General features: G+C 36.8%; 3 protein-coding genes across 3 annotated transcripts; all 3 read left to right on the plus strand.

The window, feature by feature from the left end:
• The first annotated feature begins 6536 nt into the window (after positions 1 to 6536).
• On the plus strand, positions 6537 to 11256 carry LOC121430293. The gene is made up of 5 exons (XM_041627571.1): positions 6537 to 6627; positions 7348 to 7408; positions 8296 to 8796; positions 9166 to 10558; positions 11239 to 11256. The coding sequence occupies exons 4-5, from the start codon at positions 9182 to 9184 to the stop codon at positions 11254 to 11256; spliced, it is 1395 nt and encodes a 464-aa protein (XP_041483505.1). The 5' UTR covers positions 6537 to 6627; positions 7348 to 7408; positions 8296 to 8796; positions 9166 to 9181.
• Positions 11257 to 12854: 1598 nt separating this feature from the next.
• Positions 12855 to 18403, plus strand: LOC121429412. Its single transcript, XM_041626392.1, has one exon. The coding sequence runs from the start codon at positions 12875 to 12877 to the stop codon at positions 18284 to 18286; it is 5412 nt and encodes a 1803-aa protein (XP_041482326.1). The 5' UTR covers positions 12855 to 12874; the 3' UTR covers positions 18287 to 18403.
• Positions 18404 to 41102: 22699 nt separating this feature from the next.
• LOC121429858 (thialysine N-epsilon-acetyltransferase-like) lies at positions 41103 to 52434 on the plus strand. The gene is made up of 5 exons (XM_041627107.1): positions 41103 to 41535; positions 45780 to 45918; positions 47927 to 48103; positions 49728 to 49768; positions 50850 to 52434. Exons 1-5 carry the CDS (start codon positions 41422 to 41424, stop codon positions 51063 to 51065), a joined length of 687 nt encoding a protein of 228 aa, XP_041483041.1. The 5' UTR covers positions 41103 to 41421; the 3' UTR covers positions 51066 to 52434.
• Positions 52435 to 72089: the final 19655 nt, after the last annotated feature.

A 72089-nucleotide genomic window follows, 5' to 3' on the forward strand; every position in this document is an offset into this window, starting at 1 on the left:
GATGGCTTTCACAGAAGGCAATAGAGCAGAGGAAGAAGAAGTATGGTTTTGAGAATCAAAAAGTTAATGTCATTCACAATGAAAAAAAATATCCGCTTTGCACAGACCCCATCATCCAGCCAACACCCCCAAGGACCTAGGTCAATGATAATGATTAATGATCAAATTTTCCACGCTTTGCGCTGTTGAATGTCTGTTAACACGTAGATGTGCAGCTGGGGTTATCACGGGTCATCATAAGATTTCAAGCAAGAAGCTCCTTGTTCCAAGCTAGAATGTGTTTCGAAAGAGAGGTCATTTTCGTTTTGGACATGGTTTACTAAGGACTATGGGTCCCGCTTTGGATTATGTTCGACACATAATATCTTCACTTTTTGGAAACCTTTGGAACTGGGAGTTGGTATGTTTGCTTTGATTGTGTTTTCTCTTTCATGTCATTGTAAATATATATGTGGATATGTGGGGATGTTTAAATACAAATTCAAAAATTTAAAAATGTGATCCTACTAAGGTCCACCATCTGTGATAGCTCTATGGTTTCACCATTTCACTATTATACATACTGTATACTGTGAAGACTTGATATTGTGCGACTAACACTACAGTTGGATACTATATTCTTCATTTGTTATTAAGTGCATTCTCAATATTGAATTATTGATAGATTTCTGTGATTTTAGAGTTTGGGTAAGTTTATCTTTTGTGAGCGTTATTGTGTACTGTATGCGCATGCATAAAGTCTTCTCCATCATCCATGTACGAGTTTATTGATGGTTCATGATACCGTAGATCTAAGATGTGACCATGATGACCCGTCAATTCAATAGGCTCCATAGAAACGCGTCATTTTTCCTCCTGTCTGTGCTTGAAGTAGCATATGATTGATGTAAAAAAGGTGATTTTGCCAAGAATCTAGAAGGTCTATACTGCAGCGAATGTCATTTAGAATCTATATTTAATCTAAATTGCATGCGTTTTCAGTGTCGGAGTTTTAGATCTACAAAATCAGAAGTTAGAACATAATCATTATGCTGGTCATTACGCCTAGTCAATAGATAGCCCACACAAAAATATGCTGAGAATTATGGAATTTGAGCGCTGCTAAATAGAAAAAGAAATTGTCTTTGAATTAATAATGAAAGACGAAATCATAACTGTATAGTGTATAGAACTCAACTGAGTATCCTTGGTTGTAAAAATAATATTTCAAAGAATTTGTAAAATGTATGTTGGATATGTTACATAGATTTTCATGATACTGCATCTTGTAGGGCCCAGTCTGCATTCACAAATGCTAACAATCAGACATGTGAAATATCAGTGCAATAATGTCATTGATATCAAATTGGTGTCCAAGTGCAAAGGAAAGAGAGTATGAAATGGCTCGTGTCAAATTTATTTGGAAATCACTTTCCTTACCAGATATTTCATAATGAGGTTTGGATACGATTCTGTTGCATGACAGAGGAATTTTATTATATTATGATGAGGATTTATTTTAACAAGTGGGCAACTGGGTAAGACAGAATATTGCTCACGCACTGTCTCTATTCCTCCTTTACAAATATGGTTTCAATTACAGAAGGCCATTTAAGCATTATTTTAAGGCAGCAATTTGATGAAATATTCATAAATTTGTATTTATATCCTTTTTGCAGGTTAATAGACTTTATATGCCATAACACACCAGGAGAGTACGTTTGAAGCCTGCCTTTTTCTTTTTATAAGGTACAAAAACAAGTGTCAATTGTATTCAAGGGGAATCCAACCCAAATTAAAAAAAAATGTTTTTAGAGGAAAGAGAAAAATCAGAAAAGTTGATTGGTGAAGGTTTGGAAAATATTGGAAAAACAATACAAAACTTATGAATTTTCAAAAGTTAATCACTCCATTAATGGAGATTTCAAATTGGCCATAAGCTGTAAGGCAAGGACTACTCTTCCATGTACTTTGATACATCAAATGGCTGTAAATGTTATTTTTAAAAAGGGTATTTTTATGCCCCCGCAGACGAAGTCCGGAAGGGGGCATCAAGCGTTGCCCCTGTCCGCCCTTCCGTCCCCCGACTTGGTTTGTTGAACCTTATCCCATCAACCTATTTCCCCACCTAAGTCCTTTCTCATCCTATTCTGACTCCCATTAACACATTGCTAAGATCTTTTTGAAAGGGTCAAAATGATGGACACAAAAATGTAATTCATGCTCACTCGTGCATTAAATTCAAATTTGATAATTCTTGAAATTATACTAAGAATCTAAATTAATAATGTTGATCATAATGGAGCGTTGTGGCCAAGTGGATTAGTCTTTGGACTTTGAAACAGAGGGACGTGGGTTCGAATCCCAGCCATGGCGTAATTTCCTTCAGCAAGAAATTTATCCCACTTTCATTTTCATTGTCCCGTGATAATTATTGAGCAAAGTATACATTGCAGTAATTTAATGGCAATTGGGAAATGATCAAACTTGTCACGCTTTGCACTGTTGAATGTCTGTTAACACGTCGTCGTAGGTGCAGCTCGGGTCACCGGGTCATCAAAATATTCCAGTGGAGGATGCGTTGAGAAAGCAAGTTAGAGAGGTCAGTATCGTTATGGACATGGTTTCTTTTTCTCTTGATTTCACAATACAGTAAAACCTGATACTTTGCAACCTGAATTCCGTCAGCGCTGGTGTCTTTTTCAATTCCAATTGACTTTGTACACAACGAGTTCACACACCGACACATACGAGAAGAGAAGTGACTAGTTTCATGATAAAGCCTTGTGGATATTGAATTATTGATAGATTTCTGTGATTTCAGAAGATTTGGTAAGTTTATTACTTGAAGCATTTTCTACATGTATTTTAGTCATGTAACTGATGATTGATAATCCTGTACCTCAGCAGCCTCAGGCGAGGCCGAGAGTTCGGATAGGGTCCACTGTAGGATTAATGATAATAAACAGGTTTGAAATAGAAGTGAATTTCGAATTGGTACCACACCATGCACACTGTGGCCTAGCAGGTAATGAGGAAACAGACTTTAATTTAGCCATTGCTTTTCATATATCAAAGTAGGAAAAAAAACTCTTGTTTTGGTCTCGCCTGCATTGCAGAGCCTGAGCGATATATGCAGTGGGTCTCAAAAAATTGTTCACTTTTGAAATGACTGCCAAACAAAAATATGTCACTTAGGGGAAAAATATCTCTCTCTATGTATATATATATGGAAAGCTAATAAAGTAAACTTTCAAATGACACCAAAAAGTTGGAAAACTATTCATGCTTGAGTGACCACTACTCAAATACATGAGTGAGTGTCAATAATTGTAATCTTTAGTTTTTTAACTTTTCATCATGTGGATCTCAGCAGTGTGTTCATTGAAGTAAGGAGAATAGGGGTGAGATAGGACTTAAATGGGTGAAGTAAGCTCATGGGAAAAGGCCAAAAGGATGTTCAGTTCAAGACTGAATGATATTACATGTACGCATAAAGTCCGAAGCAGACTGTCAATTTGATATATTTTTAGAATACTGTCATCAACGTTTGCCTATCGAACAGCAATTTGTTAGTTAATCAACTCAATCAATGCGATTAATTAAACATTCAGAAAGATGGGTGAAGGGGATGGAATTGGTAAGACAACAAAAAGAAGAAGAATGCCCTTCTAACTGTTTAACTCACTCTTACCCTATCTGACCCCCTCCCCCCTTGCATGCAACCGGTACCATCACGTTACTCTGACTTTAACAAGAACACTTGCTAAGATCCACATAATAAACTTAAAATGCCACACTAAATTAACAATTCCTGTTTACTGATGCGTTGTATTTCAATTTAGTAACTCGTGAAATTAGCCTAAGAAACCAAAACTGATCTCATCAATAATTTAGCATGACACCTTTAACTTTGCAAGTTCCACAGGACTCACCTCTAAACAAAACTGGAAGGCTAATTTCTGCTCACCCTAGCACAGGCTAGTCTCCAGGTTGAGAGAGAGAGAGAGAGAGAAGGGGGGGGGCTAGGTGTTCTGTTGAACTTTATCCCATCAACCTACTTCCTGACCTAAGTTCTTTCTCATCCCATTTTGACTCCCATTAACACTTTTGAAATGGCTGCCAAACAAGAAATATGTCACTTTGGGGAAAAGTATCTATATATTTAGAAAGTACACCTTCTAATGACACCAAAAAGTTTGAAAACTATTCATGCTTGAGTGAGCACTACTCACTTATAGGATATGAAAATTTGTGTGGGCAGGAATTAGTCTTCCATTTTCTTTCAGATTTTGTGAGGCAAGTCCCTTGGAACTTGCAAAGCTGAGGGTGTTGTGATAAATTTAATGATCAATTTAAATTGTTACAGCAAATTTCATGAATTACTACATTGAAGTTTCATGCATGAGTGAGTGTCATTAATTGTAATCTTTAGTGTAGCATTTTAACTTCTCATCATGTGGATCTCAGCAGTGTGTTCATTGAAGTAAGGAGAATAGGGGTGAGATAGGACTATAAGGTAAATGCTAGTTTTGGTAACGATATCAAAATGAGTTTGTACAAAATCCAATGAAATGACCACCAAAGTGTCTGTTTGTATAAATAAAACGCATGTGCCAAAGGATTCTCGAAGAAATTGTGTAATTGCTGAGAAATCAGCAAAAAAGCACATGATTCGAGTAGAGCCCGACGCTCTAAGCAATAATTATACATCGTCCCACATGCGCTTATCTGTGTTGGTTATCTTTAGTGTGAACATTTTTCAGCGTAGATTTCAAGATTTCACAAAGTTCAGTTAATGTAACTGTAGTTCAAGATCTAGATCCTCGATGATATACTGACAATTAAGCCTTGTTTTACAGACTTTCTCATGAAATCAGTGTTTAATGCAACTACTGGAATTTCTCTTTAAGTGGGTGAAGTATTAAAGCTCATGGGAAAAGGCCAAAAGGATGTTCAAGACTGAATGATATTACATGTACGCATAAAGTCCGAAGCAGACTGTCAATTTGATATATATTTAGAATTCTGTCATCAACGTTTGCCTATCAATCAACAATTTGTTAGTAAATCAACTCAATCAATGCGATCAATTAAACATTCAGCTTTTTCCATTAATTATCAATGAATTATTCTGCTTTTTCAATGAATTCATAAATCATCACAATTATTCAATTTTATAGAATCATTCAATAAAAAAAAGACCCATTCACCATCAGTGACTTGGCATCTAAGTTTTGAATACCATGGTCCAGGAGAAAGAAAGAAAGAAAGATAGGTGAAGGGGAGGGAATTAGTAGGACAACACAAAGAAGAAAAATGCCTTTTTAACTGTTTAACCCAGTCTTACCCTATCTGACCCCCCTTGCATGCAACCGGTACCATCACGTTACTCTGACTTTTACAAGAACACTTGCTGAGATCCACATAATAAACTTAAAATGCCACACTAAATTTACAATTCCTGTTTACTCATGCACTGTATTTCAATTTAGTAACTCATGAAATTGGTCTAAGAAACCAAAACTGATCTCATCAATAATTTAGCATGACACCTTTAACTTTGCAAGTTCCACAGGACTCACCTTTAAACAAAACTGGAAGGCTAATTTCTGCTCACCCTAGCACAGGCTAGTCTCTCAGGTTGGGAGGAAGGGATAGAGAAGATAGAGAGGAGAAGAGGGGGGGGGGAGGGCTAAGTGTTTTGTTGAACCTTATCCCATCAACCTATTTCCCCACCTAAGTCCTTTCTCATCCTATTCTGACTCCCATTAACACATTGCTAAGATCTTTTTGAAAGGGTCAAAATGATGGACACAAAAATGTAATTCATGCTCACTCATGCATTAAATTCAAATTTGATAATTCTTGAAATTATACTAAGAATCTAAATTAATAATGTTGATCATAATGGAGCGTTGTGGCCCAGTGGATTAGTCTTTGGACTTTGAAACAGAGGGACGTGGGTTCGATTCCCAGCCATGGCGTAATTTCCTTCAGCAAGAAATTTATCCACACTGTGCTGCACTCAACCCAAGTGAGATGAATGGGTACCCGGTAGGAAGAAATTCCTTGAATGCTTTGAGCGCCTAGGCAGCCCAGCTAAAGCCGGGGTAATAATAATAGCAGGACCCGCTGGGAGAACAGTTTTTGGAACTGAAGCGGCTTACCTGGGTAAATATACCTATATTATTATTATTATTATTATCATTAATTTATCACAACACCCTCAACTTTCATGACTTTGCAAGTTCCAGGAGACTCGCCTCTCAAAACTGAAAGAAATTGGAAGGCTAATTACTGCCCACCCTAATTTCCATGCCCTTTGTTTAAGTGGGGAGTGCTCACTCAATCATGAATAGTTTTCTAACTTTTTGGTGTCATTTGAAAGTTTACTTCATTAGCTTTCCATATATCGTCAGTATTGTTATGGACATGCTTTTGTTTTCTCTTGATTTCACAAAACAGTGAAAATTTGATACTTTGCGGCCTGAATTCTGTCAGCGCTGGTGACTTTTTTCAATTCCTATTGACTTTGTACACAACGGGGCACACACCAACACATACGAGAAGAGTGGTGACTAGTTTCATGATAAAGCCTTGTGGATATTGAATTATTGATAGATTTCTGTGATTTCAGAAGTTTTGGTAAGTTGAAATGGAAGAAAATAAATGTTTTATTTGAATTGAATTTAATATTTAATTTAAATTGAATGCATTTTCACTGTCAGATTTAGATCTAAAAAACAGTTAGAAGACAATCATAACAACTAATCAATAGAGGGCCCCACACAAAAATATGCTGAAAATTATAGATTTTGAGCGCTGCTAAATGAAAAAAAATCCCAGGTTAATAATGAAAGACGAATCAAAGCTGTATAGAACTGAGTATTTTGGGGTTGCAAAAGTAATATTTGAAAGAATTTGTAAAATGTATGTTGGGTGTTGCATAGATTTTCATGATACTGCATCTTGTAGGGCCTAGTCTACACTCACAAATGCATAATCTTCAGACATGTAAAATATCAGTGCAATAAATTAATATCAAAGTGGTGTCCAAGTACAAAGAAACGAGAAAAGGAGTAATAATATGAAATAGCTCATGTCAAATTAATTTCGTAAATCACTTTCCTTTAACACATATTTCATAATGAGATTGGATACGATTATGTTGCATGACAGAGGAGATTAATGAATTCTCGTTATTTTAACAAGTGGGCAACTGGGCAAGAAATAATAATGCTAATGCATTCTCTTTATTCCTCCTTTAAAGGTATGTTTTCAATTACAGCATGCCATGTAAGCATTATTTTTAAGGCAACAATTTGATGAAATATTCATAGATTTGTATTTATATCATTTTTGCAGATTAATATAGACACCAAGAGAGTAAGAGAACGTTGGAAGCCTGCCTTGTTGTTTTGATAAGGTACAAAAGCAAGTTTCATGTTCTATTAAATGGGAATCCAGCCCAAATAAAATCTTGTTTTTAGAAGAAAGAAAAAATCATACAAGTGGAAAGGTGAAACTTTGAAAGAATATTGGACAAACAATGCAAAAGTTGTATTGGTAATCACTATAGCCATGGAGACTTCAAATTGGCTGAATATTTGATGTCATTGTGGTGTAAGGCAAGGACTACACTTTCCCAAGTACTCCAATACATAAAATTGCTTAAATGTTATTTTTTCATAAGTTTTACTTCATTTTTTTTGTTCTTGAGGACATTAAAGATTATACTACCTACGTTATATTTAGATTATTGCCCACAAATCGTTGATAATTAAGTAAATGGCCATAAAAGAAAATTGTCCTTTGCCTTGTATCATATTTTACTTACGCAGTTGCCAATTTGATACCTACATAGTCTATGGTTTCTCAATTTTAAAGACGCCATAACTTTATTATTGTTTGTACAATTTCTTTCACACTTCTACCATTTTGTTTTATTTATTTGTCTACTTTCCAAGACAACAATTAATTGCCAAGGCTGGATTCCCTTTAAGGTCTGGTTAAGAGAAATGTGGGATCTCTACAGTGCATTTCTATTGATGATTTCAAATATTATGATTATTTTTTAATATAACAATAGCTAGCATTTGGAGAATTTATAGTTACAAAAACGTTATTATAGTAATTGGTTGAATTATTATGTTGTTCATTTATGTACATAGTATATTTATTGTTATTTGCGATACCTGCAATTTCGCAAAAAATCTATTATTTTAAAGTCTATGTTGTGGATAATTACTGAAACTGAATAGATCATGAAAGTATCATTGATATTGTGTTGTTTTTTGTTGGTCTAATCTACAGGTGCCCGTTACAAAAGCAAGCGTTGGCTCTACAAACCACGGAGGAACCTCGTGGTCATACTTTTTGACAACCACTGAGGAAACTCGTGGTCATACCACTTAACAACCTCTGACGAAGCTCGTGGTCATACCACTTAACAACTACTAACGAAGGTCGTGGTCATACCTTTGACAACCACTGAGGAAACTCGTGGTCATACCACTTAACCTCTGACGAAGCTCGTGGTCATACCACTTAACAACCACTGAGGAAACTCGTGGTCATACCACTTAACAACCACTGACGAAGCTCGTGGTAATACCTTCTGACAACCACTGAGGAAGCTCATGGTTGAAGCATCTCACAACTATTGAGGAATCTCATGCTAATACCATTTAAAAACCACTGACGAAACTCATGTTAATACCATTTATCAATCACTGAGCAAACTTATGAGAAAGAAAAAGCTACATGTGACAACAACTGAGGAAGCTTGTACTATCATACCACAACCACAATATTGTAAGTTATTTCAAAGTTAATCGAAAGAAACTTCATCTAATTTTTTTCTAGTGGGATAAAGAAAGAAATCACAATGGATACCATTGAATTTATGGAAGTAGTTGATGAAATTATGGACTTACTGTCAAATATGTTAATGAACAATTCAGAACTAAATGAATGCTGTGTGTGTAGTAATGAGATTGAAGAACATGAAAGTAATGTAACTTGTGAAATTTGTAGGAACCATTTTCATGTAACATGTATGGGATCTTTTTGTGAGAACAAACTGAATGATATTAGATTGATATGGATTTGTTCGTTATGTGGAAATAACAACATTGCGCATCGCATCTTTGACAAAGTGTGTATTCCGTATCATTACAACAGATATGAGCCTCTCAGGATGTTTGAGGATGATGATAATCTACAGTATGTGGAACCAATTACAAAGAGATCAGAGAAAGTTTGGAGACCAAAGAAGAGGTATGTTAATACTAGAAAAAAGAGCACTGCGTTTGCAGATGAAGAAAGAAAATATGACACACGAATTACTGAATGTCTAGCAGATAAACTATTTCATATCAAAGATCCAAAGCTGCCCACTGTACATGATAATAACTGGGTCAAGGTGAAAAGCAAAAGAAAGAAATTGACTAAAAAGAAAAAAGAAGATTTTGAACCATACATGAAGCACAGAAGATCAATCAATGGTGTATTTTTGGAACCAGGTGTTACGTATATTGGCAAAGCAGTCAAGACATTCTATAGAAGCCATGATAAGAATAAACAAAACGACACAAAAGAGTATAAAGTGTGCCAGAACCAAGAAAACAAAGAAAAAGACATCAGTGTGCAAACATATGCAGAAACTCTACTGTGTATTTATTCTTCTAGTGTGAAGTCTCCACATTCCATGAACATGTTCAATGAAGCTAGTAAGCAAATTGAGAGAAAGCAAAATCAATCTTACGCTGATGTAACTAGTAGAGTATGTCCGTTGTCAAAACCGCATTTTGATGTTGAAGTTAACGTAGAAGGTTGTAATGTTTTTAAGAAGATGGAATACTTACGTCAATACAGAGTACATGCAGGTGGTAAAAAAAGAAAAGGTCAAGGAAGGAATAGCAAAGGTTGGTTCACAAAGAGAAATCACAATTTAAATGATAATTGCTCTGTTTCTCAATTGAATAAGAAAGGAGATATTAGAATAGGCAAAGATGAGAGAAATGTAAATGTACACTCAAACGAGACTGACTTTGTAAACTCCAGTGCTTGTCAAAAGAATGAATTATCAAAAGAACATATTTGCAATATGGAAACTGGGAGTATGATAGACCAAGTTGAATTACACATTGACTTTGAAGAAAAATGTAGTAGTGACATGGATACATCTATAATGCACACTGATAGTAACACAGGTCTTGGAAATAGTGAAATTGAGCCCAGCACTTTGGAAGAAATTAACACGACATGTGAACATGTCATGACTGTGAAAGATATAGATGACAATGCATGTGAAACTCACATTTTTCCAGATGTCATGTTAAAAGACAGCAGCAACAATGCAACTCTGATTGAGAAAAATAAGCAAACTGATCAGTTTAATTGTACAAATACCTTGGAAACAGTCTCAGAAGCAAATGTCATCAATGCCATTGTTACAGGAAAAAAAGATAGTTTGTATACTAATTGCAAAGAATCTGAAGAAGAAGTGCAGTTCATATCAAATCTTGGAATGCATGATAGACCAGACAAATTTTTGAAATTTGTGCCACTTGAAGTAAATGACAAACAGGGCATTTGTAAAAGATTGGATATTACTTACACAAATACAACCTGTGATTCAATATCAAATGAAGATGGGCTTATTGGAGATCCTTCAAGAGTTAAGATAATAAAAAGGGATGGCAACTGTTTCTTTCGTGCAATTTCATATGCAATATCTGGAACTGAATGTTATCATGCAATTCTAAGGAATGCTACTGTGAACCATTTACTGAATACCAATGATATGTTTAAAAAGACATTGAGAAGTGAGTTCACATCCGTCAAACAATATGTCCTGCAAGAAAATATAATGGAAAATGGAACATGGGCTACAGACACTGAAATGAGTGCACTAGCTAATTTAATTGATATTGATATTTATTCTTACAATGATCAAGTACCATGTTGGCAGATGTATTCAGCAAAAAAACCAGGAAGAATCAACGTGAAAACATCTAATAGAGGTATTTACATACTCTACACAAACAATGAACATTTTAATGTGGTTGAAAATGTCAATGCTGGTAATGATAATTCTTTAGAAGCCAATGACAACACAAATGATATAAGTGCAATTGTTTCAACACAAATAAAACAGATAGTGCAAGGAACATTCAATCAAGGTCATTGGAGATTTAGTCATTCAGCTGGAAAGCAATGTGTTGCTAATTCATTATCCGCTTTGTTGTACAGCAAGATAAAGAAAGCTGATGATTGGAACAAAAGTGATCTCGACACGATTCTTATAAATGGTGATGAATTATATCGTAATATTAGGCAGTTTATTTCACGTCAAGAAGAATATCTGTTAATATCCGACTTGCCCACACACTTAGATGCATACAATGAATTGTTTGAAATAGAGTGTCACGAATCAATTGCTGGGTTGTTGCAAGATGATGAATTAACATTTTCAAATTGTGTTTCAATGCCATTGAAGCTTGCACTGGAACAAAAACTTAGTAGTGATATTGATGCATGTTTTGTGACATTTGCAGGTAGTACTTTCATCGTTCTTTCTGGTTTTGATGGTTTTTTCATATGTGATTCACATTCAAGGAATATGTTTGGCTTGGTCATTGATAATGGTTTTAGTATTTTACTAAAAACTCGAAGTTGGCAAGGTGTATACAAACATTGTATGAGATTAGCGAGAACAATGGGATGTTCAGAAAACACCGAATACGAAGTAACTGGTATTTGTGTGAAAACATATTCAGGCAAGAATGAAACATTGAACAACCGTGTTCAAATACCTTATACTTCCGATCATCATAATTTGTCATCAAGTAGCCGTGAGACATCAATTGAACATGAAAGTATGAAGGAAACCTTAGATGAATGTAATGTTTCTAAACAATGTTTGAAATCGTTTTCTGATCTTGAAAGACAAAAGGAAATAATAATATGCGATGAAGAAGATATGTCAGATGGGATAGAACAACTAGAAATGTCTATGAACAGAAAACGGAAATTAGATACCTCTGAAATTGACATTAATGATGGTAATTTGGGTAATAATGTAAGTAAAACGAGAAAAAGCAGAAAGGATGATTGTGTCACAACAAGTGGAAATGAATGGGCTTGTAATAATGTTGAAATGAGAAGTAGTGATGAAAAAACTAAAGTGAAACTGATAAACTTAACAGAGACTAAAACAACTAGGAAAAGACGTAAAAAGGGGTATAATCTAATGTTGAAACGTCAAAGAGATTACATGAGGAAAAAACGTGAGATAGCAAATGTAAAGAACAATAAAGGAAATCTATATGTAAAAGGAAAAACTAAGAATGTGTGCAAAGGGAAAAAAAAGAGTGTGAATCAGAAGTATCATAACGATTTTGTATGGAAAATTGAGAAGATCAATAAAATGAAAAAAGATTATCAATGCAAAAAAGATTACATTCAAAGTCTTTTGAAGGAAAAATACAAACATGATGTTAACTTCAAAGCAAAACAACAATCTGTTATGAGAAATCGTTATCATTCGAATTTTCATTATAAGAAAAGATGTATCAGTAATAATAAAGAGAAATATATGATGAATGAAAAATTTAAAGAAGATGTAAAGGAAAAAATGAGGAATAGAATACAAGAAAAATACTCTCAAAACCTGTATTTCAAAGACAGACAAAAAGATACAATGAAAAAGAAAATGAAAACCAAATATTCTGAGAATCACCATTTCAGACAAAAGCAAAAAGCTAAAATGAAAAATAGAATAAAAGAAGAGTATTCTAAAAATCAGCATTTCAGACAAAAACACAAAGCTCACATGAGATTTAGGTATCACAATGATAAAGGTTATAGAAGAACATTAAAATCTAAGATGAAAACATTATCTGCATCTAAGTATAAAATTAATGAATTCAGACAAAAGAAGCTTGGATTGTTGAAAGATAAATATAAAAGAATTAAACGGTACAGAGAGAGGGTATTGCGCCGAAATTTGAAGAAAACTTTAAAAAGATGTGAGTATTTTTCAAAATTTGATGATGTTTTAAAAGAATTTAGAGATATTGTGTGTCATGGACCGGAATATGTTTGTGCTGTCTGCTTTAAACTTCTTTTTAAAAATCAAGTTAAGAAATGTGCTATTAACAATTATAAACTTCAGATGTATATTAGTACCAAGTACTTGCATGTTTGTGATTCAGGTTGTAAGAAAGAATGTTCAATATATCATTCATCAAGGTCATCACTGTGGATATGTTTCACTTGTCACAGAAAATTACAAAGTGGTACAGTACCTGCTGAAGCTAATATGAATAATTTGGAATTGCAAGAGATTCCAGAAGAACTTGCTCACCTTAACAGTTTAGAACAGCATTTGATAGCATTGAATATTCCTTTTATGAAATTATTAGCGCTCCCTAAAGGTGGTCAAAATGGTATTCATGGTCCTGTTGTGTGTGTCCCTTCAAATACGTATGAAACTGTTAATGTTTTACCTAGATCACAAACTGAAGATCAATTAATCCGTGTCAAACTCAAAAGAAAGTTGTCTTACAAAGGTCATTATGAGTATAAATTTGTAAACAAATCTAAAATTCTGAGAGGATTACATTACTTGAAAATGAATAACAAATATTATGTTAATGTTCATGTGAATGATCAGTGGGAAAATGTGATGAAACCGACTGAAAACGATGATGAAACTGAAGAAGTCATTGAGATCAATAATAAATGCCGATTACGGGAATTTTTAAAGGGACAAGAACAACAATTGCAGAATATCCTGTCACATGATGAAATTGAGGGTGAAATTCATCAAAATATTGATACAAATACAAAAGATTCAGATAAAAGTGACATTGAAGATGAAGAAGACCGATTTCATGGTAGTCACTTAAATTCATGTCTACAACCTGCTGATATTGGACAAGAAATCCTAGATCAGTATTTTGACGAGATAATATGCTGTGCTCCTTGTGAAGGAAAAACTCCTATACGTCTTTTGCAAGATGAAACAAACGAAGCAAAGTGCTTTCCAGTGTTGTTTCCTCAAGGTCAACCAACATACCATGATAAAAGAGATCAGAAGCTAACATTAGGACGCTATTTGCACAACCGATTGATGCATGTTGATAATAGATTTGCTCAAAATACAGACTACATATTTTATGCGCAATATAGTTATGAAATTCAGCAGGTTTTGTCTCAGGTTTCCATTGCATTAAGACAAAGTCGCAGCAAGAAAGATAATTCATCATCAATTAAGGCTTCAGATTTGAAATGTGCCGAGAAAATACAAAACATTTTAAAATCAGACAGAGGATATAAATTCCTTAAACAGATTCGAGGTACACCTCCTTACTGGCAAAAGACACAGAAAGATATATTGGCAATGGTACGACAACTTGGAAAGCCAACATGGTTTGCATCATTTTCATGTGCAGATATGAGATGGCCAGAAATGATCAACACTTTGTTAAGACAACAGGGAGATAGCAGAAAACCTAGTGAGTTAGATTGGGCTGAAAAATGTAATCTCATTAGATCCAATCCTGTTACAGTTGCTAGGATGTATGATAAAAGATTTAATACTTTTTTGAAGAAGGTAATTTTGTCACCAGCTGCACCGATTGGTATCATTGATGATTTTGCATTCCGCCACGAAAGCCAAAGTCGAGGTTCAATTCACACGCACATTTTGCTATGGGTGAGACATGCTCCAGAGCTGGGAAAAGACAAAGATGAAGAGGTTGTACAATTTATTGACAAGTACATTTCTTGTTTAAATCCAGATAAAAATGAAGATGAAGAATTGCATGAAATAGTATCTTCAGTTCAGCAACACAGCAAGAAGCATTCAAAGTCTTGTAAAAAAAAAGGAACTGTGTGTAGATTTAATTTCCCAAGACCCCCTTCTGAAAAAACATTCATTATTAAAGTTAAAGACAAAGATTCATCAAAACACGAGGAGACATGTAAACCCCCCAAAAAGAATGAAAATCAAGCAGATGCTAAGAACAGTCGTAAAAGCGATGCAAATGAGTTGTTGAATTCTGTTAAAAATGCTCTGTCTGATGGAACTGAATTTAACAGTGCAAAGCAACTTTTTGACAAACTTGGTATTACTCAAAGTCAATTTCAGAATGCACATAATGAAATTGCATCCCAAGAGAGTATCATCATCAAAAGAAACCCTGCTGATGTATGGATAAATCAATTTAACCCAGATTTATTGAGAGCTTGGAATGCCAATATGGACTTACAGTATGTAACAAATGCATACGCATGTGTTGTTTATATAGTATCTTACATGTCAAAAGCTGAACGAGAAATGGGACTACTTTTGAGTCAAACTCTTTCTGAGATGGCTGATGGAAATAAAAATGCCAAAGATAGTATGAAACAACTTGGTCATGTTTACCTGCAAAATCGTGAAGTATCGGCCCAAGAGAGTGTATTTCGTGTTTGTAGCCTTAAATTGAAGGAATATTCTCGAAAAGTAGAATTCATATCTGTTGGTCCAGACCCAATAAGGATGAGTTTACCATTAAGTGTGATAAAAAGCAGACCAGATTGTGATAATGATGATGATGAGAACATCTGGATGCCCAGCAAAATAGAAAGATACAAAGCCCGTCCCAGAAATGCAACATTTATCAATATGTGCCTTGCTAATTTCTGCTCTCAATATAGAATATTGACCGCATGTCAAAAAATTAATAAGAGAAGTGAACATGTTTTTCCGCTTCAAAATAATTTAGGATATATTCAAAAACGAACGCGTACTAAAGATGCTGTAATAAGGTATCCAAGATTTTCAGTCACTGCTTCACCTGAAAATTATTACATGAGCATACTACAGCTTTTTCTGCCGCATATTGTGGATGAACAGTTGAAACCTCCAGGGTTCAAAAGTTATCAAGAATTTTATGAGACAGGCTATGTGAAATTATCTGGATGTGAAGTTACCAGAGTAAGTTCTGTTGTGTGTGATAATATGAAAAAGTTTGAAGAAAATGCAAATACCATTGATCAGGCTCAAGAACATTTGGAACGTTTTGGCGTACCAGAAGATGCATGGGGCCTTTTATGTCCTGAGAGTGAAGTAAAAAGACTTGAACTTCCTAGTATTAATGTGGATATGGAAGATGATAATCTTGCTATTCCCGATTTAAAAGATTCTCCTAAAGCAGACGTGTGTACGATAGAAATTAGATCGCACAAGATTTCTAACCAAGACAGACATAATATGATACGGTCTTTGAATGAGAAACAAAAGATGGTTTTCTACAAAATAAGACAATGGTGCTTAGATAAAGCAAATGGACAACAGGTTCAACCTTTTCATATATTTATCACAGGTGGTGCTGGAACTGGAAAGAGTCATTTAGTGAAATGTCTATATTATGAAGCAACCCGTATATTAGCAAGAATTTTACATAATCCTGATGATATTTCAGTGTTGAAAATGGCTCCAACTGGTGTAGCTGCTTACAATATCAATGGTCACACCATTCACAGCATTCTATCCATTCCAATAAATGCTAAAATGCCGTATCAGCCACTTAGTGAAGAAAAAATAAGTGCTCTTCGTAATAAGTTAAGTCAATTGCAAATTATAATAATCGATGAGATATCAATGGTAAATCAGAAGTTAATGTATTACATTCACAGTCGTTTGCGACAAATAAAACAATCCCGTGATCAGACTGCTTTTGGTTGTGTATCGGTAATCGCTGTTGGTGACATGTTTCAGTTACCTCCTGTTTGGGGAAACCCATTGTATAAAGATACACCTGAAGGATCACTATGGAATGATAACTTCAAAAAAGTAGAACTTGAACAGGTAATGAGGCAAAAGGATGATACAGTGTTTGCTTTACTTTTAAACAGATTGCGGACGAAAGACTGTAATGACATTATATGTGATGAAGATTTGACAGTGTTAAATTCTTGTGTAACAGGCGAAGAATGTGAAGATGCTCTACATATATATTCTTGCAACAAACAAGTAGATGAATGGAACAAGAAATTGCTGAATAAAAAATGTGTAAATGTTATGTGCATAAAAGCAGAAGACACTGAACGAAATGCTAAAAACGGGAGCAAAATCCGTCAAACACCTGTCACACGATGTAAGAGTCAGTTGCCTAGTTATCTGTGGATTGCTGTAAATGCAAGAGTTATGTTGCTCAAAAACATAGATGTTAGCAAAGGGCTTACCAATGGATGTTTCGGAAATGTAACTGAAATAATTAAGGATCAAACAGATTCCAAAGTAGTTTGTATCAAAGTAAATTTCGACAAAGAAAATGTTGGTATTCACTCTCTTGATAAATGTGAAGAATTTCTAGGTAATAAATATACTAGGAAGCAGTTTCCACTCAAGCTCGCTTATGCATGTACAATCCATAAAGTTCAAGGTTTGACATTGGACAGAGCGGTGGTATCAATGAAAAGAACATTTCAATCTGGACAGGCATATGTTGGACTAAGTCGAGTGTCTAAGTTATCAGGACTAGTAATAGAAAGTTTTGATCCCAAGAGAATATATTGCAATCCAGAGATAAAAGAAAGAATGAAAGAAATGAAAGAGTTTATTGACAAAAATGATACTGAAATCATTCAACACAACAATTACACAATGATTTTACACAATATACAAGGATTAAGACAGCATTTTGTGGATCTCAATTCTCAGTATCAATTTTTGAATTCTGAAATCATTTGTTTGACTGAGACATGGATTAATGATGATGATACGTTTGATGTTTTTATGGATGATTTTAAATTGTATCATCAACCACGTAGACTTTCATACAATGAATTTGGTACTTCAAGCAAGTTTAAAAATCAATCACATGGCGGTGTTGGAATGTACATCAAGAAAGTGAATTCAAGTAGGTTGAATATATCTATAGATAATTTAGAGTTTATTGCAACTCTTATTAGTAGTCATATTTCTGTTGTTGTTGCAGTTGTATATCGTCCTCCGTCATATAATATAAAGTCATTTTGTCAAAGTCTAGCTAATTTATTGAATGAATTGAATAAAAGTGGCACAAAATGTATTATAACAGGTGATTTTAATGAAGATTTATTGAAAGGAACTTCACAGATACATCAGTTAATGTGTACGAATGGTTACACACAGCATGTATTGCATGCTACTACAGAGAATGGAACATTGATAGATCACGTTTATAGTAAAGGAATCGATTCATTGAAAACAGAAGTCATACCAATATATTATAGTTATCATGAAGCAATCAAAGTAAATTTTTAGTAATCATCAGATGAATTAAGTGATTTGTGAATATATGAAGTGAATAACCACTGATTCTTTACCTAGGAGGAGGGAACTTCCATTGACGCGTGGATACCAAGTGCAACTAAAGAAATGCGTAAAAGGATCTTTTGTTGAAGATTTGGCACGTTCAGTACAATTCAAATTATTTCGAATAAAAGCAATACATGTTTCAAGGCTGGAATTAACATGTTTACAGTAAAACGTTCACAAGTCATGGATAAAAGCAAACAATTACTATGTACAATGTACATAGATAATAAATGAATTTAAATAGCAAGTGTACATAAAAAATCATTAGATATAATAACATAAACAAAAAAAAATACACTATTAAAAGTGATGAATATTAGACATTTAAGAATTCAAACATCAACTGGATTGAAATGGAGACGTAGGCCTACGTCGTAATGAAGGTATGAAAATGCTAAAAGAATGAGAATGTCTTTCGCTAAAAAAACTACATGTTTACCGTAAAATTTGGAGGGTATGAAAAAGTCTAAAATTAAGGGTTTACATTTTGCCCCAACATTTAGAGTCCTAGAAGTGGCAGGTGGGCCATAAAACTCAATTTCAATAAAGGTGAAACCGGCAACTGACAACCATAAAATAATAATTAAAATATCGCTATACTAGTTTAGGGAGTCAGTTCAGACAGTTATAGCCAAGGGTACCATTTTGTTTCGAATACTCGATAAGGGTACGGTTTCTCAAGTCATTACTTGTCAAGGGATTCATTTTCAGAACATGGAAAATACTTGTTTAGGGTGCTTTTCGAGACATGGTCGCACATGGTATCCACTCGTCAATGGAAGTGCCCCCCCCCTCCCCCAAATTCTTCATTTCTTTTTCAGTCAAAATGATCGCACACCGTATGCATCATAGGTGAGACTGCTGAGCTGAGCTCTTGGAAATATGAAGGGGTTGAAGAAACAACAACAGATATGTGGATATGGATCAACTTTGTGACGATGAAGCTATGAGAGCAGATTGTTCATAGTAAGTCAACGATGTTTATAGCCATTAAGTTATTAAATAATGTTTTATCTCCAAAAGTTACAGTCTACATTTGTGATGGGGATCATATTTACTGTATTTCTCATTCAATCTTACAGCGTGTCTCCAAGACAATGACATCGACGGTGCTTCGGCGCCAATCGGCAACGACGAATTCCCGCCAATTCAGAAGAGCTGAAGAAGCGTCCCGGATCGGACGTGAAACTGTACTCTGCTTCAACAAGTAAGTCCACATGAATAGATTTATTTTTTCCATCGTTACAGCGTGTATGTTCATATTGATAAATTGGTAGACGAGTACAAAAGAGACAACCTGACCTGTATCATTACACTTTAATTGTTATAGATACACTGGTATTTCCTACATCAGGTTGATATCAGTGCTTTGAATATTTAGTTAGCAGATTAGTATGATGCCTGCTAAAGTATAAAAAATATATGCTTCAAATATCATTGGTTAGACATAATTTTGATACAGAATCTTTTTACCTTTTGCCTACTAGAATAGGTTGTCCATATCTTACAGAAGTCAACCAATTCATCCTCTTCTCTGCTGACACTAATTGGTCTCTGAACAAAGTCAATAGGAAATGCATAAACTATATACAGTATTCAATGAATTCATCTGTTTTGTTATTCTGCAGAAGTCACAACATCAAGGTACATTTATAGCAAGATTGATGACTGGATGCTTTCTGCCATATCTCGTGTACTGCTTCAAATAACATCATAAAGACGGTTCGAGGATATATTGTGAAGTGGTTATTTCATTGGAAAAATTGGGTTAATATTGGCAAATTATGTTGTAGCGTTTGAATGAACATCATCATGAAACTGTATCAGTGAGCAAAATCTTAAACAATCTTTATCTTATTATGAAATGGAATACGGTCATACAATTCATACATTTACAGTAATGCTTTCAAATTTGTGTATACTACTTTTTCAAGGTTGCATTGAAGTGTTTGAACATTTCAAAGTGGGTGCTGTGCAACGCTATATTTTAAGTTTTATTTTTATGACCTAATTTACATATTGCACTGACAATTCATTTCAAATATTAGTTTTAATGTCAAATTTATTGCTACACCAGCACAAACTGTAAATTTCATACTCAAATCTATAAGAAATTACTTTGAAATATTGCAAACACATGACAAAAGGTCTGGATTTATTTTGATGCACAAAAGTTTCAATGGCAGAATAAATGCTGATTGTAGCCCCCGTAACCTCGGACTGTGTCAAAATGGTAAACATGTAAAGGGACTAGAATAAATGCCAAAAACTTGGTTCAGAAGTTACAGTAAATCTGTAAATTCCTGCCTTGTTCAGAAGTTACAGTAAATCTGTAAATTCCTGCCTTAGCATTCTGGATACACACTTGTCTTATGTGAAGATTATCAATCACTCTATGTCTCAGACTGATAAACTGATCCTTGTAAATTTTCTGGAACTTTGTAACTTCTTCGATATTCATGATCTCGTTGAAATTGATTTCATACACTTTGGAACTGCCCCCAATTAGCATATGTCCCTGCACAAAATCTGTAGAAGAGTTTACAGCATTTTTTAAAAGTGTTTCCATGACAAGCTAAAATTGGTATTTTGGTAGTTTTTTTTCCATGAACCTGCACCATAGACAGTTCTCTCATTCTAAAAATGATTAGGGGTTTATTGTAATTTTCTCTTTTTTGGAGGGGGTAGGGAGAAGAGAGGTATACGGGATTATCTACGATGGTTATAAAGAAAATGTAGATCATCTTTTATCAAATTGAAAAAGGTTTGAAAGTTATAATGAAAACTGTAAGATATGTCTCAACATTTGTGTGCTGTATGACTAAGTTTAGTAAATCAAATAAAAAGTTGTATTTAAATCATTGCTTTACAATTGAGTATTGTGTAGAAAATGAAGAAATTATACTTTCATTTCCAAAGTCATTTTTTTACAATGCTACTAGAAATTGACACTTTTCTGAGAATTCTTAACCTTAGAAGCACAGAACTCATGTCTGGAGATTTGTTTTTTAATGTCTTCTATATCAAAGAATTTTGCCATTACTACCACGAGATGTTACACTGCATTCCTAAATACTATCCCTGCTTTGATTTCTTCATATTGAAAATTTATAACTTACATTAAAGTAAACCTTAAGTGTAAATATCTGTACCATTAAAGAAAGTCTTTATCTTATCATGAGATGAAATAAGGTCATACAATAAATGGTTTCAAATTTGTGTGTACTACTTTTTAAAGAGAAGATTGTATGTTGGATCATTTAAAACTTGACGCTGTGCAACTGTAGATATTAACTTTTATTTTGTTGTCATTTCATTCTTTTAACTTCAAATTCTTTTTTTTTTCGTGCGTAATATTCCTTCAAAATGATACTTTTTCAGTTTAGTTCTTGAATATTGAGTTTTCATTCCTGAATGGCATCATTCTTTTGTAAGATGTTACTTTAATATTGTAAATACATATTTAAACTTATATATCTGCTACATTCCATTTCTGAAGGCATTTCACCATTGAAAAAAATGATAAAAGTTACTGCTTTGAAAAGCTCAACATGTCAAAGTAAATAACATGACTAGCATTAACCCATATGTCTGCAAGATATTGGGACTTACCTTACAGATTTTAATAACAAACTTCACCAACGATTTTATACCCTCAACTCTCATTTCAAGCATATTACTGTAATAGTTATCACAGGGAAGTCTCCATAAATGATTTCTTTGAACTATATTCTTATATATGTGTTACATAACTAATACATATTTGTTTGAAGAATGAATAAGTGGATGGATAGTTGTCAGTATTATCATATTAGACACCAGTCTAAAGTTATATGATTACACGTTGTGTTATATTCAGGTATAAACGTGTTGATATTTGCAGAAATAATGTGTTTATATTTCAGTAAACGAATCTTATACTTACGAAATACTATTTGATACCAGTCTCCATTGGTCATGAAATTATGTGAAAATGTACTCAGGATAATTTATTTTCAATTAGTCTAATGTCATTTCGTCCAATAAGGAACTCCTGTACTATCATTCAATCTACCATCAGTATACTGTTTGTCCACTAATAGGATGTAATTGGCTTTTAGTTCACTCACCATTTTCATCTAATAACCAGTTGGTCTAATAACCATTTCATCTTTATATCCTCTGATATAATTGGAGTAGGTGTTAATTAAGCGAAATGAATAACAAGAAAATGGGAGTAAGACCAACTGGTTATGAGACGAAATGATCATAGACGAACTGGTATTTAGAAAAAGTGATTATCGGATCAAATATTTATTAGTCCAAATGGTTGGTTAATGAAATGTCCCTGGCTTGACTGGCATAATTAAATGATTTAATATCGACTAAATGATGGTACTAATGTAGATCTTGTGATCAGTTGATGAGTTGGCAATAGACGCATTGGTAATTTACTTTACGATTGGCTTTTTTATATAAAAGCAAGTCGCAAAACCTGGTCGAGTGTGTTTGTGAAGGTTGATAAGATTCTAATGCAACCATGATAAATGTTATGATGGTATGTAAATGTGTGTCATTGAATAATGATGTAGATCGGTATGATAATAATCTACATGATGATGGTTGTAGATGTTGATTATTTTAATGATGTTGATGACGATGATAATGATAATCGTAATCGTAATAGATATGATGATGGAGATACCTAGAGTAACATTCACTGTTTAAAAGCTTGTCTGGTAGGAAGAGAGGAATATGAATGAAATATGGCACTAATGGGAGAGGAGAAACATTCCTCCTATCTCTGAGAAAGAAATTTATTTTTATTTATTTACTATCAGAGCTGAATGACAGTGTGAAAGTATGATATCACCAAGATCGTCACTTCAGGAACTTCGAAAACAAAGGAAGCACCTTGGATTCTTTTCACATAATTAATCTAATCCTAAATACCCATTTCACATGATTATTAATCTACCAGACCTCGTCTTTTTACATGACGATGAACCAACCTGTCTAAACTGATTTTTTTTCCCTTTCAACTCATCTCAAAACAGCATGTTCATATTCTGTTTTCACAAAGATTTCTGTTTCATCCACAATCTTTGAAATTATGTATAATTATCAAGGCCACACCTGCATACATGTACATGTATGTTTCTCTTAGAAATATGATGAGATCAGTAAGATATAGGCCGCTCTTTTGTGAAAGTAGCCAACATATACATTGATATAGACTTTACAGTGTGCATCGAAAAAAATTTACACTTTGAAAAAGCCCTGGGAATAAAAAAAAATTACAACATGTAGCTATTTTTTTCACGTAGTGTAGCTCAATTGGTAAAACATCAGACTTGCGTCCTTAGGGTCCAGGGTTCGAGCACAGAGGTGAACATGAGAATTTTTTTTATTGTCTTTTTCTTTTCAACATTTCATGAATGTTTTTTATGACCATTACTTTGTATATACAATAAAACATTGACAATAAAAGAAAGTAAAATCCCTTTTAATTTACAATATGTGTATGGCCTACACTTTTTCACAGAATTTTCTCATTTCCCTCTTTTTCAAGAGTATTCAACATATTCTATTCGTAAGAAAAGTTCAGTTTTCATCATGATGATTATATTGATCTCAATAAACATGATTGTCTTCGTGATCATGAAATCAGAGACAGATCACCTAATTCGTCCTCATGACGAATTAAATTCTAGTTTTTATTTAGTTTTATTGTAACATATGATCAGCCGAGGCTGTTTTACATCATGGTCCTAACACACACACAATAATGATGATGACATTAGTATCAATGGTGTGGTGACTTCAATAATGATGACATAATTATCGTCATAATCATTATTGTTGTTATTATTATTATCATCATTATCATGAAAAAATCAACACGATTATCACCCGTCATTGATTTGAATAATGACACCTTGGGAGCGTTTCATGAAAGGACTTGTCGGACGTTTTATCCGACAGGTCCTGTTTTATCTGACAGTTACTAAAGTAACATAATGCTTCTCAACCAATCAGAATCCAGGAAAGTTGTCAGATCTGACAACTTGTCGGATGAAAATATTGATGAAACACCCCCCAGGTAGGCTTAATTTACAAGTTTGACATTCAATTCAATTTATTTCACATTTGCATACACATACAACACATAAAATTACAGTGATAAAATAGGCATGTAACATAGGATCACACAAAATACACAGGATACAAATGTGCGGAGTTCAACCAAATCCAACGGCCTATCAAGGGCCAATCCCAAACGGTTGTAAACATAAAAAAGAGTGTTACAAACAGAACTAACCTAGGCAAAACATACAAAACAAAAGAAAAAAAGACACAAAGACAAAACGATTAAAGAATCAATTTACGAGTTTATAAGATTTTTTTTATATTTTCGTTTAGGGGAGTTCAGTGAAGGTCAAGATTTGAGATCGATGGGTAAACTATTCCAGAGAGTGGGTCCAGCATATTCGATTGTTGTTCGTGGGAAATTGTGTTTGAAATCTAATAAAAGTTTTCAGACTGTCTGGTAATGTAACTACTAAGAGACTTTTGTTTTTACACAAACGAATCATCATACAGTGCGTATCAAAAAAAAGTTTACACTTCGAAAAAATCCTGTAAAATCATACATTTCAATTATTCTGAAGATTTTTCTACATTTTAACATTGGTCCAGATCCAGTTAAGTCAAGCCGACATAACGCACTCTGATGTTGGCATTTATCATCGCAGAAGAGAAATTGACAATAGAAACATTTTGTTTTCTGCCCTGAAGGTAACTCCTAAACCAGTCAAGGGCTATACTCCTCTTACACCGTAACGTTGTATTGTTCAAAAATAAGATTGAATCACTAATAATACAATAAGTCCAAAAATGTACCAATTGTGAGTGTTATGTTTTCAAAGGCCTTTGCCATCGTAAAAAATGAATTCAAGTAATGCCGTGTAAGTAGCCCTGTCTAAACCAACACGTTTTCGAATACATAATATTATTTTTGCAAAAAGACAAGATGGCATTAAGCGATTGGATAATCAAACGTTCGAATATCTTCGAGATTGTTGATAATATTGGTCTATGACATAGAATAAGACTGTTTACTCCTTTTTGGTCTTTTTCTATTTGAAGTATTTTCACTGATAAATGGTATGTCAAAATTAAAACATGCATATAATGTCAAATGATCACTTACATCTATGTCAATTATTCCAGAGCTCAAAATATTTTCAGGTCTATTAGTAAGTATGTTATATATTGAATGTAGCTGAGTAATTGGTTGTTTTTGTTGGTTTAAAGGGATGGTCCGGGCTGAAAGTATTTATAGCTTATTAAATAGAGTAGAATTCACTAAGCAAAATGCCGAAAATTTCATCGAAATCGGATAACAAATAACAAAGTTATTGAATTTTAAAGTTTAGCAATATTTTGTGAAAACAGCCGTCATGAATATTCATTAGGTGGGCTGATGATGAAACTAGGTTTATTCAATATTTTTCCACCAAGAACTAGAAAAAATTGGATTGACAATTGATTTAGTGCATTGGATATTTATTGCTGCAACTTATTTCATGATAAGGGAAACATATTATTCCCACAAGTATGAATCAATGAGAAAAAATATTTTATGTAATGACACAAGAAAACGGAAAGTGGAGACGTGACATCATCAGCCCACCTAATGAATATTCATGACAACTGTTTTCACAAAATATTGCTAAATTTTAAACTTCAATAACTTTGTTATCCGATTTTGATGAATTTTTTGGCATTTTGCTCAGTGAATTTTAATCCATTTATTAAGCTATAAATAGTTTAAGCCCGGACCATCCCTTTTAACAAGGATCTGGGAAAGAAAAAAAAGGGAGAACGGAAAACCAAGCGACGAACTACGTACGCTAAATACAATAGTTATACCATAGAGCTATATTAGCTCCGTGGTTACACCTAGAAAATAACAGTTAACTAGGCGAGTATTGAATGGCTAAAAATGCACGAATTATCAATAATAAAAATGAATAAATGTTAGCTTGTCTGCATGCTTGTGTTTATTGATATAACATAATATTGTTTCACCGTTTGTAGCTAATCAGTAGTACCATCCATCATCGTATGGTGAATGTATTTCATCCAAATCCAAACTCGCGCTGGCATAGCTGGAGGATTTCTTGACGAATTGCGCGTAATATCCCTTTGAACCTTTATACAAATCGAATGTTACCTCGTCTCCATTTTCGATGGAGCGATGCGACAGTTGGGATTTATGGAAAAATACTCTGTCCTTCATGGACTTCACTTCAATGAATCCAAAGCCACGCTCATCTTTATACTGCGTTACGATCCCTCGGACACTTTCTCGTTCAACCAGGTCAACTCTGTCCTGGACGTTGTGATCGGAGTCGGAAGTTCTTGTTTCTTCATCCATTTCGTACCTAATCCAGGATTCACCATCATGACCATAATGGCATGCAACGCTCCCACTATGATAAAGAAATTCGACAGAATGCGCGTAGTATCCTCTGGAACCTCTGTTCAAATAAAAGCTAACCTCGTCTCCATATTATGCTTGTATGCTTTAGATTTATGGAAGAATACCCTCTCGTTCATTGACATCACATCTATGAACCCAAAGCCTCTGTCACTCCTATACTGCGTCACCACTCCTGTTCGTTGCTCGACTTCATCGTGGTCGTAGCCATAATATCCCATCGCTCCATGATAACTATCTGGATATTCTATGATTCGTTGTCTGAATACCTTCTCAGGGAGTTTGCTTTACTGTGACCGACTACCCGGACGGACTTTCCGTAGTGACCTTTCGAACCCTTATACAGATCGAACACCACTTCATCTTGAGCTTTGATGGCGGACTGGACTACTGCCTCTGAGCTGTGAAAGAATACGTGGTTGTACCTGTCGTTCACTCGAATGAACCCGAACTTTTTGTCGTCATTGAATTTCTTCACCGTACCAGTTGCTCCCCTTTTAATGAGTTCATCTTCTGTATCACCAGAGGAGTCAGAATCTTCCATCTTGATCTTATAATTCTGCTTCGAGGATTCGACAAACTTGGCAAAGTACCCCTTCGGACCTTCGTACAAATCGAACGTCACGGCTTGCCGAACCTCCACGGGCCGGAACAAGACATCGGAAATATGAAAGAACACCCGACGGTAGGCCTTGTTCACTTTAATGTACCCGAAGCGACGGTCGTCGTCGAACTGCTTCACAAATCCAGTCATGTCATGCTGAACTATTTACTTGGATTCGTCTTTACTCCTCGGTTTCCTTGGCAACATAGTGACGGTCCGGATGACGGATTTGGTAAAATGACTGGATCCGCCTCGAATTGTCTAAAAACAAAATCAAAATAACACCACAAAACCACCTTGCAACTGTCAAAAGCGTATATAGCCCACGATAAGGTGACTTCGTCAGTGGGTTTTCCCACCGAGAAGCGTTGTTCCAAATATAGAAATCCTCTATTTACCGACAACAATGAATTAAAGTACTGTAAATGATACAGAATGATTATCATTGTTAGGATGCAGTCACATTTCTCCTACGGCGGCCGTACGAAGAGTCGAAAACAGCCGTTTTATTCATTTTTATTCAAACCACCTACATGGAGCTGGTACGAAAAATGTTATAACGGCTGTTTTCGAATCGCCATACGGCTGCCGCAGGGAAAATGTTACTGCGCCATTAGTGAGCAGAGAGAAGGATATAAGCATGAATGATAAGCTCATTGAAAAGTTTTTAAATGTCGTTTATTGGAGGATGTAGCTGGAAAAAAAAACCAGGGTAAATTTCATGGCATGTTATAATGAAGGATTGGCTGTAAGCTACTGAAATCCGTCTATTTGATTGGCTGATAGAAGGCTTGTTAGATAGATTGGCCAATTGTTTTAAAAAAAAAACCGGGTCTTTCTGAACTGAGTGGGACCCAGCTAGATAGCTGCCACAGTCGCAATGGATAAAAAGAACTATATCGTGTTGCATCCAGTGTATGCCCTGGGGCAGCATGGCTGGGGAGGGGAGGGGATGGGGTTGTCTAGTCTGCAGGCCCAGACCCGTGTTTTTCGCAAATAGCAGAGTCTGAAGTAGTGAGTCAAGATTTACTGTGTGCTGTGGCTGGCTAGACATGGTATAATTGGTCAAAGCGCGAAATAAAGGAACGGGGCGCTCTTCGGGCACGGATTTTTTTTTCAGGACAACTTAACTGATATGGAGAACAGGCACCTATATGAGAAAGGCAAGGGGCACTCGTTGACGCATAAAACAGGTCCACGGGTGAAAGGGGCACAGGACATGTTCCTGTGGCACTTGGGGGTAAAAAAGGGGCACTGATGCGAGAAAGGGCACCTATAAGATGGCAAAAGGGCACTTGCTAATGACATAAGACGGGTCCTTCTTAGGTGAAAGGGGCTCAGAATATATTCGTGAGGGACATTTTTTGTAGAAAAAAATGCACACTGATAAGAGAAAGGGCACTTAAAATGGACTCTTAGAATGGGTCCTCTTCTGATTAAAGGGCACAGTGCACGCTCTTAAGGGTGTTTTTTTTTCTTGCGTAAAAAGGTCGCTTTTTCAGTGCTTCACATAGTGGGGGCACTGTACCACACACTCCGGTCCCCAGGATCGCCGCCCCTGTTTTATCGGAAATTGACCCCGAGCTGATGCACTCACTGGTCATGCTGGTAATTCCGTCCAGCGAACTCTATTTATTTTTTTAAACAAGTGCACACCTAGTTACCAATATGCATATAGCATTTCCATTTATTTGAAAGCAGGATAAAAGAGCATTTTAGATCTATTTATAGTGGACAACTTTAGTGAAATAGCCCCACTTACGTTTGATATTCGCTGAAAACGCAATTCCTGTAAAAAAAAGGGTCTAACTTTGCAATAAAAAATGATGTGTCACAAAGGCTTACCATTGATAGCTCCATGGGCTTACTTACTAAACATCATGATGTCTTGCATCTTTAAATGATTTCAGTAGCTTCTAAATTTTATTTCGAGTTTTCAATTATCATGATTTTTATGAAATCTGCCTCTTATTGCCTGAATTCCGTCTTTCAGTTTCATTCAGTCATTTCTTGCTTTGCTTAAGTTTGATATTGTTATTGTGGTAGTACTACATTGTCACGGAATTATCAAAAAGCAATTTTCTCAAACCAATAATGTATAATAATAATAGACAGTAATACTGACGATAATATTCCATTACGATTTTGGGAGACATCATTCTTTGCAAAGTAATCACTGGAAGACATTCGGTTTTTTTGGGGGTATATATGTCACAAAAAAGAAACAAACCTTGTTAACATGCCCAATACACTACGAGGTCATTCAGTTTAAATTTGACTGATTGTAGGACGGGGTTCTGGTGAAAGAACAGGGGCGCATTTAAAAGAAATATGATTTAAAAAATAAAATATTCAAGCCGCTGAAATCATTTGATCATGTTGATTGGCGGATGATGGACTTGTTATAGAAATTGTGCATTTCTTGTTTCATTTTAATATTTGTTTTTCTGAAACGGAACCGAGGTCTTCCTTTAATAAAAATGGTTATGAAAAAGTTGTTTTTAATCAACCACACAAACTAAAATCAATGTTGGTAACGGAATTATACCTTTATTGTCTAAAATCAAATTGCCCTTATCCTGGCCATGAAGATATTCAAAGGTCCATCAACTCGCAAATATTCAGTAAGAAGTCAATTGAAAGAGAAAATATGGTTATAGTTTTGCCTCTGATATTTAAAAAAAAATGCATCTTTCGCAATCAAAATAGGGTTCATGATTTGCAAGTTTTGGGATTGAGGAAGATCATCGATAATTTTTTTTTTCTGGCGAACTCCACCACATTGAATTGTCAATATTCTATTGCGTTGCCGGATGTAAACACTGGAATAATATTCCAAGAAAAGATTGTCTTTGTTTTTCTGGCCTTACATATTTATCATACATTATGAGAACGTGACTGTGACAATGAAACACAATAAATCACTAGACAAATTATCCACTCCGACTCGTAAAGGCGGTTTTCCACTAGGGCGCGGACAAGACCAGGAAGGGTTGCGGAAGCTACTTTTGTCATTTCGGCATGCTGTCCGCAACCAAATTCCGTAAAAGATTATGCAAATGATCTTGTCCTAGGACACAACCAGGACTGTCTGCGTATTGTCGTAGGTCACTCCTGGGACTGTCCTAGGACAAGATTATCTAAATAAATTTGTCGGCGTTCGGTGCGGACAGCATGCAGATCGTATTAGGACAGAACCGGAGACATTTAGGACAACGTCACGAGTGGTAAATTCAAGGACTAGGACAATCGGACAACTTGCGAATACTCCATGAAAATTATCATCCATATATTTTTTTTATGAATTTAGGGGTGTTATTTTGGTTTTCTTCGACTACAAAGACTATATATGATTTTCTTTTATTTCAAATCAAATTGCATACATTGGTGGACATCCCAGGGGGACAGGGGCGACGCGTCCCCTCACTTTTTGGAAGGGGCCGGGGCATTTGATATCAAATGCCCCCCTCCCCAATATTTGGAACGAGAAAAAAAAATAAAAAAATGGAAAGAGAGGGAAAAGAACCAGAAGGGAAAAGAGAAGAGAAAACGAAGAGGAAAAACAAGAGGAGAAAGACGAGTGAATTATATAAGATGGGGGGGGGGGGGGGATTTCATGTCACTATGTTAAATTTTCGCTCACGCTTTGTGCCCGCATTGCCTAATCTATGAGATGTATAACTTGCTCAATAGACTTATATTGAGCTTAAAAGATCAAGTTTTGAAGTAAATATACAAAACATTTCTCGGAAATTAAGTTTTCAATTTGTTTGATTTACAAATAGATTTTATAGTTTTCTATAAGATGACTATATTTTATGGTCTAAATATGAACATTTTCCGCTCGCGCTGCGCGCTAGCATTATTTGATTTGTCAAAAAACTATTCTCTTCGTGTATTCCATATTTTTTTTAAATATCCCTTTTTAAGATGGTCTGATTGTGAATAGTATCAGCTAAAGCTGCTCGCTTGCATTTTGATTGGGGAGTTATGTATACCTGTATCAATTGTAACAAATTATTTTAAATTCCTCTTTTATGACAGTTTATTAAAATTTTCGGCTCACAGTTTGCGCTTGCATTATTTTTGTTAAAAATATATCAACCCATGTATCCTATTCATGATTACAAAATGTCCAGTTATCTGACCTTAATATCAATTTCGAGCCCTCATTTGATTAATAAGTCATGTAACAATATTTTCATGATTTCCTAATAATCATTGTCCGGTTTTTTTTTTCAGAATGGAATATCGACAAGTTTCATATCTCGCTTAGGAAGATAGTCATCATAGTCATTTGAAGACAAAAAATGACCTCAAAATGTCCATGTTGCTAATCAAAACATATGTAATGATAAAAATATAAACTTGAGCTTCGCACTCGCATCATTTATTAAGCGAGATCAATATCCAATTCGTAACTGCGCTTAAATTCTTTTTTTTTTAGATCTGAAAATCAAATATATTTAGCTCGATCATCGCGCTCTTATTATTGATATTATAATAAAGAATGTAATTGGAAGTTCCTGATTCTAGGTCCGGATCTAAACACACGCACGCATGTTTATTTAGATACGAATCTTGTGCCAGTTTCAGATCAGATTACCAAATATTATTATTAATGAAGGAATATTATCCATCTATCCAATTATCCATCCTTTTTCTGATTTACAAAACGTGATATGTCGAATTTCGTTTCGGCTCGCGCTTCGCGCTCACATCAAGTGTATAGTCATACTCCTTTCCTGTTCATGCTTTTAAATGGTGCTTAGAATGCCCAGTATTTAGGTAGGAATGTAAAAAATGTTCAGCTCGCGCTTCGCGCTCGCATTATTTGATTGAAATGTGGAGGATAAAGGAAAGTGTGTTAGCGGTGTAATGTAGTATTCACTTTTTGAAAGCAGATTTTGTGCATTTTTATACATAACAATAAATTATCTCGGATCTTGATTTTTTCAACTAAGGTAACTTTAAAAAGACTGCATATGTTCATAGCAAAGTCGGGGCTCTCTTTATAACATTACTTTCTTATATTTTTTTTACAATTTAATATATAATCATATATTACAACATAGGAAGAAAACAGGAAGTTAGGATTGCATTCGACAGGCACATGCGGATCAAGGGGTGAGGTGGTCTTGCTCCCCCTTTAAAAAAATACAAACAGAAGAAAAATAAGTGAAATGGAAAGGGAAACTTAAAAAAAATGATATGGTGGAAAAGAAAAAGGGGGTGCCGTGCTGATGCGGCCCTCCTCTCCCTGCTGCTGGCTTACCCCTCCCAGTATTAAATAGATATACAAACAGCACAAACGAAATAGGAATAAACGAAGGAGATGAATGAAATAAGGTGAAATAGAATCGAGGAAAAAAAATCGCGATAATGAACAGAAAATAATTGGTCGAGATTATGAAAGTGTAAGATTAGAAATATCAGTTTTAATTTATAGACGAAAATGTGAATCCAGTGTCTAATCGCCTTTGCCTCCTCTTGTACCAATTGAAATAGACTAAGTAAGAAAATGTAAATGGGCAATTCCAGGAGGCCGAATGCGAACGCTACGCCCTATTGACTGCGTAAAAATAGGAAAAATGGAGTAACCAAAGAAGAGGGGAAAAAGGGAAGAAGAGTGAAGAAATTGACAGACCTGCAGACGGGGAGAATATCTGCGTTTCAGCTAGTTCAATTTGTAGAAAATAATGGTCCATTTCACGCTTCATACTTTCAATAGTTTAATCATAAGAAGATTGTGCACGCTGTTCATTTTTTACGAAAAATACTTAGGTCTTTTCTTTTTCGTCCTTGATGTTTGAAAGAAGTGAGTTCGCGCTTCGCGCTCATATTTTATGTTCATGAGAAACATGCTCTGTGCACGACTTTTTTTCAGGAAGGCCTATTTTTTGTAAAGAGTCGTGGTGTAGTGGTTCTGACTCCCGCCTTGTAAACGGAGAGTCGTGTGTTCGATTCTCACCGCGGTCTAAACCGTCCTTTGGCAAGACGTATTGCATACCTTGCCACTCTCCACCCAGGTGCTAAATGGGTACCCGGTTGGAAGCGAAAGTTATTGTATGCTTGAATTTGCCAGCGCAATTTTTAGACCGGGATAAATGCAAGGAATGCTTCCCAGGGTGTGGAAATTGTGCACTTTTCATGCGGGATTGAAATGAATCCTGGGGTAAATCGTTTTGCCCCTGCTGTAAATCGTTTTGAGCCGTTCTGATAAAAGCGATATTTATAAACTTGCTACCATTTATTATTATTTCTTATTAATGACACCTCATTCATGATCAAACAAAGTGCTTAAAATGTAATAGGAATATACACTTGAATTTCAGTTTGGAATCTACACCTGTATTATTAATTTTGTTATGATATTTGTCCTATTTGTAAAGTCAAGCGCTGCCTATAAGGTCCCTTTTTCAGTCGAGTACATTGAAATAATCTAGTTCATAATCAAACGTTGCATGAAACATCTTTTATGTTCAGTACAGAATAAAATAATCTGCTCACATCATTGCCAGTTTAACTATTGCAAGAAATATTTTAAAAGTCCACTTTTCAGATCAGTAGAAAATGCTTGAAATATTCCTTCTTCAAGTCTGTAACCCCCCCAAAAAAAAAAAAAATCAACTCGTGCTTTGCGCTCGCGTAATTATGTTTAAAACACTGCTTGAAATACTAGGTTCTCAGGTTTGTTTGGTATATACTAATTAGGCCCCTTGACCCCGTATTTCTTTACTTTTTGTAATTTTCTTGTCTTGTATTATCCCGTTGCCCCATCTAGTGCTTTTGCAAATGGTTTTTGCTACTTGTGTACTCGTTCCATACATATTAGCATTGGATCCACACATTCCTGAATCACTCCGCTTGCCTTCCTATTCCAGTCCGAACGTTCCTGAAACAGTCCGCTTGCCTTCTTATTCCTGTCCGCACGTTCCTGAAACTGTCCGCTTGCCTTCCTATTCCAATCCGCATGTTCCTGATAAAATCCGCATGGCTTCTTCTTTCCTTCTTGAAGCTGACCTGATTGCGGATGGTTTCCGGAAGACGCGGAAGGGTTTAGGAAGGGCAGGACATCATCAGGACATCGTCAGGACAGGGTCCCGAAGGTGTCAGGAATTCATTATCCGCGTCCAAATTTTGGTCTCGACCAAAATTTGGATGCGGACAAATTTTGATTTCCCGAACACCAGGAAGGGTTTAGGACAGCGTGCGGACACTCCTAGGAATGTCCGGACAGGTTGCGGAAGGGTCGCGGGTTGTAATTATTACAATCCGCGCCTTGTCCTGACGCTGTCCTGGCCCTAGTGGAAAAGGGGTTTTAGTGACTTATTAATCCTGTCTTCAGAGAAACACAAACAGTTCGCGCTCTTTGAAAATAACAGCATTCATGGATTGGTGCATCGAGGAGGGGGGGGGGGCATGAACCCGGTAGGGGCTCACATTACACCCCTTAAACCCTATATAAAGCTGTATGCTTCTCCTTTCTCCGCTGCTGTCCCCGGTCATGTCGGTGAGGGAGAGGGGGAACAGGTGGGGGTGTTACATAATTTTCCCCTTAATGGAGGCACCAAAGGCACAACCCCCCTTTTACAATATTTAATCATGTTTACAACACCGCGTTCGAATAACTTTTGTTTTTCAGCCCCCCCCCCCCCCTCCCTTTCGAGCACACGTGACTGGCAATGCATTGTTTACTTCGCATACATTGCAACTCCTTAGAAAATTTCTATTGTCATTATCCATTGGAGGTTTGGCAGCGCTTGCCACATAAAATACGATCGTGACTCTCATAATGCGAGCACATAATAATCACAAAGAAATGCAACTGAAAAGTAATAAGGTCTTCGAAAAAAATAAATATATAAGCACGATTAATATGGGAAAAGGAACCACTGACGCCGCGTTAGATCACAGCTCTAATAATGGAATACTCTTTTCTAAGCAAGTTTCTCTTTTTTTTAATTTCAAGGCTTGAGTTTGGTTTTTGGTGAATCTATTCTTAGCATTTTCTATCAATCTATCTTAAAGAGTGCAACATTATTGTGACAAATGAGAATAGTAATCACATTCAAGACATAAGTCATGTAAGAAACGTAATTTTTTTTTTAAATTTGTTTCCCCTCCACAGGGATTTTATTATTATTCAAACATAACAAGATATATTTTCAATGACAAATCAAATTAATAACAACGAAATACAGTACAACAGTAATTGCAACAAATATATAAATTGAACTGTCAAGTTCACATAATAGTAAACAATTTAAGAAACAAGCGTAATTTATGGTACGTAATTTATGGTACTTGGCAGAAAGATTCGTTCGGAGAAATTAACCATTAAAAAAAAATGCTGATTGACCATGATTACATTACAAAATATGAAATATATCAAAATTTGGGGTTCCAGTTTAAAAAACACTTTTTATCAAGCAACTTTGCAGGCATGAATTTGTAAGAAATCAAATTACGCGGACCAAATCTGTCTTTTGACGTTATTTTTATCTTATTTCTTCTTTCTTTATCAATTTTTCTTCTTTCTTTTTCCCCCTCTTCTTTCTTGGCTATTTGCCTTACCCTTTCGTTTTGATAAGCCTCTCACTAGTTTATAGTGAAGGCGGTACCCCCCTGTCTCCTGAAAAAGAATTTTCTTTAGATTGATCAAAGTTTAACAACCTTTATATATAATCTGGACGTTCTTTGATATCCATAATGGTGGGATGCTAATTCACCCCCGGGAAGATTTTAAAAGACCGGATTCTTGGAGAAGGGTCAAACAGAAGAAGAAACATTCATGTTCTTGTATGTCTCACGTCATGAAATATAATCACATAATTGCCCACATTCCAGAGAATCAAGGGTAGACTGGGATGCCATAAAAAGGAGAAGAAAAAAAAACATACTGCGAAACCCGAACTTGAACTTTCCCTCGTGGCGTGTCATTCCCCGATTTTGACCGAATCCATTCTGGAATGTTCACTGTTTGAAGAAGGTTATTTATAGAGCGGAACATGAATAAGGTATGACGAGAAGGTCATCCCGCCTTTCCAAGCGGGGGCCCGGGTAGGATGCTACCTTTTTTTTAATTTCCCTAAGCGTGAGCGACCAGAAATATACCCATCATATCAAAATGCTGAACAATTCGATGGAAGTCAAATTTTCATCGTGTTCCAATCCCAAAGGGTATAATGTAGACGATTCAAATCTTTATTGGCAGTTGTCAGCATTGTTAACATCGTAATTACTTTTTTTTCTTAGAAAGAACAATACCATCATGACCATTAAAGCAAGTGTTTCAATTTAAAGAACATGTAGTTAGATTCATATCTTTTTGGTTTTTCCCGTAAGGATCGCTTTTCTGGGGGCGCGTTCATTGCAGGACCCTAATCTTGCCTCGACCTCAAAGTCCACCATATTTTTTAATCACGGTTTGCCCACCCTTATGTCTCAAACAGTTTACTTTTCATGAGTATGAGGGGAAGGGGGGGGGCAAGCATTGTTCACCTTCTATACTAACGGAGGGGTGGGGTCGCTTCAATTATTTTTTTTCTTACAAATATTCACATGAACATGGCGAACTTCAAATGGCAAGCAAATCTGTATAGAACGCACGGACGGTAGGCCCATGAACAACTACTTCCAATCTTACAAATTTATGTTGCAATTAAGGTTATAAATTTAAAAAAAATGCTTCCGTGCTCTTCATACTGAACATTATCAACATTTAAAGATGAAGGGTGATAGGACTCATTGTTCTTCTTGATTTATTGAGAGGGTTATTTTTTATATATAGATACTTTCCAGCAATATGCAGAATAACAGTCAAGGCCTTTCGCTTAGATTTGAAGATAGCACATAATGGGAAGACGAGGTATAAACTAATACGTGAATGTTATCAGTGGCGTAGTGAGTTTTGACATGTTTGAGGGGGCTAAATATGGGCGTATCGCGTAAAATTAATAGTTGCCTAGCGAGTATAACTTTCGACACTTTTATTACAAAAAGACCTATTTGATATCAAGACTTTCACAGGAGGTGTTGCGTGTATCGTTTTCAACAGGCAGCCGCACTGGTATAATGGTGGGTGTGTCATATCAGAGAAATTTATTGAAAATGACCACCATTTTGTGTAGAAACCTTGTATTTTCTTATTGTTTGTTTATTTACTGTTTTTGCTTGCCGAATTTCTTGGACCAAAACGACATTAATTCCTGCGTAAAATTTTTTTTGCTACAAATTTCTTGGGACCAAGACGATTTTCATATTGTAGTGAAAATTTTGTTTTTCTTTTTTTATTGTCAAATTTACTTCAGCACCCCAGCAAAAAAAAATGTTCTCAGGGCCATGAGAATCTTTCGGGATAACAGGGATCTCTCTAACAATGTTCCCCTTCTCCAACTAAAAGAAATGTAATCACCAGTGTTGTCTTTCCTCAAGACTTAATTACCTTAAGGTTAATTCCGTGACCTTGTCCTTCAAGGAGTAGGAATTCTATATTATCTAGCCTCGCCTTTGGGCTTCAGTGGCCTTCAGCCCAATGCTGGGTAGTTTTAAACCAATAGTGTGTGTGCCTTGGGTGAAAAACTACACAGTATTGGTTGAAAACTACCCAGAGTTGGATTATTTTTTTAACCAATTGTTTTGTGGACAGTATGTTGTGATTATTCCAGAAATAAAGAAGATATCTGTCATTAAGTCAGTAGATCTGACAATTTTCGATCCTCTATCCCTTGGCAAAAGGCAGAAAATTTTTGCTTGGGGGCAGGACGGGGAAATTTTTTTCCGAGAAAAATCCAAAGCGAGGGAGCGAAACGACCAAGCTTGTCATTGGGGACACGTTTGCATTTTGAAAACTGGAATCGAAGGATTTCGTAGATACTTTCTGTGAATGTTGTGAAAATTTTGAGTTTAAAAAAAGATTTATTTTTTTTTCGCTGCGATATGCATGGCCATGCTCTAACCCGGCCTTGGACTCGAGCCTTGGCTTCGGATGTCAGGCAGCCAGGTTTTAAAAATGGGGACGATATGACTAAAAATCTTACATTTTAGTACCTGATTTTAGTAAAAAGAGTGGGGCTGAATCTCCCACCCCGGTTCCGTGGCCCCTGCAGAATATGTGTTTTAGCCATGCAATTCTCCATAACCTGTTATGTATTACCTGTTTAGCTCTAAAATTCATATTTTTTTTAAAGAATATAGTGCGCCGTATCAAAACCTAGAAATTTCTTTAACATTGTACTATATTACAACACTAGTAGGATGCAAATCATACTAAGCTGAAAATAAAATATAATTCTTCGAATACAATATAAAAAGAGAGAGGATACTCTATCAAAACTCCAATGCCGGCTTAAGATGAAAGCACGTCTAAATAAAAACGCATTCAAAAATGAAATTCACAATTCATAAATCATCTAATTCCACAATCAACTGTCGAATGAAATGGGGATTCAGCGAAATAAAGGAATGAAGAATAAGAATAGAATGAAAGAACTCAATTTTATGTTTGTATGTGATCAATATCCTGAATAAGCATGATAAGGTGGGCAGCGAGGCGGATCAATAGGGGGAGAAAGGGGTAAAAGGTGAGCGGGTTTGCTGAAAGCTTTTCTATGACCGGCACCATGAAGACGCTTTCAGTTTGGTGAATGAAAAGAGTCATTTCCTCCATCCCTTCTGAATGTATACAGTAAAGATTGCCTTACATGAAGTGTGGGAGATGATATATATCAATGCAAGCATGGTAGATTGTTTTTTTCTCCCCCTCTCTCAAACTCAATTTCAGATTTGTTTCCAAGAGGTTGTACGTACATATTGATAGATTTCACGATTCATTTCCAGTTGGTCTAATGCCAATTCGTCTAATTACCAACTCGTCCACTATCATGACTATCATTATTTTGGTCTATCATCAATTCGTCCACTATCGACATAGTCAATATAATTGTCATTTTGTTCAATCACCATTTCGTCCAATAACCAGCTGGTCCAATAGCCATTAAGTCCATAAACCCATTTGGTCTAATTGAATAAAAATGTCAAATAGGCGATATGGATGAAAAGAAAATGGGTTTTAGACCGACTGGTTATTAGATGAAATGGCCATAGACAAATTAGATGAAGTGATTATTGGACCAAATGACACTACACTGAATGAATGTATAGGCCCTAACATGCATGTGATGAGTAGACGAGTTGGCAATATACGAATCGGCAGTTTACCGATTTCACTCGGGCATTTATTATCTGCCTATATTACTATATAACACAGAAATGCGGAATTTTGTCGGACTTTCGAACAAAATTAATTGAAAAAAAATCGCAAAATGTGTCTACTAAAAGGGGTTTAAATATATCACATCAAGCACACGAACGTATTTATAGTTTTAGGGCATAGATTCATGACGCGACCAATTAGAGAAATGAAAAGGCGACATAACACACACACACACACCCAAACTTGATACTTATTGATACAAAATGTTGACACTCGATATGATAAGAAATTTTGGTAAGATATTTTAGGTAGGCTTATGTAAAAAAAAAATGAATAGAAATAAAAATCTTCTTGGAGTGTACGTTATGTTTTTAAGAGTTTTGTATAGAGGTGAAACAGTAAACTTGCGAGGATAAAAATAAGCATGGATTTTGAATGCCCCAAGTGATTTAGGGCCTTTTCACACGTGAATCTTGAATCAACATTGTATTGATGATTGCAATTCGTCTTTAGAATCATCGGACCTTTCACACGCTCACCGAAAACTGTGATTTGAGTGAAACCTAACTGGAATTCACCTCTGGAGTAGAAATTGAATTCGCGATTAAGATTAGCGTTCGTGATTCTAATCATGTTCTGATGTTGTTTCACACGTGCTATAAATTCGTCATCAGCCATATTTTTCACTGGAATCATCGTTCAAATTACGATTTTTTTTTACTGTGTGAAAAGGCGGTTATTTAACAGCGAGGATCAACCGAGGATAGAAGCATGGAACAATATGATGTCCTTTGCAATACTTAATTTTTTTAAATTTTCTTTAGAGACGGAATAAATCTCATCGATGCAGAGGGCTTTTTATGATTTTTTTTTTTCAGAACTAAACAGAAAGCCCCAAGCTGCTCAAATATCTTGACCATATTCAGAAGTTTTAGGATACTTCTGAATTCTTAATATACTTTTCAATTATTGCCCTGATGTTGTTGATTCCCAATGAGGATTTCCTTGAACATATTGTGGTAATTGCAGGAAAAGGGTTTTGGGGGGAATAAGGTAAATAGCAATGGAATGAAAGAACAGACACAATGCGGTAGTGGTGATGCTTGGAATTATCATTATTTTGCCATTGTCGCGTCAAATCATATGTAATTGTCATTTTTTAAAAGACATTTACAATAAATATACCACAACTGTCATCCCCCACTCCTGACATCTGCCGCGTACCGGCAAACAAACACTGATGGTTAAAATTTAACAAAACAGTAAGAAATATGAAAATTCCCACATCCAGTAGCACCGACAAGAATTAGGCCCACCCCTTCATGTACGTGCTGTGAGGTCCTTTGGTGAGCTCCGTAAAATTTGACGAATGAGGGTACTCCTAGTGCACATGCGCAGATATATCCAGCCAAATTTTCCTATCTAAATTATTGTTGCGTGCGAGGCTCAAGAACGGCCTTTCGAACAGCGTATATCCCAAATGCATTGCAAACTTTTGATCATTATTGCCGCGAAGCAATAGCACTGTTCTGCCCATAACAGCTTGCCACTCTTAAACAGAAGCTCCGTACGCGCGAGACTGAAAACTATATTCCTGTACCGGGTAACGTCAAAACCTTAATTGGCTAATATTTCAACAACAGACACTGTTGCGATAAATTGGTTCAGGATCCCGGTTCAGGACATTGCATTTTAAAAAGTGAAGTACTCGTTTTTATCTTGTTCATCGGTGACTAGCTAGGGATTTAAATTCAAACTCTTTGATACGCCTACCAATGGAGAGTGGAAAGTCTTCAAAAATATCTGGAATTATCAATACTGTTTCTCATCTTGTTCTGAAGGATAAACGAGCGGTCGAGATGGGCAAAGATCATACTGATAAGATTGAGGTGAGGAGATGAATCATTTTTTATTGTCTCATTGTCTTATTCCTCCTCCTCCTTTTCTACTTCGTCATCATTTGTTTTCTTCTTCTTCATCATCATCACCATCTTCTGCTTCTTCACCATCGTCATCATCTTCTTCTTATTATTCTCCTCCTCCTTCGTCTTCATGCTGCTATTGTTACATAATGTGGAGCGGAAATCATTTGAAACAGCATGTATTCTTCTTTTGGTTGACTGGAATTGGGACATCAACAGAGGACATGCATGGAGGAGTGAGTGTATACGAACATAATTGCTGGGAAATAATGTGTGTATCGAAAAGTTTGACAACTATCGATACACGGGTTGGGGCCTGGGAAAAGGGGAAGACGGATTTTATTAACAGAAATTATGGGAATAAACCCAAAATATATCTACTTATCGGACCTTAAATTGTCATGACTTTTGCTCAATAAGCCGCGTTAAGAAGAATTTGATCTCGGGCGCGTTTGTGTTTGACAAGTCTTTTTTGTCACCAATCCGTTTCGTTTCGTATGCTTCGAGCACACATGTAGATGCAATCACATTTTTTTTTGTATCGTACCAGACAATAACAATAATCTTTCCTCACCTTGGGGTATGGGATTGTGATTTTGATATTGACTCGAAAGGTACAAGGTTGTCGGGTTACAGTTTAGGTCAGGCTTTGAATGTTATTTTGCAGTGCAGTCTTTTCTTTCCGATTATGTCTTTCTGAATTCCAGGGGCCTTTTCTTCTGGTGTATTGCTTTACTGGCGTACAAAAGGGGGAGGGCTTGGGGCCAGGCAAAGACCCCCCCCAAAAAAAAAAATCGATCAATAGATATTTTAATTTCATAAATAAAAATAAATAAATATCAATACTAACCAAAATGATAAATGAATGAAAAAAAATAAAGAAAAATAAAAAGGAACAAATCTCGACCAAGAAAAAGAAAAGAAATGAAAGGAAAGGTAAAGGGTGAAATGAATTATATTCTAGACATCATTTCAAAATCAATCACATTTGATTGTTTGCTTCGCTCTCCCACCTTTTTTTTAACAAATTCTACTCCGTACGCCATGTCTGGGGCCTTTTTTTTTACTCATATGCAACTGCAATGTTGTATTCTAATCAACGTGGTCTCACTCTCCCATATGTCGCTTGTGATATATATCTTTTATTTTTGGTTTGTATAGATCACTGGCCTTCAGAATGGGGAGGGGGCTCTTGCCCTATTTTTTTTTAATGTTATGTCGAAATCTCTCACTAAATTACATTTTTCTAACAAAAAAATGTCGAAAATTTGACTCCCTCGCTTCACTCAGTCGCAACTTTTTTTAAAATGAATTTTACCTGACACTCCATGTCTGGCCCTCTCAAAACTTTTGACTCATTACGCCACACTTATAGATACATGGTTGAAACATGGACTTAAATGTATCAGTCTAGTTTAGTCCAATCGACAGTATAAATAAATCTCTATTTACAACAAAGGAACTTGACCTTCTTTTAGTACAAAACCATGCACCCCCACGAAGTGAACTATTTCATGCCGGTAGCTCGAGGTGTGCGATGTTTCAACTTTTTTTTAGACCCAGAAAAATCTATATGAATTTTTCCATTCTTGTGCCATGTTTACATGTATGTTTTTTTAATAAGCACGTGATTTACAACGCACGTTGCCATCAACAATATTGTACATTGCTTTATGCATATAATGATAGTTCATGAAAGAAAATAAGGAGTTTCTTTTAATATCTCCATCTACACGGGAATAAAGCAGGCATTCATGAACAATAACCACTGATCAGTAAACGCCATTGTCGCCAATAATTTTTTTTTCGCCTTCACTGATCAATCGAACAGTCATTACGTGGCTTAATGCTAGATTGAAAGGAAGAACAGATTCAGTAAAATAAAAGAGAGTCAAGCTAGACTCAGGAGGATTTGTATTTGTAATGGCAAGGCTTCTGTTCTGATATCCCTCTAATGCGTTGAGGCTCCTATGACAAAGCAACTCTACGATGTTAGATTTCTTTTATTATGGGATATCAGGAAGAAATAAATCGTGGATTCTGTCATGCTTTGCAAATGCCCATTTAATTCTACTTGGCCTAAATAAGATGACCTAAAAATCCTTACAATTACAAGCGAGTGACTCAAAAGAAGATGAATACAACAAGGTCGCTAACGACGTTATAAGTGAGTAATCCAGCCAAAAGTTTTTTTGTGTGAAGGAATCCGTTGGATAAAAACTAGTTTGTAAGACGGGATGAAAAAAAAAAGAATAGAGATAAAAAGATTGGAATGCACTAAGTAATAATGAAAAGAGGGCCGTCGGACCGAGGGGGAAGGAGTGGGGGTGAAACCATATTCAAAGAATGAAAGCTTTCAAAATATACGAACTTCCTTTTTCATAATGGGGAGATACAACAGAAACCAATGCAAATTTGTTTTCGTCGAACCGGTGCATCAATTTCACTCACTGTGTAAAGACACAAAAGGAAACCGTCAGAGGAAAGTGGTGATGAGGTGATGAAGAATTTTGCTTTTCCGTGAATTCGAATAAATACAGTTTTAAGAAAAATGTAGACACGAAACACGGGCGTCTTTTTACATGCAGCGTGTCCCTCCCACATAAGCAAGGAGATATCATCTCCTTGATAAAGCGGTGGAGATATCCAATGAAGGCAATCACTTTATCGAGAATGGACCAATTCCATCTTGATTTCTGTCAAAGAAACATGCATGCAAACAAACATTATTTTGCCCCCTGGTAATTGTTACTTATTTCTTTTTATATATTTATCAATCCATTTTTGCATGGATTCATATATAAATGGTCACACTCTAAAAAGTCTGACATTTTAGGCAGGTTGTTTAAGCCTTCACTCTAACTATCATGGCTATTGCTTGAACTTTTCAATAAGTTTCAATAGCTTAAAGCAATACTTGCTAAGGTGACAAGCTTAAACGACCTGTTCAAAATTTCAAACAGTGTTTTTACACTGCATGATATCCCATTGTATATAGCATGTGTATGGCACATACACTCTTAAAACAAATCAGTAAAAATTGACTGGTTATTAGGGTCAGCTGCATGGGGGCAACTGTTTTTCTATATTCGACTATTTTCTAGTCGTATTTTACTAGAACAGAGTTACTGACTAGAATATATGTCAGAAATGTCAGACTAGACATATCAATTGCACCCAGCTGACTACCTGTCTAGTCAATTCCACTGATTTGTTTTAAGAGTGTAGATACATCGAAAATAAGAAAAAAATGAAATAGGAATATAAATGCATAATTCGGAAAATAGTGGTTAAAAGCACAATTTGTTACATTTTTTTCAATTATTTTATTTCCAAAAACAAAAAGAATATGTACATGTGGAAAAAAATACCACCGACTAGTGCCTGAGGATGACTGAAAGAAAAGAAATATATTTTCCGTTATGAAGCTCTCCTCATTAGTCGGGCATTCGGTATAAAATGGCAATATATGTTTAGATGCATTACTTATTAAAACAAAGAACTTAATAATAAAGTGTGTTTGTTTCCATGTGCAATTATAATATCTAGTCAATATGAAATGTTTATGCATTTAAATAAACAATTTTGTGCTATTATGAGATAGTAAGGTTTATATACAGTCAGAAACATATAATCATCGTTATTTATTACATTCATAAATTGTATCATTGAAAACAATCAGAGGACTTGAAGGATTATGATAAACAATTACACGTGTTATGAAATTAAAATTATAATTCAATCCGATACAGTTCAACTGTATTATTTCAAGCTCTCAGCTTACGATAGCTGGCCTCTGCATTTAAATTTATTTATCATTGTTTACATTAATTATGTCTATATCTATATTATTGTAACCGTTGTAATTTGATCATTTTGTATGTTTGATGTTATGATTTATATTTACTAATGCCGAAACACCTGCTTAAAAAAATATTTTACATGTTTCCCCATCCTCAATAAAGCCTGAACTAATTCATTTTTTGATGATAAGGTTCAATAACTATCCATCCATGATAAAAGATTATGTACCCCCTCCCGATTTTTTTGTAATTTTGATACTCCTTTCACTGTTTCGAATATATCGTCCGGCCTGCAAATAATACTTATAGTTCTTTTTGTACATATATCATCAAATCGTCAAACTGTAACATTCCTCCCGCATTTTCCCGTAGACACTTGACTTTACTCTACTTTCATTTCGTTTTTAGAATTGTTCAAAGCCCAAGCCTATGGTACGCTATGTGATACGCCGAGGAAAGGTTGACGACTGTTCTCAGATCTCAGTACTTATGAGGAAACTCGCAGAGAGTGAAGACTATGGAGATCGGGTAGAAGTCTCTGAAGATGGTGAGCTTATTTATTGTATTCATCTCATGATATTAATTATCAGGATGGTTAGAATATTAAGTTTACATTAAACGTTGACCCCCTCCCCCAGATAATTTATTACTATATTTGCGATGTGATCTGGGCCTCGTCTTACAAAGAGTTACGATTGATCCAATCAATAATAACTCTATAGAAATCCATCAGTGTCATATTTTTTCTTCTACGGAAAACTTGCACAATATCCTCTGTATGCAAAAGAAGCGCAGTGAATTAAAAAAAAAACAATGAATGCATGAATATACATCATAGCTGGAAAATATTTCGAACAAACATGCATGATAGATGTTGACGTTGCTGGCCGTCCATAGTTACGATTGATCGGATCAATCGTAACTCTTTGAAATACAAAGAGTTACGATTGGTCCGATCAACTCAAATTATATAATAATAATAATAGGCATTTATATAGCGCCATCTATCTAGAAATATTCTATTCCGAGGCGCGTTGTTATTATTATTACCCCGGCTTTAGCTTGAGCTGTCTTTCAGCGCTCATGCATTCTAGGAATTGATCCTACCGGGTACCCATTCACCTCACCTGGGTCGATTGCAGCACAATGTGGATAAATTTCGTGCTGAAGGAAATTACGCCATGGCTGGGATTCGAACCCACGACCCTCTGTTTCAAAGTCAGAAGACTTATCCACTGGGCCACAACGCTCCACATATATGGAAATCCATCAATGTCAGATTTTTTTTCTACAGGAGATTTGCACAATGCACTTTGTGAACAAAGATAGGTAGTCTGCAGGCACAGACCCTGATTGGAACTTTGATCAACAAGTGTGCTTCCACGCAAAGACTAGCACACACAAAACTTGCTGTTCCAATACCTAAGCATGAATAGGCTGCTCATTCAGGCCCTTAAATCGAGTGAAGGGTTTGCCCAGCAGACTAAAAGAGAAGCACACTGATGTTTCAAGAAAACAATGAATGAATTATGAGTATACGTCATATCTTGAAAATATTTTGAATAAACATGCACTGCAAGAACACCGGTGTCCATTTAACACGATCCTGGTATCTAGATCTATATTAAAGGACAAGTCCACCCCAACAAAAACTTGATTTGAATAAAAAGAAAAAAATTCAACAAGCATAACACTGAAAATTTCATCAAAATCGGATGTAAAATAAGAAAGTTATGGCATTTTAAAGTTTCGCTTATTTTCAACAAAATAGTTATATGAACGAGCCAGTTACATCCAAATGAGAGAGTTGATGACATCACTCACTCACTATGTCTTTTGTATTTTATTATATGAAATATGAAATATTTTTATTTTCTCGTCATTGTCATGTGAAATGAAGTTGCATTCCTCCCTGAACACGTGGAATTCCATTATTTTAACATTTTGTGCTTCAGGCAATGAGGTCCTAATCATCAAATTTGTAAAAATTGAAATATTGTATAATTCAAACAATAAAAAACAAAAGAAATAGTGAGTGAGTGACGTCATCGGCTCTCTCATTTGGATGTAACTGGCTCGTTCATACAACCATTTTGTTGAAAATGAGCGAAACTTTGAAATGTCATAACTTTCTTATTTTACATCCGATTTTGATGAAATTTTCAGCATTGTGCTTATCTCATTTTTCTCTATTGATTTAAATCAACATTTTTCTGAGGTGGACTTGACTTTTAAACACCAGAGAAGTGTTAAAACAACACCGGTTTTGGCATTAGGCTAAAACCAGATAGGCATTTAAAGCAACACCAATAGTGTTAAACAATATCGGTTTTATTGTAAACTGGTGTTGTTTCAACACTTTTCTACTGAGTGTTTTCCGATATAAGATACCGGGTTGGGGTTAAATTAACACCGGCGTTTTTGCAGTGTGCATTTTAGACGTTGCTGGCTTTCCATAGTTTCGGTTAATTATTGGGGCGATTTTTTTTTGTAGGCCTACTCATCTCTCTACCCCTAAAAATAAATTTTGAAATGGTTTTCATCCTCATCTTCAGATCTCCGTCGAGATGGGTTTGGTGATTACCCGGTGTTCGAGAGCATCGTCTTAGAAGACAAAGAGGCCAACGAGGAATCGTCCATCTTGGGTTATGCCCTCTATTTCATGGGCTTCTGCTCATGGAAGGGACGTCTTCTCTATCTGGAAGATGTGTACGTCAATTCTGAATACAGAGGTGAGCAATAGCTTTGATGTTATTTTCTGGCATTGGTATAGTACAGGGGTTCTCAAACTTTCTCTTTGAAGGGCCAGATGAGACTAAAAATAAACCTGAAAGGGCCAGTGTGAAGTGGATACTTAGAAAAAAAAAAATGTGCGCGAAGTGCAAAGACCCTTGCGGCCGGAGTCCTAGATGCCCTCTGGTGCAATCTGGCCCTTATTTGAAGAAAATTTAATCCAACAATTTATAACAGTTTCATATGGAACACAGGCAAAATTAGAAAAGGTTTCAAAATACAGCGAGAGTCAATAGTAATGACAACAAATTGTAGTACATGTACTTTGTTAAAAGGAATGTAAGGAACCTACAATGACCCAAGTCAATTTTAAGAGACAGATAATGTTTTGTAGTAATGTAATCACTTTGAGCTATGTTTCATATTGTGACTTAAAAGTGAAAAAAAAAACAGCAGAGTCTCGCGGGCCGGAGTTTGAGAAACCCTGGTATAGGAGGGCGGGGTGTTACAACCATTCACCTCAGACCCATGATGTCGCTCTGCACGATCGACTCAGCGCAATTATTCAATTTTAGAAAAGGGGCGGCGCTGGGGGTAGTAGAGGGCAAAAGCCACCTGAAATATCTTAGGAAAATTACAAGGATAAGATACAGACATTGAAAAAGTTGAAATTAATGACTCCCTTTTCATGCCTTTGCTCCCCTCCTTTTGTTTCATGGTGTAGTGGTTCTGACTCTCGACTTGGAAACAGAGGGTCGTGTGTTCGAATCCCACCATGGCCTATATAGCGTCCCTTTGGCAAGGCGTTAATCCACACTTTGTCACTCTCCACCCAGGTGCTAAATGGGTACCCGGTAAGATGCGAAGGGCATTGTATGTTTGAATTTGCCAGCGCCATAATGAGGCTGCGATGAATGCAAGGAATGCTCCCCAGGGAGTGGAAATGGTGCACTTTTCGTGCGGGATTGAAATGAATCCAATGACCGGGGTAATATTATGCTGTAAAGCGCTTTGAGCCATTCTGGGAAAAGTGATATATAAAAATTGGCTATTATCATTATTTTTATTCATTTGTCTTTTGTTTATACCTTGGAAAATAAAAGGGCGGGGTGGTCGCCCCTCCTGTCAGATGTTGAATATATCTGGTAAAAAAATATATATTTCTTGCATTTTTTTTTAATCTTTCGGCAAGTACAAGCAGACATGCCAGAGGTGAATGTTCGCTTGCCTATTGCCCCTAGCTGATCTAAAATAAAAATACCGACTATAGTTATTCAGGCACGTTTGGGATACGACATCAATGAACTCTATTTGGGAATCACTTCATCATCCCAATTACTCTATTTAAAAATCGATAATGTAGATTATCACCCATTATCGCTATTATCCATCCCACAGGTATTGCGGCTGTCTGTAACCTTGATTTATATCCTTCAAACTTTTTTTTATGGCAGTGACTTCTTTCACAAGTGACTTCGTTCACAGGTCACCTTCAATTGAGGTCGATTGATTGATCCTATGATATACTCATCGATATTGGAGGGCTTTACATTTTGACTCTTCGAAAGGTGTATTGATCGGTGAAACGTTAATGTTTTCTCGTTTTTTCAATTACCCCCTCAGGAACTGGTCTCGGAATTTCCCTTCTCCACACAATAGCCAAGGTAAGAAACATTCTTCATATCAATATCAAAACCACTGATTTCATTAATCACAATTTGCGCATGAGCAGACGAAGGTCATTGGCCGTATACTAGACTAGTGATTTTGAAATCATGAATCATGAATTATGTATTTTTTATTTTGCAATGACGCTTGTTATTGTATTTAAAGAATAATCACATGTTTTTAGATGTTCTCATCTCATACACACAATCATAATTTGAGCATGGTAGGGACTGGAAATTACATAATCGTTGTAGTTTTTCGGCACCCAATTATTATCTGAATTATTTCCCTCATAGTTAAATTTTTAAAATCTATTATCCTTTCATTTCATTTCTTTGTTTTGGGGGTTATTTTCATTTGGTCTGTCTCGTGCCAATTCGTCCCATTGCCATCTCGTCCACACGGTCTAATTGTGATTTTGTCCACTCAACATTTCGTCTAATAACCAGTTGGTCTAATACCATTTGGTCTAATTAGACTTAATGTTCATTTGGGCAAAATGAAAGAAAATTAATCGGATATTAGACCAACTAGTTATGAGACGAAATTGTCCTAAACGAACTGGTGATTGGACGAAGTGATGAGTGGACCTATTTGTTAATGGACCAAATGGTTGTTAGACGAAATGTTGATGGACGGAATGGCATTAGATTCAATGAATGTAGACCATGTGGTGATTGGAAGAATTGGCAACTTCTTTTTGTGTAATTATTATTCATAATTATTGCTGTTTTTTGTTCAGTTTGCAACTGTCTCTACACTGTTAAAAAAATGATTTTACAGAGAAAAAAACGAAGATTTTGCAGAAAGAAATAACTGATAACAGAATCATTCTGTAAATTCTTAAAACAGAAATTTTTCTGCAATGTAACAGAACAGGTCTGTTTACAAAGGGGAAAAGGGTGTTTTCTTTAAGGAAATTTGTAAGGTTCAATACACCAAACACCAATATTCTGTAAGATTACGCAATCTGGTAAGATTACAGGTGTTCTCGAGACTCTGCTGCAGGAACTTCTTTTGTTTTAAGGATAAATTTTCTAACAGTGTAGTGAATCTCTTTGATTCTTATAATTTCAGATTTCTGAGGAGAGAGGATGTAAAGCTGTACAGGGTACCGTCGTTGAATGGAACAAGGATGTCATGAAGCTGTATAAACGGATAGGCGCCACGGATATGACCGAAGAGGACAAATATCACCTATTTGCCATCGGCAAAACCGAGGTTAGCCGGTTCGCCAAGGCCCGGATCCCTGTCTTAAATAACGGATCACAAATTGCGACGTGTGATTTGTGATATTATCGCAGAACTTCAGAACCCCTAATAATGGAACGTCGTACTTCGTTTCAGATTGTCGTGGTTTCGAACCGATGAAGGCTTCGTACAAGCGCACGAAGTGGGGTAAACCGAATATCCGACGTTAACCGAATGTCTGGACAAATTCGAAGTGATTGGACATTTCGGATTGTGATGGCAATGTTCGGTTATGAGACCAACATGCAGGGTCAAGGAGACTGCGGATTCGGATAGTAACACTCGGTCAATGCAATGACAGCCCCGAGACAGATACTCTAAGGTTTTAGACACACCGTGCATACCAACCGGGAGATGTTCTGGAGTAAAATGTTTTACATGAAAAGGAACTGTGAGCTATCCGGGTCCGGATATTTTTGATAACCCGGATGAGGTTATACCCAGTTTTTCGGTGTCGTTTGCGTTTTGAACTCTCAAAACAGCGATAGTCGTCTGTATACATATTTATCAACTTTTATGTAATTGATTGACTGGGTCATAGTTTCCACCATGGCCAGATTACGCTTCATTCTGTATACACAGGGAAGCGTAAAACGATTGTACAGTTAAAAATTTTATTGGTCTATTTTCTCTCGGCTATCTCATTATACTTATCGACGCTGCAAAGTAAAAACGAGAGATCTAGCATGGAATAAACATTTTGAGAGATCGAAGAATCACGCGGAGAAAATTTAGTGCTTTATTTCATTTGTCAAGGTGCAGAATTTTATTGTTACCAAACTTATACCATCACGATATTTCGACAAATGCAGACAAATCTGTGCTATAGCGTGTAAGTCCATAGGTTTTTCGGTACACCTTAAAAATAGAGTGTTGAAATTACACCTAACTTAGATTGTGCTTCTTTATTTATGAAACCAAAACACAACAAGTCATGCTATTTTTAAAGATATTGTTATTTTTGATGAATTTTGATGAAAACATAAATAATTTAAAATCTATATTAAAACACATATTTTTCGGAAATATCGCTGAATGGAGACTGTGAAATGACTGTGTTTTTTGTTTGTTTTGTTTTGCTGGGGGTGGTTGATTATTCGAGTAGTTGATTAGAATGATACGGACCCCGCAATCCACCCAATTTGTATTACAAACAGATTTGCATATATACTGCATTATTGTGATTATGATATAGGCCTGCCATCATTCGATTCAATGTTGGTTGCAAAATTATAATCTTGTCACGCCAAAGGTATTACCCCCCCCCGAAGGCTTTCGGGATGGGAACATATAATATTTCCTGCGAATTAAAAGATGTAATGATGAAGGCAAACAGAATTATTTTACACTGTGTATTAACTCATGTTACTTGTCATTTTGTATGTACTATATCCCGGGGGGGGGGGGGGCAGTCAAATAAATTGCAGTACACACGCCTGACCAAGGAATTTCCAAACACCACCTAAACGAGTTTTTCTCTGTGTGCAAAATACCAACCCCCTAAACAAGTTTTTCGCGGGCTTTATTTACACATTTTGGCCCCTAAACAAGTTGTCGCCAAAATATGACCTCGGAGGAAAAAGCTTCCCAGGGGCAAAAAAAAGCCCTAGTCACTTTTGGCTCATCTTTAGAAAAAAAGCTATGGGGGAAAAACATACCCTAAATACGTTTGACTCTGTGATTGACCAATGACCAGACTTTCAAAACTACCCTTTTTCTTGAAAATTTGTGTTTTTTATACCCTTAACTAGTCCACGCGCGGACCGCGTCCAAAACTGAAAATAAAAACACCCCTTTAAACGCGTTTTGAGGTCACACGTTGCAAAGCAATATAATTGACTCTCGACTCCCCCTCCCCCGGGCTATAATCATGATAACTGAAGCCTATCAATCGTGAAATGTTATTTATTTGCTTTTAATGTGTACATAGCTGATTTTCAGACACTACAAATAAATATATCTACATATACATATATCTAAATATATTCAAGATCTTAGATTGTACTGATTTGAATGTTTGAGATGGAATAGAGGAAAAGTCGTGGTCTAGTGGTACATATACTTCAATCAGATAATCGAGTGTTCAAATCCCAGTAACTGCATTAATTTCTTAGACAGGGAGCCCGGTTCGATTTCCTTCACAGGTATGCTTTCGTCGCAGATGTCAAAGAACGTGTGTAGTGACTGCACTTCTGAGTGGTGATTTTTCTCGTTCAAATTTGAAGTAGACAAATCAGCACTCCGAAGTGCAGTTACTATACATGCTCCTAAGCATGTTAAGAGCTAAATTGGCTCTTCATTTTTTAGAGTGTGTCTATCCATTACGCCTTCTTCTTCCGTATTTTTTTCTCTCTCTGGGGGTGTTTCATTTATTTTAAAGTTCTCTTTTCTATCATCAGTTTCATCTCTCCAGCTCAATGATCTGCCTGCTCTCTTTCTTTATATTTTCATTAAACGTTTTATCCTTGCATTTCCTTACCTCTCTCGCACTCTCCAATTATTTTTTAATTATCTCTCCCTTTTCTTTCTGCAGTTTACCCATCTTACATTCAATATTGCTTTTCTATTGTCTCCTTTGTATCCTCTACATCCCAATCTATTAACCTTTCAAAAACTATGTATGAAAATCGGCTTATAACAATTTTTTTCACGCGATGTATTTACTAAAACTCTGAGTCAACATGTGATCGTAAAAAGACGTCATCCGTCTCCTGACATTTCCTGAAGTATTGCAATTGCTAGTCGCTTTAATTAATCATGAACATAGCAATCATGACAATAGGTCCATGTTGAAACCCCGGGTTGAAACCAAGGTGCTTTAAATATGAGAGTAAATTATGACAAGAGCTTATACGGACACTTTATATTTTATTACTACGGTCGTACACAGTCATACTTTTGTATTAACAGATCGGGATGAGACCAGGTGAAACGTTAAAGGGGTTGGAATCGAGGGAACAAAGCGAACGAGATCACAATGACAGGCTCTCTGTCTATTTTTGATAATAAATATCTTATATTCTAAATCAAAAGATGCCAGATATTTTACACGCGATATTTTTAATGGATGTTTTAATCGTATTTGAGAGAGTACTTTAAAGATTAAACCTATCGGATAAATTTTTGTTTCGTTTAATCCATCTGTATTCTAGTCAGTTTCTCAAGGGAGTAATTGTCCGAATTCAAAAGTTCTCCGAACTCTTAGTTGTTTGACGAAGCTTTGGATTATAGCCTTGGATAAAGTTTTGCAACTACGTGCAAATATGTTGCATATAGTGCTGCAACGCTGTTTCTGTATTGCAACACTATTAGAGTCTTTCAATGGATAAGCACATTTATATAACCCAAAGCTTCATCAAACAACTAACAGTAACAGTGACAGAACTATTTGATTTCGGACAACAAAGATTACTCCCTCAAGAAACTGACTGAAATGCGATTGAATCTCACGAACAACCTGAATCCGATATGCTTAATCTTGAAACTACTCTCACATTCTCCCAAATACAATTAAACCATCCATAAAAAGTATCGAGCGTAAAATTTCCGGCGTCTTTTAATCTCAAATATTGAATATTTCTAAAGTAATGTGACTATCTACCCCCCTCCCCTATACCCGTTTGTAAATAGGCCTATCCTTCAAGCTGCAGTGGCTATCCGGTGACACGTCCAACCCGTGCCCCCTCCCCCTTTTTGAGGCATAATCAAAATTTGTAATTTGAATATCCCATTCTCACTAAAGTGTGCACCCCCTTTAAGCGAGGACTTTTTTTCTCTTGCTTGTTAAATTTTCTTCGGGAAAATATGCCCCCACCCCCTCTTTGGAAAATCCTGGATCCGATTAAAATCATAATAACGTAAATAAATAAGATAATGTTTCGTAAGGCGATTTTTTCATAGCTCTTTCTTGGAATAAATCGAGAGGGTGATAGGGATGTAAGGCGTCTCTCGCATTCTCCATTTCATTTCCACTTCTCTTCCTTTATTTCATCCCTCACCAAGGGTGCATTAAATTACAAGTCCACAACCAACAAAAAGTTGATGTGAATATAAAGAAAAAAATCCAACAAGAATAACACTGAAAATTTCATCAAAATCGGATGTAAACTAAGAAAGTTATGACATTTTAAAGTTTCGCTTAATTTCACAAAACAGTTAAACATCCTGGTCGGTATGCAAATGAGGAAACTGATGACGTCATCCACTCACTATTTCTTTTGTATTTTATTGTATGAAATATAAAATATTCTGATTTTCTCCTCATTGTCAAGGGATAAAACGATTAATTCCTCCCTGAACATGTGGAATTAGCATTGTTTAATAGTATATGTTTCAGTCAAGTTGGTCCTTATTGTCAAATCCATAAAAAATGAAATATTGTATAATTCAAACAACAAAAAACAAAAGAAATAGTGAGTGATGGACATCATCGACTGGCTCACCTAGTTGTGCATATCACTATTTTGTGAAAATAAGCGAAACTTTAAGATGTCATAACTTTCTTATTTTTACATCCGATTTTGATGAAATTTTCAGCACTAAACTAGTTTCATTTTTCTCTATTTATTCAAGTAAGCATTTTCCTGGGGTGGACTTGACCTTTAAATTATGCGCCATTTTTTTTGCCCTAGAATCATCGTGATTCTGCAGAATCATGTTTTGAGTCATGGTTCCAGGGTAAAAAAAAACGTGGCGAGGGATGGAAGAAAGGGAGAGAAGTGAAAAGGAAATGGAGAATGTGAGGAAAGGACTAGAAAAACATTGAAGAAAAAATGAAAGAGGGAGAGCAGGAAAATCCTTGAGCTTTAGAAATGAAACGATAGAAAAGAGAATTTAAGAATTATAAAAACGGGGACAATAAAAACACTAACTAATAGTAAGGAGGATCAGAAACGAGTGCTGGAGAGACGGGAAGAAAATAACGAATTAAAAGATGATGATAAGCTTAAATGAAAGACAGTAAAGGAGGGAGAAAGATATAGAGAAAAAAAGTAAATCGGGGAAAATTTTGAAGAGAGAGAGAAAGAGAAAGGAGGAAGAGAGAGAGTCTACTCAAATATTTATAAAAAGGAGAGAGTGTGAGAACAAGAGGAATGGTTTACTCGAAGAAAATGTTTATATCTAGATAGAAAGAGGGAGGTAAAGAGATAGAAGGATATGAATAGAAAGAAAGATAAAAGGATAAATGGTTCCTTTAATAAAATGTTTATAAAAAATCGAGAGAGGGAGATAGATAGAAAGAAAGATAGAGAAAAATAGAAATATAGTGAGAGAGGGAGATGGAAAACGAGTTCACTCGAGGAATGTAAAAAAAGTGAGAAATAGTAAACAATAAAGAAAGAGAAAGAAAGGATGGATGAGGTTTAAGAGGTGAATAAGATGAATAGGCATGAAAAAAAAGTTTTCTAGAGAAAATGTCAAAGAGGAAGAGAAGACATAGAAAATGATGCGTGCAAGAAATAAAATAGACGATTAGCGATTAGTTGTCACTTATTGTCTCACTTTCTATGACGCAGAGTTTATCTGTGTGTGTGGAGGGGGGGGGGGGGTGAAATTGCATTCAGATAATACAAAGATGGCTATGATTATCCCTTCGCACGTGCTTTGTTCAGTGAAACCGTCACTCATTCTGTAATCAAAGCTGATCAAATATGTGTCGTCTTCACAAACAAAAGGACTTAGACAATCTGTGAATGATTCAATCGACTTCGAGTGATGCAGTCTTATCGAACCGTCTGTGCCGTGACTCACAGGAGAATGTAATTTTCTTTGTATTTTTTTATTTATATATTTTATGAGGATGCAAGTTCGCCTTCATTCTCCTTTACATTTCAAGACGAGTACCATTAACAGAATGCACATCTGTGTTTTCAAGAAAATTCCCACCCACAGTTGCCTTGATTTGAATCAATGCATGAATGAATATTGGGTTCAGCAACAATCGAATTGAAAACGGAAAGGACATGATGAAGATTGCGATTTGCGCTATTTTGAATATCTACCAGAAACAGTGCTATTCATAAAGTTCGATTATTTTGATAATGTGGTATGATCCCCAGCCGATTCATATCAACAAAACAAAAAAAAATAAGAAACATGGAAGATTCCGTCTTCTTGCTGATCCCAGCCCCGGCCTCGCCTTAACATCCCCTGCGGACGCCCTCCCAGGAGTTCCCAAGCCAATCACTTTCACCTTCTTATTTCATTGACCCACTCGTTCTTCCTCGTTCCTGATCCCATCATTCAGGCGTCAATATTGAAGACCCCCATTTCATGTTAAATTCCAGTTCCCAGGCACCTGAGACAGCCATCTATTTCCTAAGCCCCTCATTTTATAACAACTTTATTTCTATAAAATATGGTTTCAGTTTTTAAGGGCCGCACGTCGTTATCTTTTTCCAAATTCGCGTGCCCCCCCCCCCAATCATCATGCCCGCTGGCAGAGCGGTTTCATATTAAACTGAAGTTACTACCGTGCATGGGGGGGGGGGTCAGGAATTAGGAACAGACCGTAGGCGTAAAAAAAAATCAAGAGGGGATAGATAAGGCGTATCGCGTAAGATTCATTAAAAGAAATTGCAAGCGACCGAAGCGAGCAAGCAAAAAATTCGACATTTTCATACACAAATTCAAATTTTGTAAAAGATTTTGCCATAATATTCAAAAATTGATATCTTAATTTTTACCATTCTCTCATTGTTTTTCTTTTTTTTTTGGTCGTGATTTTTTTGTTGGGGGGCAAGACCCCTAAGCCCCTCCGCCTCTATCTGTACGCCAGCGGAACAGCCCAAGCCGCTCATGAAGGGAGTTGGTGTATTTGATTTGAATAAAATGAAAAGTTAAGCAAGCTTGATACAGACAATTTTATCAAAATTTGATGTCTCGAATGTCAAATAAAGTTATGACATTTAAAAGTTTTGCTTGATTTTAAAACAGTTAGTAATATAAGCACTCAGTCGGTATACAAACTGATCAAGTCTGGGGTTCGATCCCCGGCCGCGGCAGCTAAGCCCGTGAGCAAGGAATTTAATCTACAATGCTCTTTTATCCAGCTTTCAAATAAATGGAAATGCTATATGCATTATTGGTAACTAGGTGTGAACTTGTTTTTTTTAAATCAATGATGTAACCCATGACGTTATTTCTTTTGTGTTTCATATTTTTTTCTTTTTTTTCGTTTTTACTTTCTTACTTTCTTCCTGTGTTTCTTTCTCCCCTTCCTTAGCTTCTTGATCTTCTTGTCATTGTTGCTGTTGTTATTGTTCTTCTTGTTTTTGTTCTTTTTCTTCTCCTCCTCCTTATTTTTTCTCCTCCTACTTCGTCTTTCCTGTCTCCTTCGTCTGCTTCTTCTTTTTTTTTCTTTTCCTTTTTTCTTTTCTTCTTCTACTTCCCGGACGCACTCAAAAATATATTATTGCAAAATTGTATTCATAGATGCTGTGTTGTAGTTCGACTGCAAATAAAGTTTAATTTTGAAAAATATATGGCATATGCAATGGTATTCTTCTTCTTTTCTTCTTTTTCTTTATCCCCCTTTCATATCACCATCCCTCTCATTTGCTTTCTTGATAATGGTGTGAATGGGCATACTTTGTGTCAATGTTCATTAAATGTGCATCTATACGTCAATCATTCTGGTACCAGCCCCCCCCCCTCCCCCTCTTCATTCTATTCTTGATTTCTTGTTTTTTGTTCTTTCTTTCGACAACCTTGTGTTCGCTTTGGTGTCTGTATTATTTTGTTGGCACCACGTGTCCCGCTTGATTTAATACCAAACACATGGCGGGAAGCATGCCTAATTCTTTCTTGAAAACAAAACAAACTAATCACGTGGTACAGATTTGTCGATCTGATCCTAATCTTTTCATCTACCACTTGAATATACTTAACCAAGTCATTAACCCAGACAACATCCTTTACATAAGTCCCGGGGGAGGGGGCACTTACATTGACGAGTGGATACCATGCGCGACCCCCCCCCCAAAAAAAAAAACACGTAAAAGGGTGTCTTTTTCAAGATAGGGCACTTTACGTACGTAATGTAATAAGGGTGTAAAAAAACATTAAAATAATGAAAAGAAGGGTATATCTATTTTCACTAGAAAAGCTACGCGTTTAGGGTCAAATTTGCGAGGGTAGAAGACAAAATGTTTTATAAAGGATGTACTTTTTGCCCCAAGAGTCAAACACTAGAGTAACCCAACGGTGAAGGTAAAGGTTAAACCGACGCGTCGATATTTCAATTGTTATGTCACGGACGTCGGCCGTCGCGACGGCCGACGTCCGTGACATAACAATTGAAATATCGCTATACTTGGGAATCCTTGCCAAGATCGAGTATCGTTCTGTTTCCAATAGGGTAGGGTTTCACACGCCATTTCTTGTTAAGGGGTGCATTTTCAGAATATGGAAAATACGTGTTTAGGGTGCTTTTCGAGACCCCATGGTCGCGCAAGGTATCCATTCGTCAATGGAAGTGCCCCCCCCCCGGGACATAAGTCTATCACTTGAATGGTTTTATTGTTCTTCACCGGTCGTTCACATTGCTCCAAAAAGAAGAGATTAAAAATGCTAATTAGGGATACGATTCAAGGTTATACCGCGAGTAAAAAAAAAGATTAATTGGGTATTATATTTTCTTGAAGCAACAAGAATTATAGAGGGAGAGTGATTATATTTGCTTCGTTTGTAAGCAAGGAATTTTGATTCTTTCTGTTCCGGAACAAAACGGTTTACATTATAGCACAGTGTCCTTCACCGGTTGTTCACATTGATGCCACAGAAGAGATTAAAAATGCTTATTTAGGAATACGATTCAAGATTATACCACGAGTAAAAAAAAAAGAGATTAAGTGGGGATTTTATCTTCTTGGATTAACAGGAATTATAGATGGAGAGTGATTCTACATGTATTTTCTTCCGAGCGATGAAACAAGCAGCAAACATTAATTTGGTCAAAGGTTGTAACCATTCCGCTCTCAGGATAGAATGGATAAGTGCAAGACTGGTCCGTTGGGATAACCATGGACCTATATGAGAGAACAAACACAATTTATTTATTGTTCAGTCAGGAAACAGTAAATTGTCATGTTCAAATATAGGGCCTAACTGTCACACTTATTTTTATTTGCCTAGCCATTAAATATCAATCACAAAAAATCTGAAATTAACATATTTGAAAAAAAAAGAGTTAGAAACCAACAAAGTCAATAAAATCTAAATTATACATGCACGACCCAGGGAAAGCACCCCATGATTTGCCATAGGCAGCAGATTCTGGAAATCCGGTAGGTATAATCAAAATCACCTTTACTACACTTTACTTTGCTTTACTAAAATTGCCTTTACTGATTTGTTTGTTTTTGATTTTGCTTGTAAATTCGTAAAAAGACACCCCTATAAAAACAAATCTTTGCCATGGCCCTGACACGCAGACATACCGACGGCTTACTTGTTGAACCAACTAGGAAGTTGTCTGTTAACATTTATCCGCTTCGATAATGAGCATTGTGAAATTGTCAAAAACCAATCCATCTTATATAAAGGCGCTACGAAATCCTTGATTTTTATTCGAATATGTCGCCTTTTAAAAGATGAATAAGATTATAAGGCAACTAAAATTCGAATTTCTGAAATATAAAAAATACGTTTTTTTAACTCGGTTTAAAACATCCCAACTCTTTCATCATGCTCGTGCTTAATTCAACATGTTCAAAGAAGAAAAGAATATTATATCATCCCAATTTTAACCGCCATTCTACTAACAGACTATCCCGAATGGTTTACCTAGGCTTTCGTTGGTCATAGAGCATTTACAAATTCATTTCCTTGTCCCATTTATTCTTGCTTTCAGTTTTCAACAAAATGCATATCACGAAGAGAAAATCTTGTAAACCACGCCAATGACAGAAATAAAGTTGTGCAATTGTGACAGTTACAATGCATGTCAAGCACATACATCGTTTGAGGGAGTTAACTCTGCGCACTAGCGATAACGGACAGTAAATAGTTCTTCAAACGTCAAACAAATTTATCAAAATGTCAAAGGCGAAATGAGCAGGTACAATTCGGTAAATATCTGATTTACTTTGGACAAAAGACAAATGAAACGTGAGAAGAGAGGACGACGTGAGAATATTTTTCGTTTTGAATGAGAAGGGGAGAACACTTCGTCACAGTATTATTTTCGCGAAGTCTTAATTTAATGCCACTGGCTATGATACGGGCTGATAACAAAATATGAAATCTGCAAGAATCTTGTATTTTGTATATTTAAAAAAATGGGTCACAAACATCATATCGTCGTTAAGCATTACGCCCAACATTTGAAAAAAAATCTTGTTTGGATCCTAAGAACGGGTTTAGAAGCACTCGAAAATAAAATGAAATGGTCGGTAGAAACGGGGGGGGGGGGTATAATATGGTATAAGTTGAATCTAAAAGTAAAATAAAATTATGTTTGCGAATAGTCTGTTTCAACGAGACAAAACTTTTTTGACGTATTGCTGTGATATTTTGCATCAAATTTGCTTTGTATGCATGGGTTTAAAGCCGGGATGGCGGGGGGGGGGGGAGTTGTAATTTCTCCTTAAAAACACAAAAGTTCCCACATAAAAGTCTCGAGAACACCTGTAATCTTACAGCACTGCATTCATTGTCTTTCTTACTTTGTGTAAAATTACAGAAATGTGGTAGTCAGTGTATGAAACCTTACAAATTTACTGAAACATTTTTTCTTGCTTAAAAATAGAACTGCAATTTCCAGGAAATTGCCGCTACTAAAATAGAAATAGAACGGTAAAGCGGCGCCGCACAAACAGAGTGCTGCTACCCCTTTCTTTAGAAGGGCCTTATTCACCAAGACACTGGTTATGTTAACCAGCCTATCCTGGGACTCTACATAACTTTCATAGAATAAAGTCTTTCGAAACATTACAATTAGTAGATAATGTACAAAATCTTCATTAAAAATGATTTACACGGCAATGAAAAATCAAAATGCAGGCTATATATTGCATTGAATTCAACCCCGTTTAGATTTTTTTTTAAATCGTTCAGATGACTTTCCAAGAAGCTTTGACCACTTAGTTTCATCGTGTTGACAATGTCCACAAATGGGACAAGTTACCATGGTTACAGGACATCCATTATTACCATGTTCCTCATGCATTCTATGCCTAATTCACAATGTTTCGCTTCCGTATATAGGGAAGCAACTCTTGATGAATATGATAGGCTAACTGGTTAACAAATTGGAGATTCTTTTGCGATTATTGCGATTATCTAAAGTTTGTAGAAAAAGAAATCAAAGAAATCAATGAAAAAGAAGGAAAGTATGAAAATGGTTTAAGAGAGAATGAAAGAAGAGAAAGTTAATAAAAAATGAGGGGCGGCGCGTCCGGGGAAATATGCCACTCCCCAATAGACATCCTAAAAGGGGTACTCAAGGCGGGAAATTTTGTAGTAGTATTTATTAAAATCATTCAGTTCAAAATCATATAAGTAATTGTACATCAACAAAACACTGTTCACAAAGTCAAATAATTATTCATAATACAAAAACTTGTACAATAAAATACAGAATATAACATTCAAATCATCTATAACAAGGTATAAATATGATTTAGTTGAACCGATAAAATAATATCAGACAAAATCGCACTAGGAATGAGAGAATTATGACATTAGTTTTGCATTATTTCGATGAAACAGTCCTATGCTTGTATTCATGAATACAGTATGCAATGGGCAGTTTGACGATGTCATATACCCACTTATCATGCTTATTAGTTTGTATTACGTTATATAAAATTGTATTAATTCGAATTTTATCCACCAAGAATGAACGAAATTGGATTGACAACTTGCATTCACACATTCACAAATATTCTTGGAGTCACACAATAAATATTGAATAATTATGGTTTCATGTACTAACATGGAAAATTGAAATTAGAGACTTGGTGAGATCAGTTTATCTACTGCATATTCGCATATTCATAACGACGTGCATATAAAATATTTCACCAAAACACTGCTAGAATAAAAAATGAATAAATAACTTCGTTATTGGTTATCAGATTTTAATGAAATTTTCGGCGTTTTGATCTGTGAATTATCTTATCTGTGAAATAAGGTAAAATCACTTCCAGCCTGGAATACTATTTTAACAGAAGAAATGGGTGGGATCAAGGGAAAAGAAAAATAGGGCTGAGGCATGCATGTACAAGATTTTTTTAAGATGACGCCAAAAAGTGGTCGCAGACCGACTACAATCGTTCTTCTATCGAAAATCATTATAAATTACTTTACTCTTTTCTGACCTTTATTCGTTTCCGATTTAAAGTACTCATTTGTATAATGAAAGAAAACGCATTATATTGCATCTTGAATGTAACAAAGAAAACCCCATTCCGGCCATACCAATGCCCTGAATTTGTTTTTCTTCACCGTGTTTTAAAGGATTTCACCCCGATGAAAAGTTTCTTGTAAAAATACCACCAAAAAAGAATATTTGGTGTAGGCTTGAGGAAAATTTAATAAAGATTAAGAAAGTTATCAGAATTTTACTAGTTCTCTATATACAAGCAGCTGCCCCATGTGTTATGTAATATAAAATGCATAAATTTCAATTTTTTAGTTGTTCATGAGGGCTAAAAAATTCTTCTTTTAGGGGCGGGTGTGAAATATTTTGTACGCTGACTGAGGCACAATAAACCCATTTTCATTTTTTTTTTAGACAATGACATTCCATTGATTTTGAAGCTGCTCGTATATGACGTCACTGATAAAAAAAACTAAGATTCTAGTAACTTTTTAAGATATTTGATTTTTTCTGCTTATATTACAATAAATATTTCATCAGGGTGAACTTTCTCTTTAATTGGTTGACAATTGAAGGGTTAGGCTCTCACAATATATCATTATTTCATCGGCATTCCAACGGCAAATCTGTTACGAGTTTGACCCAAATAACGTGTTAAGGTCAGGATTCGTCACAAAGGTGACCGCTCTATGAAAAGATTTAAATGGTAGTATGGGGGTATTTGATTGACCGGGAATGCCTTTGTTATGAGCGTCATCCATTATCTTTTCAGACATATTGTTACTGGTCAAGGCAAGTTCGAAGAAATCCCAAATATGTTCCAATATAAAAAAGGGGGGTCCCTCCTTTCCAACAGTGTAACATGTTTAATTTTAGTTAAAGTAGACAAATAAAACGGGGTCCACCCGCTAGTCATAAGGACCACTGGTCATAATACCCGCTTGTCACAAGCACCGCAAATCATAATATTATAAGGGTCGCTGTTCATAGAGGTCGATAGTCATAATCAATGACGGGGGTCACCATTCATAATAAAGAATGAGGTCGCTAGACACAATCAAGGAAGATGGTTGCCAGTCATAATAATAGGTGAGGGTTGCCAGTCATAATAGGGGAAGAGGGTAGCTAGTCAAGTACACAGTAAAAACGCTGTTTAAGATTTTATACAACGCTGTTTACTATATGAACCTTACAGTATTTTGTTTAACCGTTTAAACAATCATGTTTAATTTATTGAAGATTAGATATTGAAAATTAAACTTTGTTGCTTAAGATTTGAACACTTGTTTAAACTGTTTAAACAATTACTGTATGTAGTAAACAGCATTGTATGTTTTATTTTTACTGTGTAGTAGATGAGGGTCGCTAGTCATAATAGTAGATTAGGGTCACCAGTCGTAATTGTAGAAGACCCTGTCCATCATGAATAACGACCCTCATCAGGCATTATGAATATCGGAGCTTATGACTCATTGTCTTTATGACTAATGACCCATTTTCGCTATTATGACTAGCGAACTTTCGGGTATAGGATTTTGCACGTTATGACTAGCGGTCATTAGACTTGTTAGTATTATGACTACTGGTCCTTATGACTAGCGGGCTTACCCCCAATAAAACAATTCGAATTACACAGCCAATAATCGGTTGCAAAAGAAAATAATACAGTTCTCAGTTTAGTTTCGTTACAAAATATTTTTAACGAAGTGTGCGCAAGACTGGTGGCTTTTGTAATCGTGAGAGTCAGGAATGTACTATTCTTTTCCAGTTTATTACGTACAAATCATTAAATATTTCATTTCTTAACTGCCTACAAAAATTGATTTTACATAAATTCACAATGCGTGGACAGCTGCTCGCATAATATGACGTCACAAATACAGACGACAACATTATGATAATATATATTGTAGCGCCTGAAAGTTCTAACGTAGAGGGCGCAGGGGAGAAGAGAAAAACGAACGGAAAACAGATAGAAGATCGGGGGAGATACAAGAATTGTAATCCAGATTAATCGGTAAATTGACCTATATAATCAGTTATTATTGTTCATGATTGGATTATGGAATACTTACTAAATAAATTGTGTTAATGTGAATGAAAACTGATCACAGAAGGATTCTTATTTTAGCGTGAATCAATGGTGTGTGATTGACGTATACGTGAGTTCAGTGAGAGCTACATTGGAGCACACGGAGAAGATTGATTTGGCGAGATTTGAGAGTGGGGAGCGTTACATTGGTGGCAGCGGTGGGATAATTCTAGACGAATTATGGAACCCACAGAACCCACATCAATCTCAGAATCGAGAATACACCCTATTCATGCTAATGAAATTATCCCTTATGGTTTTGGAACAATTCAACCGGAGGAAGGAGCGTCATTTGTCACGGTAGATGAATACCACGTGTCAGACCACGTGCGAAGCTTTCCACAGCACGCAGCCTATGGGAACGCACGACGCGTCGGTAGCAGATTGTATGATGCGTTAATGGTGGAGGACGCTCGCCATGTGCGTTCGTTGGGCAACGAATATAACACACGAGGTGTTATGAGCGGACATAGTGAGGAACGGATTTCAAACAACGCGCACATACTGCGTTCGGCGTTGGGCAACAGGAGCTACGACGTACAGGGCGTTATGGACGGACCAAACGAGATGTATCCTGACACTACGCACGAAGCGTGCGTGTTAAGCAACGATGGCCGCGACGCAAGAAGCAATGTGAGTGGGCATGATGAGGAGCTGATCTTGGACAGTACGCACGCGGTGCGTTCGTTGTGCGACGAAGGCCACAACGCACAATGCGTTTCGAGAGAACGCAATAGGGCGACGACCCCTGATAACGCACACACAGTGCGTTCGTTGGGCAACGAAGGCCGCAACGCGCGAAGCGTTTTGACAGGACGCAATGATGCTTCAATCCCAGGCCCCATGCACAGGGCACATACATTCGACAATGACTACCGCAACGCAAGAAGCGTTAGTAGTAGTCACAATGGGTGGATAGCAGACAGTGCACACTCATTGCGATCTCAAGGCAGCCAACGCCCAGACGCACAAGGCGATTGGAACTATCGGGAAGGAGAGGTCCTAGATTCGCATCGCGCACGCATTCTGAGTTCATTTGATCACCTAAACTTCGACGCACAGTGTACAAGAAATGAAAGGAGGCAACCTGAATACTCGGCCATGGATCATGAATACTTGCCTCAGAGGGTAGGCAGGCCTATTGTGTCTGTGCGCCCACCTGAAAGGACAATCAGAAAGCCAGTGTATGAGCCAGGCACATTCACAGGAAAGGAGATTTTTGAGAGCTATTTAAGTCATTTTGAAATAGCAGCAGATATTAACGCATGGAACAATCGAGAGAAGGCTGTATTTCTCGCAGCAAGTCTGCGTGGTGGTGCTCAGGAGATTCTAATGGAACTGTCACCATCGCAGAGAGTGAATTATGAGTTTCTAGTAGCCGCCTTGACTACCCGTTATGCATCAAGAGGTCAAGCAGAGTTAAACCGTTTGAAGCTCAAGAACAGGAGACAGGGAGTGGAAGAAACCTTGACAGAATTGGCTCATAGTGTAAAGTGTCTGATCAGGAAGGTATATCCTGGTGCATCTGAGGATACAAGAAGGACACTAGCTAAGGACAGTTTCGTTGACGCTCTGAAGGATGCTGAAGTTCGCTTCGAGGTTATGAAAGCCCAGTGTGAAACGATCGACGATGCACTCGTTGTTGCGGCGAGGATCTCTGAGCTCAAGACTACAGAAGCAATGCGAGTACAGTACAGAGAAGTTCGGACTCTGAATGCAGAGACCGAGGAAGGAAAAAAGCCAACTGAACATCAACTGGAGACATTGGTGAAAGAACTGCAGCTGACTGTCACCCAGTTGAGAAAAGACATGGCAAATATTTCCAAGGATAGGTCGAAAGGTTACAGATCTCAATCAAGAACAAAATCCTTTGCAGAAAAAAACAAAGGAGCTACATGCTGGAATTGCGGGAGCGAAGGACACTTCAAGGCTTATTGTCCTGCAATGACAGAAGGAAACAGCAAGCAACAGGAAAACTAGAACCTACCGACTTTAAGGGTCGAGAGCCGGTAGAAGTTCCCAAAAGGCCCAATGGAACAAAAATCGAGGAAGCTGGATATATGCCTGTTAGATCAGCTAGGTCAGGAGATATTGGTCTTTTTGTTGATGTCATGATTGGTGACCACACAGTCCGGATGCTGGTAGATTGCGGTGCTTCAGTTTCTGTCATTAAGACAAGTGTTGCCTCACTCATCGGATGTGATGAGCTCCTTGAGAGAGACATAGGTGTTAAAATGACTACTGCGAGCGATGTGCACAGTATTCCCTTCAAGGGTAAAGGAGAACTGAACATGTGTCTGGGAGGGAAGTTACGCAGGAAACTAGTTTGGTTTGCAGACGTAAAAGAAGATGGAATCCTTGGTCTTGATTGCCTTGAGGACTGGAAATGCAAAGTTGATTTTGGTCGTCGGGAAATGTGGGTAGATGGTGTAAAGGTCCCTTGCCATAGCTTTGAAGGGTCGCCTGCTTGTTGCAGAGTCACCGTGAGTGATACCGTCACCCTACCACCCCTCACTGGACAAGTTATCAAGGGTCAAATGGAAGACAATTTGGCATTCACTGACGTAATCCTGGAACCTTCATCTAAGTGGACTGGCTCAGGAAATGTTCTAGTTGATGCGGCAGTGATGAGGCCGGGCGCCAAGACAATACCAGTGAGAGTCATCAATGTATCCAACCAACCTGTCAAGTTTTACAAAGGGACCACCGTTGGTCAATGTCAGAAAGCTGAGGTAGTTACACAGGAAACTGTCTCCGGAGACAAGCCTTCTAAAACCGACAAGACTCCGTACATAACTGTTGATGGAATGAAGATACCAGAACATTTGCAAGACACATGGAAACACAGCGCACAACTTATTAACAAGGACGAGAGGGTGAAGTTGAGTAAGCTCCTTTGCAAGCACTCGGAGGTTTTCTCCAGAGGTAAAGAGGACCTGGGGAGAACAGATGTAGTGAAGCACCAGATTGAAACGGGGACATTTCCTCCTATTCGACAGAGAGCAAGGAGATTACCTGTCCATCAAAGACATGAAGAATCGGCACAAATTGAGGATATGACAAGACGTGGTGTGATTGAACCGTCTGAAAGCCCGTGGGCTTCACCAATCATGTTAGTCAAGAAAAAGGATGGTTCTACCCGGTTCTGCGTTGACTTCAGGAAGCTGAATGATGTGACCACCAAAGATGCATTTCCACTCCCGCGTATTGATGATTCATTTGACAGATTGTCTGGATCACAATGGTTCTCAACTCTCGATCTGCAAAGTGGTTACTGGCAAGTAGAGATGTCAGAACAAGATCGGGAGAAGACTGCATTCATCACAGCGTATGGCCTTTATCAGTTTCGTGTGATGCCGTTTGGGCTCTGCAATGCCCCTGCCACATTCGAGCGGCTGATGACAAAAGTCCTGAATGAGTTGATTAACAGCATCTGCCTGGTATATCTCGATGACGTCATTGTATACAGTTCGTCTGTACTGGAGCAGCTCGACCGACTGGACACCATATTTGACAGGCTGAAGAGCTTTGGATTAAAACTTAATCCAAATAAATGTGTCCTGTTACAGAAAGAAGTGGCATTCTTGGGTCACGTGGTATCAGCAGCAGGAGTTTCAGCTGATCCCAAAAAGATCAGTAGTGTCAAGGAATGGCCCACCCCGCAGACTGTTCACCATGTCAGATGTTTCCTTGGACTATGCTCCTACTACAGGAAATTTGTGAAGGGTTTTGGAGACATTGCAAGACCGCTCCACCAGCTTACAGAGAAGGGACGAGTATTCCACTGGACAGACGAGTGTGAGGGGGCTTTCAGGAGACTAAAACATGAGCTGACTAACTCCCCAGTCCTTGCATACCCTACTACTGATGATCCATTTATCCTTGACACTGATGCAAGTGCAAACGGACTCGGAGCAGTCCTCACCCAGGTGCAACATGGTACAGAGAAGGTCATAGCATACTACAGCAAGTCTATGTCCAAGGCAGAGAGGCGTTATTGTGTCACAAGGAAGGAATTACTTGCTGTTGTGGAAGGAGTGAAACAATTTCATCACTACCTCTATGGAAGGAAATTCACAGTGCGGTCAGATCATGGAGCATTGAAGTGGCTGTTAAACTTCCGCAATCCTGTTGGTCAGGTAGCTCGGTGGTTGGAGCTTCTTGGTACCTATGACATGGACATTCAACACAGGGCAGGTCGCATTCATGGAAATGCAGATGCGCTTTCGAGGAGACCCTGTCAGGACTGTCCACATTGTCAAAGACTGGAAGAAAACGACACCATAAAAACATCTAACTTGAAGGAAGTCTTATCTGTCGGCACTAATACCGAAGATGATTGTCCTGAAGCTGGAATGATCCACGTCGCTACCTTAGGAACCCAGGAGGCAGTACAGCTGACAAAAGGTAACATTGACGCCCCATCAAATGAACAGGAAGATCCCTTGTGGACAAAGTCCTATTTGAGAGATGTACAGGGCCAGGACCCCGAGTTAGATCAAATCATTCAATGGAAGAAAAAGGGGACACGTCCCTCATGGCGAGAGGTAGCACCCCTTAGCCCCAAAGTAAAGTCTCTTTGGAGTCAGTGGGAAAGGCTACAGTTGGAAGAGGACGTCCTGTATCGTCGATGGGAATCCCTCAACGGAAAGGAAATCTCTCTTCAATTGGTTCTACCTGTTGCATTGCGCAAGAAAGTCTTTGCAGAGTGCCATGAATCCAAGGTTGCAGGTCATATGGGTAGCAAACGGACAATTGAAAGAATTCGACGGCGTTGCTATTGGCCTCAACTTAGTATGGATGTTGAACTATGGTGCAAACTTTGCCGCACATGTGAGTCCAGGAAGAACCCATCTCGGCGCCCTCGAGCCCCACTCCAGGTATACAACGTCGGTGCTCCAATGGAGCGTGTATCAATGGACATCATGGGACCCCTTCCACAGTCAGATCGAGGCAACAAATACGTGCTCGTAATCTGTGACTACTTCACCAAGTGGACTGAGTCTTTTGCAATGCCGAACCAAGAAGCAGCAACAGTTGCACGAATCTTTGTGGAAGAATTTGTCTGCAGATACGGTGTGCCATTGGAACTTCATACTGATCAAGGTCGGAATTTCGAGGCAGCTCTTTTCCAAAGTGTTTGTGAGATCTTGGGATGTTCAAAGACCAGAACTACAGCATTTCATCCTCAGAGTAACGGAATGGTTGAACGTTTCAACCGGACCTTGGAGGATTTATTGGCCAAGGCTGTTGCTGATCATCAAAAGGACTGGGACGAATGTTTACCTCTGGTCATGATGGCATACCGCTCGTCTCAACATGAAGCTACTGGTTACACTCCTAGTGAGCTGATGATGGGTAAGCAGATGATACTTCCAGTGGATCTGCTGATTGGAAGCTCTGGGACTCCAGAATCTAGTTACCCTGAGTTCACAGAGCAACTGCAGGACCGCATGAATTACACCCACCAGTTGACAAGAGAGCGCTTGAGGGTTAACACAGACCGGAACAAGCGTACTTATGACACTCACAAGGCAGGGGAAGGTTATCAACAGGGAGATGCGGTGTGGCTTCACACTAAAAGGCGGAAGAAAGGAATTTCTCCCAAGCTACAGAGGAGTTGGACTGGTCCATTCTTTGTCATTGATGCTCTCAGTGATGTGACCTATCGGATTCAGGAAACGTCTAAATCAAAGCCAAAGGTTGTTCATTTCAACCGCTTAAAGACGTATGTTGGAGCCCCCGTGCCGAACTGGGCTTTGAAGAAGATCGATGACAAGTCTTTATCTTCAGCCACAGTCGACGCATCCCCAGAGGAACACCCGCAGACACAGCAAGATGCTCAATCACAGGAAGAAAGTTCTGTGGAAACTGGAGCTAGAGTAGACATTTCTAGCAAAGAGCATGACTGTCCAACAGATACAGATCGTACTGCGGAGATAGGAACAAGAAGGAAGAAGCGACTCTACTCAGAAGTGGCCGCTACATCCAAGAGCAAAGAAACATCCACATCTGACCAGGAACCACCTCGTGCAAAGGAGCAGAGAACCGGCAACCAGATGCTACCACGCCGTAGTAAACGCCTGCGAAAGACGCCATCGCGTTTCTATTGAAATCTTTTAAAGCGAACTTTGTTGTTGTTGTTGTTGTTTTTAATGTAAATTTAACATTGCTCTAGATGTGTTTTGCAAATATTGAACCTTGGTTATGTTTTAATTCGAAACGAGGACGTTTCATTCTAAGAAGAGGGTAGTGTAGCGCCTGAAGGTTCTAACGTAGAGGGCGCAGGGGAGAAGAGAAAAACGAACGGAAAACAGATAGAAGATCGGGGGAGATACAAGAATTGTAATCCAGATTAATCGGTAAATTGACCTATATAATCAGTTATTATTGTTCATGATTGGATTATGGAATACTTACTAAATAAATTGTGTTTGTGAATGAAAACTGATCACAGAAGGATTCTTATTTTAGCGTGAATCAATGGTGTGTGATTGACGTATACGTGAGTTCAGTGAGAGCTACATTGGAGCACACGGAGAAGATTGATTTGGCGAGATTTGAGAGTGGGGAGCGTTACAATATTTATGGATAATTTTTTATTCATCCGTGATCAAGAGGTAATGTTATTGACGTTGAATTGTGACTT

Source organism: Lytechinus variegatus, chromosome 16 (assembly GCF_018143015.1).
Source record: "Lytechinus variegatus isolate NC3 chromosome 16, Lvar_3.0, whole genome shotgun sequence".
Classification (NCBI taxonomy): Eukaryota; Metazoa; Echinodermata; class Echinoidea; order Temnopleuroida; family Toxopneustidae; genus Lytechinus; species Lytechinus variegatus.

Bases quoted from the DNA above. Each gene is read 5' to 3' on its own strand.
- LOC121429412 (XM_041626392.1), top strand. From the start codon at position 12,875: ATGAAAACATTATCTGCATCTAAGTATAAAATTAATGAATTCAGACAA.
- LOC121430293 (XM_041627571.1), top strand. From the start codon at position 9,182: ATGTTTGAGGATGATGATAATCTACAGTATGTGGAACCAATTACAAAG.
- LOC121429858 (XM_041627107.1), top strand. From the start codon at position 41,422: ATGGAGAGTGGAAAGTCTTCAAAAATATCTGGAATTATCAATACTGTT. The intron at 45,919-47,926 runs GTGAGCTTATTT...CCTCATCTTCAG, and splicing joins GGTAGAAGTCTCTGAAGATG to ATCTCCGTCGAGATGGGTTT. The intron at 48,104-49,727 runs GTGAGCAATAGC...TTACCCCCTCAG, and splicing joins CGTCAATTCTGAATACAGAG to GAACTGGTCTCGGAATTTCC.